Source organism: Rhinoderma darwinii, chromosome 8, assembly GCF_050947455.1.
Source record: "Rhinoderma darwinii isolate aRhiDar2 chromosome 8, aRhiDar2.hap1, whole genome shotgun sequence".
In the NCBI taxonomy this organism is placed as follows: Eukaryota; Metazoa; Chordata; class Amphibia; order Anura; family Rhinodermatidae; genus Rhinoderma; species Rhinoderma darwinii.
Window position 1 is genome coordinate 8,416,105 of NC_134694.1, and position 72,089 is coordinate 8,488,193.

The 72,089-nt window shown below is 42.3% G+C and overlaps 3 protein-coding genes across 3 annotated transcripts in view; 2 read left to right on the plus strand and 1 right to left on the minus strand.

The window, feature by feature from the left end:
* The first annotated feature begins 16,053 nt into the window (after positions 1 to 16,053).
* Positions 16,054 to 18,038, plus strand: LOC142658575 (transcription cofactor vestigial-like protein 4). Its single transcript, XM_075834148.1, has 5 exons — positions 16,054 to 16,188; positions 16,604 to 16,742; positions 17,080 to 17,335; positions 17,452 to 17,560; positions 17,667 to 18,038. The coding sequence occupies exons 1-5, from the start codon at positions 16,122 to 16,124 to the stop codon at positions 17,873 to 17,875; spliced, it is 780 nt and encodes a 259-aa protein (XP_075690263.1). The 5' UTR covers positions 16,054 to 16,121; the 3' UTR covers positions 17,876 to 18,038.
* A 13,223-nt stretch (positions 18,039 to 31,261) lies between these two features.
* CFP (complement factor properdin) lies at positions 31,262 to 42,654 on the minus strand. The gene is made up of 10 exons (XM_075834883.1): positions 42,491 to 42,654; positions 39,151 to 39,301; positions 38,146 to 38,300; positions 36,524 to 36,694; positions 36,225 to 36,422; positions 35,562 to 35,735; positions 34,058 to 34,249; positions 33,766 to 33,874; positions 32,354 to 32,493; positions 31,262 to 31,525 (listed from the first exon to the last, which is right to left on the minus strand). Exons 1-9 carry the CDS (start codon positions 42,609 to 42,611, stop codon positions 32,355 to 32,357), a joined length of 1,410 nt encoding a protein of 469 aa, XP_075690998.1. The 5' UTR covers positions 42,612 to 42,654; the 3' UTR covers positions 31,262 to 31,525; position 32,354.
* Positions 42,655 to 57,621: 14,967 nt separating this feature from the next.
* The window catches only part of LOC142659113 (leucine-rich repeat neuronal protein 1-like), a 20,129-nt gene continuing 5,661 nt past the window's right edge, over positions 57,622 to 72,089 (plus strand). The window contains exon 1 of the mRNA XM_075834884.1: positions 57,622 to 58,116. The gene's annotated coding sequence lies outside the window, so the exon portion shown is untranslated. The remainder of the gene's footprint in view (positions 58,117 to 72,089) is intronic.

Below are 72,089 nucleotides of genomic sequence, written 5' to 3' on the forward strand. Positions count from 1 at the left end.
ACCGCTATGTTATGGTAAAACAGATGATGGTATTAAAGAGTCTGGACTACAGAAGAGACAGCACCCAAAAAGATGATAATGTTAGAGAAGGAGCTTGTCCTATAAGGGGGTTAATAATCGTCTGACTCCACTTCAGGGCCCCCCCCCCATCTATTTTTGACTCTTTAGAGACACTATTCTGGACCCCAGTGACTGACATGGGGGGGCACAGCTGTGAACCCTGAGTATTGAGGTTCTGGGTTGTGTTGGGGGTGCAGGTTTCTTCTCTTGTGCCCCCGTCTCCTGGTGACTATCCTCATGATAACCAGAAGTGACAGAACAGGATTGTCAGACCGCAGCCTGAAACTCCTGCTACCGACTTCTATCAATGAGTGATCTGTGGTTTTTTTAGGTGGACTTTTACTTTAAAAACAAATGCACAGGCAGCAGGGACACCGCCGAACCTGGAAATGTTATATATATCATACGAGTATATTCTATGTCCCCCCTGAGGACAGAACGCTGGTGAAAGTCGGAAAACATCCTGAGGGTGTAGGAGACTGCTAAATATAAGCGTCCTCAGGAGACCACCATGTACTAAGATACGAGACTCTAAGGAAAAAATAAAGATGTCCTCCCCCTATGCCCCCAATGACACCAACTGTGAAAATAAAGCTTTTATGGAGAAACCTCTTTGAGATGAACAGTTTCCTACCATCATCTTCACACAGAAGGAAGGAGGGGACCACCGGTGGGCCAACGATGGGGAGATATCTCAAGGAACATCATGCAGGTGGGACATCTGTACACATTGGGTTGTTGGTGGGATCCATCGATGATCCAAGGTCTATCAAATATGAAGAAATTGAGGAAACCAGAGGAAGAGTGAAGAATAAGACCGCATTGGTTATGTGGAGTAGGCCAGATGACTACCTCATGATAACCCAAGACCTCGACAAGACAATCCACGTCTGACATCAATGGAAAGACTGGGAAACTGCAAACTGAGATGGACAAACGAAAACATCTCAATACAGATGTAGAGTCCGGTGAATCGCAACGTACGAGGATCCAGAGGGACAGCGACAACCTGCTGGAGACATCTGGAAGGAACGAGTATTTACAGCGGTTCTTGGCTGACATATGTGTACACCGCCCGTCTATAAGTAACCGAAATATATAAATATGGGGACAAAGACGACATTTACACATCGGAATCTCTCTGGAGAATAAGATCACAGTATCAGGGATTACAGACACTCAGGTTGACTCTCCGGGTGAAGACAAAGCCACCGACCTTTTGCATTGTAGAGTAGTTGAGATCTCGTGTTCCTTGACCGGGTGTTTGGAGCTTCTGGCTTGTGAGGGTCATGTCAGAGGCGACTCTACAGACACCACTTTGATTTTTGGTATCGCTGGATGTGACTGCTGGATCGCCTGATCACTTCATATGCAACACGTGGACCATACCAACAATGATGATACCACTTGACTAATGTGATTAGAATGGAGGATAATGTCCAAATACAGGTGATCGTGACTACCACAGATCACGCTACCGGATATTTGGAGACCACGCCGCCCACCTACTGCAGATCACACTGCCCGAACCCCTGCAGGTCACGCCGCCCGAACCCCAGCAGGTCACGCCACCCGAACCCCTGCAGGTCACGCCGCCCGAACCCCTGCAGGTCACGCCGCCCGAACCCCTGCAGGTCACGCCGCCCGAACCCCTGCAGATCACACCACCCGAACCACTGCAGATCACACCGTCCGAACCCCTGCAGATCACACCGTCCGAACCCCTGCAGATCACACCGTCCGAACCCCTGCCTAACCACTGCAGACCGCACCGCCTGACCACACTGTATAACCTTTAGCCCTTTCTGATCACTGCAGACCATAACACCAGACCACTGTAGATCACCTCTGAGGTGGTGTTACCACCTGACCACTGATCTCTTCTCATAGAACAGATGTAGCAGAGTTAAAGTTGTAATTTAACTCTTTGGGCTGCATTGTTTGTCAATCATAACTTATTTTTTTAAAGTTTTACTCGTAAGGCCAGGATCACACACACAGATCAGGTGCAGGTTTTCGGTTCAGGTTTTTGAGCCAAACACAGGAGTGGATATTTAAAAAGAAAAAAGTTTTCAAGTCCATCTTTTTTTTGCCTTTAATTCCTAAAAAACTGAGCCAAAAACTGCGTGTGTGTGTGTGAACCTGGCTTTATGGAAACAGCAGATATGAGGTGTACTAAATGACAAAGTCAGCTCTGCTACATCTTGATTTACCTTTACATATAAAAAGAATGCGCGTATGGCTACAAGCTGCAGAGATATCCCATCAGTGAGAGGTCATTAGAAGAGCTTGCCCGCGTATTTGTATCGGTCTCGGTAGGAAGGGTATAATGTAGGGCATGGCAATGAAAGCCAAGGCGCTGATGGAGCAGAAATAAATGCCCTGAATATAAAATTATTATTAATAATACCACTTATCCATATAATCCCCACTGATACGCAGTATATAATTACTATATACTATAGAAGCAGCCCACAACAAGACCATACGCGTGCAGCAACATAAGTCACCAGCACTAACATCTCAGCAACAGGCGCCACCAGCCCTAATATCCATCTACACCGCTTTCTAATCACGATATTATGTTATCTCCCCGGCAGCCATGCTTATTATGAATAAATGATTACATGAAGCAGAGCCGACCACTGGGTAACAATCCATGAGCTTTGTGCAGCACTACAGGCATTGAGACGTGCAGTTCCCATCACCACCACTAGATGGCCACCAATCACCTCTCCAGTTCCAAAAGTCCTTTTATCACGCACTATTTGGGCAAAAGTATTGGGACACGCCTCTTAATCATTGAGTTCAGGTGTTTCCTTCAGCCACAGGTGTATAAAATCCATCACCTCGCCCTGCAGTCGCCTTTACAGACATTATTGTTAGAACGGGTCAGTGTAAAGAGCTCCTGAATGCCAGCGCGGTGCTGTAATAGGATGTAATTGATGTAACAAGTCTGTTCTGGAAACTTCTTCCCTCCTAGATATTCCACCATCAACCGTGAGTGATATCGTAACGTGGAAACGGTCACGAAGAGCGGACCACGTAAAGTTGCATAGTGGAGGTGCAATGTGGATGATGGTGGCCAATGCTCTGACTCCATCGCCTCCCCTGGCATTAATATCCGCACTAATACTCTGCCGGGAGCGTCGTGGTGCCAAAAATGCCTCCCATTGATGAGCGGAAAAACCGGCTTGTGGGAAAAAGGGACATGTCCTATCTTTGGGTGTTTACGCCTCTGACCTCCCATTGACCTAAATGGGAGGCAGAGCGCATTTCGCAGCGTTTTTATGCCAGCGGAGCTCAATGGCCGTGGGTGAAAAACACTGTGAAAATCGGCGTGCAGGCAGAGGAAAATTTTACCTGCAAAAAACTCAGTGTGAACCTGGCCTTAGCCAGACTGTTTTTGCACAGAGGTTTGACAAACCCGTCAAAACACTCGTCGAGGCGTTTTTTTTTTCCCATTTCTGACTGATTGAAATGGAAACCGCCTCAAGATAGGTCATGTCGCCTCTTTTTACCGTGACGTTGTTTTTCCGTTCGCGGTAAAAAATCTCGTCCGCCTTCCATTGAAATCAATGGGAGGCATTTTCAGGCGGTTTTTGACGAGTTTTGCGGAGCAGTTTCCGCCCCAAAAAACTTGTCAAACTGTGTGAACAGGGCCTTGGGGTGCCATATGATGTCTCTTTGTGGGATGAAATGGGAAAAAAAAAAACAGCAATTTACCTCTTTTGGGTTTCGTATTTACGATGTACATCGTGCGGTAAAAATGACCTCTTTATTCTATGGGTTGATGTGATTACGGAGACACCAAATTAATGTTTTTTTAATGTTTTGTTGCTTATTGACCCCATAACTTTTTTTCTTTTTCCTGTCGATTGAGCGATATTAGGGCTTATTTGTGGGTCGGGCCCCTGTGATTTGGGTGGGGCGATGGCATGTCATATTGGGCTGCCCCCCAGTTTCTAACCACTTAGATGCTGTGTTGCTTTTGACCACAGCATCGAAGGGGTTAAACAAGTGGGGTCCTATTAGTTACACTTTAGTGTTGGCTGTTACACAAAGCTGCAGCTTGTATGCGTCATGTGATCAATTTCCCTCCTTACTATTGGTCTATCGGTCGCATAAACTAGCAACCTTCACCACTCAAGCCCCGCCTCCTGACTAAGCGCATGCGAAGCGCGAGTTGGGGCAGCGCAGCAGACTGTTCATAGCTGAAGGACCTGTTTATCGGTCATTACTTGTACCACTTTGGATGATACCAGGTTGTACTTGGGGATTAGTCTTGCACTTGTAGTACTTGCGGGATGTTGTAGGTTGATATTGATATTAATTTAGTAATTTCCATAAATCAGACTTCATGTATTGTTCCCTCTCCCCTACCGTAGACATGTTTATAGGTGATATCTATGGAGATGTTCTTGTGATCAGACACGAAGCAGCTCAGGGCTCACATGAGCGTTTCAGCTGCTTCGTTCTAGTGATCGGTGGGGGTCTCAGTGCTCGGACCCCCACCAATCCAAACTTCTGACATGTCACTATGACACGTCAGAAGCTTGTCAAACATTTAGCTACACTTTAAAGTGTTTTGGATGTGGCATCTTTTTGGGTTAATACGAATTTATTGCAGAATATTGTGATTTTGACAGTCTCATGAAGCTCAGAGGCAGGGCTTCATAGGAGTACAAAGATGGCAGACCGGGGGGGCGGACTTTATTGGGCCCCTTGTGGACCTTAGTTAGGCTCCCAGGCAGCTATAACAACCATTGGCACCCTGTGATTGTGTTGCAGTGGTGGGGGGCGATGGGCAGTCAGAGGGGGCCCTTTAACTGCCTAAATGCCACGGTCGCCATAGTTGCAGTGGGGTGTTGACTAACCTATAACAGACACTCACCCCGTATGGAGCACGCACATGCTTCCCCTCGGTAGGTGTCATGCATAGTTGACGTGTGACTAACTGGTTAAAGGGAGGGGTGTTCCAAGTGGTGGTGCCCACTAGAGAGATGGCAACAATCCCCCCCCCCCCCATTGTACTTACACTCCCAACTTCCTACATGTACTACATAACCATTGTATATAGGGGGTGTTAATAACCAGTAATATCCCGGGGGTCCAGAGTTATTAAAGGGAAGGTGTCAGGATGTTTATTTATTATATTGCTTTTAATATAATAACAAATTTTATTTAATGGTATAATTTTTTACTTTTTAATGTATATTTACTTTTACTTCTCTATGGAGACTGCCATTTTTTTTTCATCTGTCGATTAACGACACATACTAAGATGCTATATGGCACATACAATCCCATAGGGAATGTGAACGGGAGCCGTACCATTCTCAGAAGCGTGTGCCGTCTGTGTGGGAACGGCGCATGCGCCGCTCTCACACAGATCAAAACGAAGCTGGTTAGCAGAGCGAAATCCGGAGCGATTTTCATGTGGACCGGAAGCCGCTGCCGGACAGTAAGATGACTGCTTCCGGCCATATGATCAAGGAAGCGAAGACGCAAGGAGCGTAGACCAGCGGAGGCAGCAGGAGCAGGTAATTTATGTTCATGTGTTATTATGTGTGTATTATGTTCGTGTGATACTGTCTGCTGAGCCCTGTGTCTAATCCTCCTACACTGTGCAGTCGCTCAGAAAATGGCGGCACACAGTGTAGGAGGTTTTAAGATTCAACCCCTCCTTCTCCTGGCACTAGCCAGAATAAGGGAAGGGGGATTGTGTGAGGACACTAGACAGAGTGTGTCTACCCCAAATTTGCAGCAAAAATCAATGAGGTTGCTTTACCATCAGTGACCATGCTGCAATTTTGGGAAGTGCTCCCTCTAGTGCCCAGCACATGGACATGTTATAAATTAGAATCGAATTCATAATATTTCCTGACTTGTGAAAAAATGTAAAAAATTAAAACAATGTGTAATCACTGAAAATTTCTAGCGACACATTCCCTTTAACAGTTAATCCCTTAATCAACCTACACCACCAGAGATGGTAATCTATGGTGGTCTAGGGTGGGTATGGATAAATATCTAATATTCTTGGAGATCTTGGGTCGTTTAGTGGTGAATATTTAACTCTGTTTTCTACCAAACTGCTGAGGGGTAAGTTTGCCCATGGGGCATATCTATACTCTATATGCTCTATATGCTCTATATACTCTATCCAGCATCAACTTACATGCAAGAGACTTCTTGATGCAGCAGGGTCTGGTATGTTTCTCATCATAGTCTTAGGTACTCCTGGACATATGCTGTCCCCCCAATTATGTTCCTATAGGATCGGCTGTATTGTGACTCTGGATCCTCTTTAATTTTTAGCCTCTGGGTGGCGCCCGTGAGTCTCTCCCCTCCCCACTCTGGGTGGCGCCCGTGAGTCTCTCCCCTCCCCACTCTGGGTGGCGCCCGTGAGTCTCTCCCCTCCCCACTCTGGGTGGCGCCCGTGAGTCTCTCCCCACTCTGGGTGGCGCCCGTGAGTCTCTCCCCTCCCCAGTCTGGGTGGCGCCCGTGAGTCTCTCCCCTCCCCTCCCCAGTCTGGGTGGCGCCCGTGAGTCTCTCCCCTCCCCTCCCCAGTCTGGGTGGCGCCCGTGAGTCTCTCCCCTCCCCTCCCCAGTCTGGGTGGCGCCCGTGAGTCTCTCCCCTCCCCTCCCCAGTCTGGGTGGCGCCCGTGAGTCTCTCCCCTCCCCTCCCCAGTCTGGGTGGCGCCCGTGAGTCTCTCCCCTCCCCTCCCCAGTCTGGGTGGCGCCCGTGAGTCTCTCCCCTCCCCTCCCCAGTCTGGGTGGCGCCCGTGAGTCTCTCCCCTCCCCTCCCCAGTCTGGGTGGCGCCCGTGAGTCTCTCCCCTCCCCTCCCCAGTCTGGGTGGCGCCCGTGAGTCTCTCCCCTCCCCTCCCCAGTCTGGGTGGCGCCCGTGAGTCTCTCCCCTCCCCTCCCCAGTCTGGGTGGCGCCCGTGAGTCTCTCCCCTCCCCTCCCCAGTCTGGGTGGCGCCCGTGAGTCTCTCCCCTCCCCTCCCCAGTCTGGGTGGCGCCCGTGAGTCTCTCCCCTCCCCTCCCCAGTCTGGGTGGCGCCCGTGAGTCTCTCCCCTCCCCTCCCCAGTCTGGGTGGCGCCCGTGAGTCTCTCCCCTCCCCTCCCCACTCTGGGTGGCGCCCGTGAGTCTCTCCCCTCCCCTCCCAGTCTGGGTGGCGCCCGTGAGTCTCTCCCCTCCCCTCCCCAGTCTGGGTGGCGCCCGTGAGTCTCTCCCCTCCCCTCCCCAGTCTGGGTGGCGCCCGTGAGTCTCTCCCCTCCCCTCCCCAGTCTGGGTGGCGCCCGTGAGTCTCTCCCCTCCCCTCCCCAGTCTGGGTGGCGCCCGTGAGTCTCTCCCCTCCCCTCCCCAGTCTGGGTGGCGCCCGTGAGTCTCTCCCCTCCCCTCCCCAGTCTGGGTGGCGCCCGTGAGTCTCTCCCCTCCCCTCCCCAGTCTGGGTGGCGCCCGTGAGTCTCTCCCCTCCCCTCCCCAGTCTGGGTGGCGCCCGTGAGTCTCTCCCCTCCCCTCCCCAGTCTGGGTGGCGCCCGTGAGTCTCTCCCCTCCCCTCCCCAGTCTGGGTGGCGCCCGTGAGTCTCTCCCCTCCCCTCCCCAGTCTGGGTGGCGCCCGTGAGTCTCTCCCCTCCCCTCCCCAGTCTGGGTGGCGCCCGTGAGTCTCTCCCCTCCCCTCCCCAGTCTGGGTGGCGCCCGTGAGTCTCTCCCCTCCCCAGTCTGGGTGGCGCCCGTGAGTCTCTCCCCTCCCCAGTCTGGGTGGCGCCCGTGAGTCTCTCCCCTTCCCTCCCCAGTCTGGGTGGCGCCCGTGAGTCTCTCCCCTTCCCTCCCCAGTCTGGGTGGCGCCCGTGAGTCTCTCCCCTCCCCTCCCCACTCTGGGTGGCGCCCGTGAGTCTCTCCCCTCCCCTCCCCACTCTGGGTGGCGCCCGTGAGTCTCTCCCCTCCCCTCCCCACTCTGGGTGGCGCCCGTGAGTCTCCCCTCCAGTCTTTGGTAGTGTTTTGATTTCTGTATTTGCTAAAAATATAACACTGCTACTCCCATCACTTCTTTTACCCATATGTAACTTCCGCCCTTATGTCATCCTCTTACCTATTCACAGGAAGCATCTCTGACCCCAATGTCCACCCCCCTGGAAGGATCTTTATCTTTCCAAAACCCAAGGCCTTCACCTCCCCCCTGACCCCTCCTGAGCCACACAAGTGCCCGGGGGCCGACATTCCTGAGCAAACACCCTGCAAAGTAAACACCGGCAGATGGCTGGCACAAGCCGTCACTCAACAAGTAAGAAGACGAGGGGGGGGGGGCGTCTGCTTTAATCTGCTCCATCAGACAATTGAGGAGTGTGCAGCTTGTGAAAGGATCATTATGTGCACAAGTCACGACACCCCCAAATTTGGAGCAGCGCGCGGTCACAACTTGTTCACTTGTTGACCTAATTCTATTTTTTACCAGGTGGATGTGAAGAGACTTGTCCCCGCGCACGCTTCCGTATCCCATTATTCTCCATTATGACATGGAAATCCCCCGCTGATAATACATAGTAGACATTATACTCGGCTAGGCTTGATGTTGCACCTTTTGCGGATATCGTAAGGGAGCAAGGACGGGGCGATGAAATTCACCGCCGCTGCTCTCCCTGCAGAAGAATGGAAAATGCAGTGCTGACCGCCATCAGACCACCACCCTCTATAGAGGGGCCGTAAACTGCACCTGTATCCTGCAGGTGAAGCTACATAGAGCAGCTGCAGGGGATTTAATTTCCCTGCACCTGCTCTTCCCCATGATTCAGATCCCGTCTGTAAAGCGAATGATTTGGATTTTAGATACTTAGAGAATTGCTGCAAAGATGATTCATGAAGATGATGCCCCTCAATTCATATATTACATGGATGCTGCTTTTATTTAAAGGAACAGTACGAGCTAAACTTATACACAGTGCAGGGGCGGAGCATGACACTGAGTTAAAGAACACCAAGAGAATCCTTGTCATGCTCCGCCCCCTCAGGCCAAGCACTAGGAACAGTGTATTCGTTTCGCCCGAAATGTTCCTTTAATTGTAAACAGAAGCGTGTATCAATGTATGGTATTAGGGAAGCCCCCCACCCCAAACTGCTGTGTATACAAGGTTTTAATTTAAGGACTACTCCATCAAATTTTCTCTAGACCTTTCAACATAATACATGTTACCAAGATAAAGTTACAACATTTTGTGTAGAGTCTTTTGCACGAGACGCTCATGTCCCCCCATCAGTGGAGCCGAATGTGCACGCTAATTGGGGAGTCGGGAACGATGGCCCCCTGTCAACAGCTGTCTCGATGCTAGATTGCAGGAGGGCGCTCTGCTTGGCACCACCTCTCGCTCTGAAAGACACAGCCCATCATGAAATGGGCGCCATGTAATTTTTTCCCCTTAGAATAGATCAGTCAACAGCCACTTTCCCCCATCAGCAGAACCCCCCACAATCAGCTCATCATTTGGGTGGCACAGCCGCTAAGCAAGAGGTTGGGTAGAGTGAGAAGAGGGCACAAGTGGGCAATTTACATTAAAAACAATGGGAACCCATCGATTTCAATGGCTGTCATGAATTCCATGGCCTCTACAATATGTAAAGGGGTTCTCCAAAATAGTGCACCCCTTGATTGAACGCAACAGGTTTATAAAAATCAGTTTTCATATACCCTGTAATAGAGCTGGGTGATTATGTCCTCAATCAAAATCACGATTAATTGTACATGTAACCTCGATTGTGATTATTCAGGCCACACCCCTTTTTGCGTGCTACGCCACTGAATTAATAATTATCCCCGGAGCCTGCTGTGTACTACTGTATATAATATACCCCCCGACACTGCCCCACACAGTATAATGCCCCCACAGTGCTCCCCACACAGTATAATGCCCCGATAGTGCACCCCACACAAAATAATGCCCCCATAGTGTCAAATGCCCTCCATTATAGCTGTCCTCCACACATTATAGTTGCCCTCCACGCAGTGTAATGGCCCCTTTCTGCCCCCATAGGTGCACCCCACAAAGTATATAGCTGCCCGCGATAGTGCCTGATAAAAATAATCTACATACTCCCCTAACCCTGTTCCATTGACCAGTGGAGGAAACCCCTCTGCTCCTCTGGGCTGTGCGCACGGCGCAGACAGGCACGATGACGTCACAGCCTCGCGTCCAACAATACGTTGTGAATAGTAGAGCAGGGATCCCCTGCTCCATCATTGGGTTCAACTGTATCTGCGTCCTGAAGATGCAGATACAGGTTAAACTGAGAAAATAATTGCGCTGAATTCAGATTTCTCTTTTTCAATTAATTGCCCAGCCCTACCCTATAATGGATTTCTGAGTTCATGGAGCGGGGTCTCATTAAGGACCTTCATCAATTAGCGCAAGCAGAGACCAGCTACAAAGTCTCTAAGGGTAAGGCCACACGGAGCAGCCCTCACAAGGTCGCAACGTGGCTAACCGCGCCGACACCATGTTCGGTACAGCTGTCAAACAGCCTGTTAGCGGCCGCACGTTAATGCGGGTAAACCGTCCCTTAATCTGCAAAATCGTGCGGCCATGAATTAATACACCCTTTATGGCCGCACGCTTTTGCAGGTTACTACAACAAGTTACCCCCTATTCTCTCTATGGCAGCGGCGGATAAAGCCGAACACTGCGCTCCGAATTAATGGAGCGGCAGTGCGTATGAGCGTGGAACCGGAATACCCCTTAACAAGGTATTTGACAGCCGTGCCTACATAGTGCCAGCACGGTTGTTGGCTGCATTGCAACTGTCAGGGCCGCTCCATGTGCCCTTACCCTACTCCGGAGGACCCGAACGATCAGTGTCTTAGGCAGCCCATTGATATCAATAGGCGCCATGTAATACTTTATATCCCCTGCAGTGGCGCTGCAGGGAAATTAAATACTTGCTGATCGCTGGGGGTCTTATCAGCAGGATACAATATGATCAGCTTATCGTGGGGACGCTTATTAAAAATGGATAGTCTAAAGTGGACAACCCCTTTAAGGAATTTCACCCACAAAGGGAAAAAATGTTAATTAACGGCCGATGCATAAGGACAAGATAGTCGGGTGAAGTGTTGGCTTTTCTTTCTTATGATCTTGACTACAATTCTAGTGAGTGATGGTTAAGTAAACATAGGCTCGTCCCTTGCTGACAGGTATTTGAGGGATAGGGAGTGAGGCACGGATCAGGCTTGTGCCGCTCCCATGGAAGTGTGCAGAGTCTGGCTTCTCTCCTGTGGTGCCCTCAGGGCAGGGTGAGGATTGGGAAGGTGTGTCAGCGTTATGCCTGGCCTTATGTCTGTAGGGAGGGGGGCAGATCAGGAAATATCAGTTAATTACAATACACCTCAATCCATAGCCCCGGGGCGTGATGCCCCACACAGGATATTTCGTTATTACATGAGCGCTGTGCCCGTCGTGCTTCACCCCTGATGACTATTTCGTAACGCTTCCCATTCTTCAGCGCCATTCCATCATCCACGGGCGTTTCCTAAAATAGCTGGAAATTATAGGTTTATAAAGGGGTTTGTATCGGAGTAGACATGGGACGCTCTGCAGAGGATATACATTTTAAAGGGACAGTACACTTTGTAATTTTTACTACAACAATCCATGGGATTAGTGACAGGATATTCAGAAAAATCCCTGCCCCCAGGATGACTACTTTAGGTCACATCGTTTTGAGAACATCCAGAAACATAGAGGCATGGCCCTTTAAGAATAATGCAGGGGGATGGAGGCTGGGGCTGATATATATGTATATTTTATGGCCAGTATATAATGGCACTAATATTATTTGATGTGTTTGGGTCACAAATCAGCATCCGTCCCGTACAGTAAATTGGACAGGTCCCCTTTAAGGGGTATCACACCTACAAAACATGGATACTATCCGACATCTTGCATAAATGTAACCTTAGAGGGGATTTTTTTTTTTTGAAAAAGCCATCCCTGAGGGCATTTGTCTTGGTGCCGCAATTCAGGACCATGATGCTTTGCTCCCGAGTCCCAAGCCAGGAGACTACATTCTAGCTCACTGGAACTTCTGAGGAACTTTTTGTCGGAGTGATGATGATTCTTGGTCTAAAGGTGACCATATGCATTGGGGGGCCTATATGTTGGGGGTCCACCATAAAATATGAATTTGGCCATACAGAGGGTAGTGGTACTTCCAATAGGGGCAAGGTATCCCAATACTAAGGGGTCCAGTAACAGGAGACCATGATAATCCTCAATTCAAGATGCTAAAGCCGGCCTAAGGGTCCTCTGACGTGGGCCGCGTAAATGCACGCCGATCCACGAGACCGCTGGTTGATCGGCGCTCGTTTGCTCCTTTCACAAGGATCCATGATCAGTAATGTGGATGAGTGATCGTCACTCCGATCGCTCGTCTCCATACATCTCATGTCGGCGGCGCTTCTCCATGCTTAGTGCGCTGCTGCTGCCAACGATAATGGTGTAGGGCAGCGTAAACGATACGATCAGCCGACGAACAAGTTTTTACTCATACATTGGCTGATCCTTGCCCGGTTTAACGTTCATTTGCCCAATAATTGGCTCGTGTTAGAGGACCCTTAGGCCCTGTTCACACTGTGGAATTTGTATGCCTCATAATTCTGCCTCCCATTCATTTCAATGGGATTCGGACGCTTCATTTTCCTGCTGATTTTTTATTTTTTTCACCTAGTGGAGAAAGTGTCCGATCTTTGGGTGGATTCCGCCCAGGCCTCCCATTCAAGTCAACGGGAGGAGGAATTTTCCTCCCGACAACAGGAGTAATTCTATGGCGGGACCCGCCCAGCAAAATCCACCATCTGAACTGACCCTTGGGGTCAGTTCACACATTGCATAAATTCCACAGATTTTCTGCAACGTAATTGCGGAAAAACCGCAGGAAATACAGCGGCAGCAAAGTTGATGAGAAAACAAATCTCATCCACGTTCTGCGTAAAACGCTGAAATTGATCTGCGGTGCGCAATTTTATTCCGCAGCATGTCCATTGTATTTGCGTAAACGCTGCTGATTTGTTGCGAGTTTTTCTCATTGAATTCAATAGGGAGATAAAACCTGCCGCAAAAACGCATTTTAGGAATATATATATATATTATACTTGCCCAGAAGTCTTTCTTCCTCCAGGCCGGCCTCCTGGGATGACTCTTCATCCCATGTGACCGCAGCAGCCAATCACAGGCTGTAGCGGCGGCCACATGAGATGAAACTTAGAGCTGCAGTGCTGGAATTCTCTGCGGCGCACAGGTCGGATACGCTGCGTGCTTTTACGCAGCGTATCGGCCCCGTGTGAACTCTGCACAGGACGCGCAGCATCTCCGCACAGGACGCGCAGCAGAAATTGACATCCTGCGGAGTTAAATTGCACCGCAGGTCACTTTCTGCACGACTTCTCTGCGTTTGTTTTCCGCAGGGCGGGAAAGAGATTTTTTTATATTTCATTCATTATGCTGCAGAATTTCCACACAGAATTCCATTGCAGTAATTCCGCAGCGTTTACTGCTACGTGTGAACCAGACCTTGCACATAAGATCTTCCCTTGAACCTACCGATCAGCTCAGCCAAGTGTTTCAATAGGGCGATAAGTAGCGCTCAGCAAATTCATACAAATCAAGGCTTGTTTCCATTCATTGACCGCAAGCAGAGATCTTAAATAGTAATTTATATTAGAAAATTGCTGATCTATTTATTATACTGTGATTAAAGGGTTAATCCCGTCTTAGACATTTATGGCATATCCATGGGATATGCCATAACCTGATTGATGTGGGTTCCAGCTCGGGGAACCGCACCTACGCTGAGAACGGAGAATGAAAGATGGCCGCAAGCGTGCTCTGCCGTTTCCGTAAATCCCATAGAAGTGAATAGAAAGACCTCTCCATTACTTCACTACCCGGATGCAGCGGCGGCCTCGCCAGGCGGGACGATTGTCGGGGCACCCCTATTTTCAACATATCTGCGGTCCCCGAGTTGGGACCTGAATTTGTCAGACCTTTATGGCGTATCCCTTGAATATGACACAAAGGTCTTAGATGGGAATAACCCTTTTAAACGTTATTTACTGTGACTTGCAAAAGTATTCAACCCCCTAAAAAGTCAACAGATTTGTCTGGATTACAAAAGACCCAGATCCTTCCGGCTCCAATACTTGTCATAAGCCGCTGCGCCTAAAGTAAATGATCAAACTCTGTTCATTTATGCAAAGGGGTTGAATACTTATGCAATTGTTTGGGGGGAGGGGATAATGAAGTATATTGTCCTACCAATAGCTCTACCTGTGAATAATCTCTGGATTAATGATTCCTCCCGTCTCCCTCTACTGCTTTTCTACAGATTCAATGAATTAAATAATGCGGGATCCTGCGATCTGTAGAAGCCATGGGTGGTCCGGGCATTGCGGCCATAATCCGGACGATAGAATGCCCCCAATGTTCCGCCTGTCATTCTCAGTCCTGGTGACCACCGCGCTATAATAGGATTCCAGTTTATGGATTATTCAGTACAACAATACAATGCGGCCGTGGATCATTACATGACAGATACACAAGCGGCTCCTGCATACGTCTCGTCCCCCGCAGGGACTGTCATGTGCTGGATCGGTAATATGGACTAACAATACATGTTGTGCTCTAACATGTTCATACGCACACCTCGTGATCCTATGGAGGAATGACAAGTATGTGAACCGACTGGATTGTATGAGGGAATGTGCCTGCTACCTGCCTCATACGTGTGCAGACCTGTGCTGTACCAGTGCTTGCTCCCATCTACCCGCCATCTGCGCTCCCTCCATGTCATGCCCCTCGCTACGGTCACCCCCCGTGCCCGGCCGGAGAGACATCTCTCCAGACACTCATGTTCCCTCTGTCTCGCTCTTACATCAATTAAGCTTAATTGCTGTATAATGAAAAGTTCTGTAACTTTCTAATATATCTCCCCATTCTAAAGATCTCTGCTTGCTGTCAATTAATGGAAACCTTCTTGTTTACATTTTGGGCCAGAAAACCTGTCCTGCTGGCGGTGATCAGTGTTATTATTATGTAACTGCAGTACAGGATTTCTTGGACTCCAGGCTGGTAGCACTTACGCTGATACATTGGAACAAACTGCAGCTGTGTGAGCTGATCTAGGTTAGGAAGGGTTTTATTCAATATGAAGGCACGTGGCGTTATTGGTGCAGGTTTTAGCCCCTTTCTGTCCACGATCTCATTGAAAACCACTAGTTGCTCTCCCCAACCTGACATGGCTGATAACAGAAAAAAATTGCCATGGCTACTGCTAACAGTAATTTGTCAGTGTATCATTCATTGGGCGCTGCATGGTGCCGCTATTTGGGCGCTGCATGGTGCCGCTATTTGGGCGCTGAATGGTGCTGGTATTTGGGCGCTGCATGGTGCCGCTATTATCCCCATACAGCGCCCCAATAATGCCACCATACAGTGCCCAAATATTGTGTGAATACTATGGCAGTGTTGTCTGGGAAAGGAATGGGGGTTTGGGGTTTTGTGTGGCAGGGGGTGTTTGGGGGCGCTGTTATTTCGGCACAGTATTTGCACTATTTTTCTCGTTGCCCCACAAATGTTTTGCTCATATACTGCGCAGACTTTGATGCTAAATGCACAAAAGATCCATGTGAGCTCCAGCAGCCATCAATATCTATAAGAGGCAATGGAGAAGATTGGAGAGGGGCAGAGGCGGCGCAGTGCTGGACGGGCATGTTTCTTGGCATATATAACACGTACAAAGTCTAAAGAAGCTTTTTGTTACCCTCCCCCGCCACCCCACTGCATTTGCTTACAAAGGTGCAAGCAAAAAGTCCACAGTAGGTGCTGACAACACAGGAAGATACGGGGGGGGGGGGGGGTGAATGCTCTGAAAGGTGATCATCCAGGTGAGGGGGTGGGTGGAGCCAAGTGGAGATTCTCATTGGCTGTTCTTTTATCCAGGTAAATATAAAACCAGCACGGTGCAGCACCAGGTAGGATTGTCTGTAACCGTGCAGCTGTTTACCGGAGACAATGGCCGTGTCCAGCCTGCAGTACACCATGGGGATCTCCAGTGGCTTCAAAGTCTACATCCTAGAAGGTGGGTGCCCTCTACTCTCCCATTCTAATCCAACTCATTGCTTTATTATATTATTGTCTCGATAGGAATAGATTACCCCCACATTAATGATGGTGTGTTCCAAAAAGAATCATTATGCCCACACTGACCATCTAATAGGAATCCATGTAGAGGCAAATCTTCAATCTAGGTGGCACCAATGAAACTTGAGGGGGGGAGTGAATTGACTTTAAAACCTCCATCAAAATAACCCCTGTTTATGTATTGGCCCATGCTTTGCCCATTAGCCCTTATTGTCCTGTATCGAAAGATATGACTATATATATATGGGTCGAGTACACAATATATATTGTATAAGGGCTCAGCAGACCACATGGCATGGGGGTCTCCAGCAGTAATGGATTTACATGCATCACTAATTCAATTATCATTGCAGGGCAACACAGCGTGAGAAATGTGGACCGGTACAGTCCATTGACCAATCATGGAATACCAATATATCCCATCAAACGCAAACTGAGTCCAGATCCTCCACAATCTCAGAAGAGGCTTTGTTCTTCCGGCTACCAGAACAGGTAAATATTCTACATATATATATATATATATATATATATATATATATATCTCTCGATCTCTCATCATTACTCCACTGTCCTATATGGAGATCTGCATTACATTGGATTGTCCCAAGAACCTCTCCACAAATGCTACATTCCATAGTTTTCACCACCCTGTCCCATGTCCTCCAAGAATACCACATGGAGTAATCCATAGACCAAACTATGTCCCAATGCTGGACTGACCCCCCCCCCCCCCACATGTTTCAATCCATTGCTCCTTCAAGAAATTTTGGAAAAAATATTGACTCACTGTTTTGAAGAGATTCCATATTAAGACTTTGTTTTCTTACAGGGAAAAATCTTCTCATTCACCAGTAAATGTGACGTGTGCAGCAAGACCTTCTCCCGCAGCAGCAGCCGCCACCAGTCCTAAACTACTTGAAGCTCATGTGAATCTGAAAAATGTTCTGAGAAGGTTAATACCTGAACGGAAGTTATTGGAAACGAAGGAGTCCCAACAAACCCAAGAAGAACAACCTCTAGCATTGGTCAAAAGGTTGGAGAAGCCAAACGAACCACCTATGGTGTCCTCGGCAATGCTGCAACAGGTGGGTTATGTTCTCGTGATGGACCAAGTAGGGTCTACAGAAACTTTCATGTCTTTTTAAGGTCCACCTATGTCCAATTTTGCCATCTCTAATATAACTTTGCTTCAATTTTTTAGATGAGACCTTCTGTAATCACTTGTATATCCAGACCTAAAGCAAGCCCATCTGCACAAGCCAACCTCCACAACACCACAAGAGGTCCACTCCGGGACCTGGAGACTCCACGTAAGTTCCTTGGTCTTGGACCTCCGTTTATAAACATTGCATGGAAAGTTGATAAGCTATGACATTATTTCCAGTACTAAAAATCCTAAATTTGGTCCATTTGTAGGATCACCCAGAACTTGCTCTCCTGAAGTAGAAGAACATTTCCAAAGAAGCCTGAAATGCTGCACCACCCAACCAAGTGTCCACCCCCTTCCTTCACATTCCTCATACAGTTCAGTAGAAGACCATTTCTCCAAAGCCCTGGGCTCCAGATGGCTCTTAATTCGAGCTGCAGACTCCCCATCTTCTCAAGAAAACCCAACCAGACGTTAGCGACGTCACCTGCCCCCAGACGGGGCTTTTATTGGATCCTCCACACCTAGGTTCCTTGACCACTGCCAGAAGACCGGACATTAGACTGTTTCCACACTTGTAATATATATTTATTGATATCTTATCGAAATGGAACTCTAAAGCATTTGGGGGGTGCAAGTTATCGCTGGTGGGAAGTTGGGGGGGGGGGGTTTCTACTTATAATTTGTGTATATTGGATCAATGTGTGCAAAGGAAATTATTTTAATAAAAAAATAAATATAAATTTATGAAAATCTTAATTTACCTCCGGTGGCCCCGACTGTGGCCAGATAAGGGTCCTGATGGGGTCCTACAGTGGACAACCTCTAAAGCGGAGCTGATGGTGGTTACTCACTCGTCTTGGGATATATCCCTATTAAAATGGTTGATGTGGGGTGGGCACTTGATGGGGGTCCCCCTGGTGACCCTCGTGGTGCCACAAGACACTAGGGTCAGGTCAATGATAGTTTGACAGTCTCCTGTAACGCATATAATACATATAACAAGGTCAAAGTATTAGGATCTAATAGGGGGAAAGCAAATGAAGGTCCTACAGAGACCCAGTATGTAGGGTGACTTGTAATTCTCATATATAGTACATTGCAAAAGTATTCAACCCCCTCAATTCAAAGAACGAACTTACTAGTTGTGCCAGACAGTATTTTACGGCAAACCAGTAGCGACGATCCATAATCCAGACATCTGTTGACTTTTATTTTAGAGGGTTGAATACTTTTGCATCCCTTATATCAAGAAAACTTCCCATTATTGTAATGAGGGGTCTTCTGTATATAAAGCTTCGTCGTTGTACAATGAGCAGTTCTGTAACTTTATTACATACTTGATTTCAATGTCTCTCCATTTCCAAGATCTCTGCTTTCGGTCAGTGAATTGAAAAATTGTTTCCATCCTGTGACTAAATGAACACTTATCACAGCTGAGTTTGCTGCAATTGTAAACAAGAATGTCCCTCATCACTGACAGCAAGCAGAGCATTTGAAAATGGCCAGGAATTGGAACACAAAGTTTATTAGAATGTTTCAGGTCTCATATAATGAATAAGCTTTTACTTATGTAAAGTGGAAACCCCCTTTAATGTTGGCGGCTGATGTTGCAGAAGTATAGGCGCGGTGAAGCTCTAGCTCTAATGAAGAAATGTGACCCGAGGGCATCTATAGGGTCCATGATAACGTCCGATTCCTTATTTGCGGATGGATTATTCCTTATAAACAGGTCTTAACTTGACATAAAGCCTCAGACCCAGGTGTTACCTGCACCGCGTGATTCATTGTATTATAGACGACCGCACGATGAGTCATGTGACCCAGTCAGACGGCTCCGTCCTCCATGTATATCTATATTATAGGGGTGACATCATTACCCAGAATTCATTTAGTATATAATGATCATAGGCCTCAGCAAACCGTATCACACGAAGGCTTAGATACACAGCTCAGCAGACTGTATCACAAGCTTAGATACACCGGCTCAGCAAACCGTATCACATAAGCTTAGATACACCGGCTCTGCAGACAGTATCACACATGATAGGATTTGATACAGCAATCAAGCAGACCGTATCGTACATAATGGAATTAGATAAACTGGTTAAGCAGATAGTATCACACATGATAGAATTAGATACACCACCTCACCAGACTGTATCACACAGGATAGACTTTGATACAGCGGCTCAGCAGACCGTATCACACAAGAAAGGCTTAGAAACCTAGTTCAGCAGGTGGTACCAACCATTAAAAGCTTAGATACACCAGCTCGGCACACTACGTAGCAGTGATACCAGCTCAGTATCTTATCTGAAATCTAATCAGTTGTCATCCAAAAACAGAAAATTAATTGACGGTTCATAAATTGAAATGGCCAATAATTTCTGATCCCAAATCCTCCCCCCCCCCCCCAAAAAAAAGTGACTTTGAGACAGTGTGAGTCAGGTCAGGCACCAGCCATTAATGGTAGAGCAATGATGGCGCTGAAGATCTTTGGTCCCCAACCCCTCCATGGCGCTGAAGATCTTTGGTCCCCAACCCCTCCATGGCGCTGAAGATCTTTGGTCCCCAACCCCTCCGCCATCTTTAATATAACTTCAGACCAGGCATCATTGAGCTTCTAGACTTTGACTCAGCCCATCTAATAATTCATGGACTCTTCATGTCATACGAAGGACACACTGAGTATTTTTTGAGGACCCGCCTTGAAGTGGACGTTCCCCGTAGCATACAAGACGTGCACTAAGACGTCTATCCTTGAAGATGTTCTCAGTAAATCCGTCAGCGCAAGAAAGTTCTCCTTGTGTAATTAAAAGATCTGGTTAATAAGAAAGAAAGATGTTACTCCACCACCAACCACCAACCCCACCTTCATAGACAAGTCCTCACAACTTCTCAACATGTCACAAGAACATTCCTCCCGACATGCCAAGCAGCCACAGCCACAGCCACAGCTTACCTTCTTCAGACAACAATCCTCGGGCTATGAGTTGTGAAGCTGCAATCCACTCAGGAATACGATCCCCGGATCAACCGGTCAGACCGGTCTTCTGGAAGGAAATCCAAGACTCCAGGCTACATGTGAAGAATGCTGCTGTGTGTCACCCTATACAACAAAGTCAATTTGCCCCTCCAGGCATCTAAAAAGAACAATAGGCCCGACTTCAAACACACCGGATTCCATGGAAAACAAAGAGCCGTCTTGTATCATGTATAATCGACTTCATCAAGGTGTATGGAAGGCCGGGGGGGGGGGGGGGCGGCAAGATTGCTGCTCCGACCGGTGGGGGGCTAAAATAAATGCATTAAACACACCTGTAGATCATTAATAGAACATTCAAATGAGCATCCGGATGATTCTGGGCAAGGGGGAGGTGGTCCATGTGTACAGCTGATGAAAAGCAGACAAGACATCTACCCCAAAAACCAAAATCTTCCATAGATTAAATAGAGAGAGCAAACAAAATGGTCTGAATAGGCTGCAATATTTATAGTTCTATTCTTGTATATAGGAGCAAGTATTATAATAGTTATTCATGTATATAGGGGCAGTATTATAGCAGTTATATTCTTGTATATAGGGGCAGTATTATAGTAGTTATATTCTTGTATATAGGGAGCAGTATTATAGCAGTTATATTCTTGTATATAGGAGCAGTATTATAGTAGTTAGATTCTTGTATATAGGGGGCAGTATTATAGTAGTTATATTCTTGTATATAGGGGGCAGTATTATAGTAGTTATATTCTTGTATATAGGGGCAGTATTATAGTAGTTATATTCTTGTATATAGGGGGCAGTATTATAGTAGTTATATTCTTGTATATAGGAACAGTATTATAGTAGTTATATTCTTGTATATAGGGGGCAGTATTATAGTAGTTATTCTTGTATATAGGGGGCAGTATTATAGTAGTTATATTCTTGTATAGAGGGGGCAGTATTATAGTAGTTATATTCTTGTATATAGGGGGCAGTATTATAGTAGTTATATTCTTGTATATAGGAGCAGTATTATAGTAGTTATATTCTTGTATATAGGGGCAGTATTATAGTAGTTATATTCTTGTATATAGGGAGCAGTATTATAGTAGTTATATTCTTGTATATAGGGGCAGTATTATAGTAGTTATATTCTTGTATATAGGGAGCAGTATTATAGCAGTTATATTCTTGTATATAGGAGCAGTATTATAGTAGTTAGATTCTTGTATATAGGGGGCAGTATTATAGTAGTTATATTCTTGTATATAGGGGGCAGTATTATAGTAGTTATATTCTTGTATATAGGGGCAGTATTATAGTAGTTATATTCTTGTATATAGGGGGCAGTATTATAGTAGTTATATTCTTGTATATAGGAACAGTATTATAGTAGTTATATTCTTGTATATAGGGGGCAGTATTATAGTAGTTATTCTTGTATATAGGGGGCAGTATTATAGTAGTTATATTCTTGTATAGAGGGGGCAGTATTATAGTAGTTATATTCTTGTATATAGGGGGCAGTATTATAGTAGTTATATTCTTGTATATAGGAGCAGTATTATAGTAGTTATATTCTTGTATATAGGGGCAGTATTATAGTAGTTATATTCTTGTATATAGGGAGCAGTATTATAGTAGTTATATTCTTGTATATAGGGGCAGTATTATAGTAGTTATATTCTTGTATATAGGGGCAGTATTATAGTAGTTATATTCTTGTATATAGGAGACATATTCTTGTATATAGGACCAGTATTATAGTAGTTATATTCTTGTATATAGGAGCAGTATTATAGTAGTTATATTCTTGTATATAGGAGACATATTCTTGTATATAGGACCAGTATTATAGTAGTTATATTCTTGTATATAGGAGCAGTATTATAGTAGTTATATTCTTGTATATAGGGGGCAGTATTATAGTAGTTATATTCTTGTATATAGGGGGCAGTATTATAGTAGTTATATTCTTGTATATAGGGGGCAGTATTATAGTAGTTATATTCTTGTATATAGGGGGCAGTATTATAGTAGTTATATTCTTGTATATAGGGGGCAGTATTATAGTAGTTATAGTCTTATATATAGGGGGCAGTATTATAGTAGTTATATTCTTGTATATAGGGGGCAGTATTATAGTAGTTATATTCTTGTATATAGGGGGCAGTATTATAGTAGTTATATTCTTGTATATAGGAGCAGTATTATAGTAGTTATATTCTTGTATATAGGGGGCAGTATTATAGTAGTTATATTTTTGTATATAGGGGGCAGTATTATAGTAGTTATATTCTTGTATATAGGGGGCAGTATTAGGCCTCATTTACACGAGCGTGTGCGTTTTGCGCGCACAAAAAACGCAGCGTTTTGCGTGCGCAAAAGGCACTTGACAGCTGCGTGTGTCATCCGTGTATGATGCGCGGCTGCGTGATTTTCGCGCAGCCGCCATCATAGAGATGAGGCTAGTCGACGTCAGTCAGTCCATGGTGCTGAAAGAGTTAACTGATCGGCAGTAACTATTTCAGCACCCTCGACCGTGAATTCCGATCACCATATCGAGTAACCTGTTTAAAAAAAAAGAGGTTCGTACTTACCGAGAACTTCCCGGCCGTTGCCTTGGTGACGCGTCCTTGGTGACGCGCCTCTCTTGACATCTGGCCCCACCTCCCTGGATGACGCTGCAGTCCATGTGACCGCTGCAGCCTGTGCTTGGCTTGTGATTGGCTGCAGCTGTCACTTGGACTGAATTGTCATCCCAGGAGGTCAGACTGGAGGAAGAAGCCGGGAGTTATCGGTAAGTCAGAACTTTTTTTTTTTTTTTACACGTTCACGTATATTGGAATCAGAAGTCACTGTCCAGGGTGCTGAACCAGTTTAAACTCTTTCAGCACCCTGCACAGTGACTGTCTCCTGCCGGGTTCGGTCAAAACGAGTTCGGACGAACCCGGTAAAGTTCGGTTCGCTCATGTCTAAGACACTCCGTTCGGATGTTTGTAAACAGAAAAGCACATGGTGCTTTTCTGTTTACATTCAGTTTGACAGCTCTTGCGCGAATCACGCAGTTCGCAACCTTCGTGGTTTTCACGCACCCATTGACTTCAATGGGTGCGTGATGCGCGAAAAACGCACGATTATAGAACATCATGTGAGTTTTACGCAACGCACTCGCGCTGCGCAAAATTCACGCATCGTCTGCACTGCCCCATAGAGTAATATAGGTGCGTACGACACGCGTGAAAAGCACGCGCGTATATTACACTCGTGTAAATGAGGCCTTATAGTAGTTATATTCTTGTATATAGGGGCAGTATTATAGTAGTTATATTCTTGTATATAGGAGGCAGTATTATAGTAGTTACATTCTTGTATATAGAGGGCAGTATTATAGTAGTTACATTCTTGTATATAGCGGCAGTATTATAGTAGTTATATTCTTGTATATAGGGGGTAGTATTATAGTAGTTATATTCTTGTATATAGGGGCAGTATTATAGTAGTTATATTCTTGTATATTGGGGGCAGTATTATAGTAGTTATATTCTTGTATATAGGGGCAGTATTATAGTAGTTATATTCTTGTATATAGGAGCAGTATTATAGTAGCTATATTCTTGTATATAGGGGCAGTATTATAGTAGTTATATTCTTGTATATAGGGGCAGTATTATAGTAGTTATATTCTTGTATATAGGTGCAGTATTATAGTCGTTATATTCTTGTATATAGGGAGCAGTATTATAGTCGTTATATTCTTGTATATAGGAGAAGTATTATAGTAGTTATATTCTTGTATATAGGGGCAGTATTATAGTAGTTATATTCTTGTATATAGGTGCAGTATTATAGTAGTTATATTCTTGTATATAGGGAGCAGTATTATAGTAGTTATATTCTTGTATATAGGAGGCAGTATTATAGTCTTGTATATAGGAGCAGTATTATAGTAGTTATATTCTTGTATATAGGTGCAGTATTATAGTAGTTATATTCTTGTATATAGGGGGCAGTATTATAGTAGTTATATACTTGTATATAGGAGAAGTATTATAGTAGTTATATTCTTGTATATAGCAGTATTATAGTAGTTATATTCTTGTATATAGGGGGCAGTATTATAGTAGTTATATTCTTGTATATAGGGGGCAGTATTATAGTAGTTATATTCTTGTATATAGGGGCAGTATTATAGTAGTTATATTCTTGTATATAGGAGCAGTATTATAGTAGTTATATTCTTGTATATAGGAGCATTATTATAGTAGTTATATTCTTGTATATAGGGGCAGTATTATAGTACTTATATTCTTGTATATAGGGGGCAGTATTATAGTAGTTATATTCTTGTATATAGGGGGCAGTATTATAGTAGTTATATTCTTGTATATAGGGGGCAGTATTATAGTAGTTATAGTCTTATATATAGGGGGCAGTATTATAGTAGTTATATTCTTGTATATAGGAGCAGTATTATAGTAGCTATATTCTTGTATATAGGAGCAGTATTATAGTAGTTATATTCTTGTATATAGGGGGCAGTATTATAGTAGTTATATTCTTGTATATAGGGGCAGTATTATAGTAGTTATATTCTTGTATATACGGGGCAGTATTATAGTAGTTATATTCTTGTATATACGGGGCAGTATTATAGTAGTTATATTCTTGTATATACGGGGCAGTATTATAGTAGTTATATTCTTGTATATAGGGGCAGTATAATAGTAGTTATATTCTTGTATATAGGAGGCAGTATTATAGTAGTTATATTCTTGTATATAGGAGCAGTATTATATTAGTTATATTCTTGTATATAGGAGCAGTATTATAGTAGTTTTATTCTTGTATATAGGGGGAAGTATTATAGTAGTTATATTCTTGTATATAGGGGCAGTATTATAGTAGTTATATTCTTGTATATAGGGGGCAATATTATAGTAGTTATATTCTTGTATATAGGGGGCAGTATTATAGTAGTTATATTCTTGTATATAGGGAGCAGTATTATAGTAGTTATATTCTTGTATATAGGGGCAGTATTATAGTAGTTATATTCTTGTATATAGGGGCAGTATTATAGTAGTTATATTCTTGTATATAGGAGGCAGTATTGTAGTAGTTATATTCTTGTATATAGGGGGCAGTATTATAGTAGTTATATTCTTGTATATAGGATGCAGTATTATAGTAGTTATATTCTTGTATATAGGGGGCAGTATTATAGTAGTTATATTCTTGTATATAGGGGGCAGTATTATAGTAGTTATATTCTTGTATATAGGGGCAGTATTATAGTAGTTATATTCTTGTATATAGGGAACAGTATTATAGTAGTTATATTCTTGTATATAGGGGCAGTATTATAGTAGTTATATTCTTGTATATAGGAGCAGTATTATAGTAGTTATATTCTTGTATATAGGGGGCAGTATTATAGTAGTTATATTCTTGTATATAGGAGCAGTATTATAGTAGTTGTATTCTTGTATATAGGGGCAGTATTATAGTAGTTATATTCTTGTATATAGGGGCAGTATTATAGTAGTTATATTCTTGTGTATAGGGGGCAGTATTATAGTAGTTATATTCTTGTATATAGGAGCAGTATTATAGTAGTTGTATTCTTGTATATAGGGGCAGTATTATAGTAGTTATATTCTTGTATATAGGTGCAGTATTATAGTAGTTATATTCTTGTATATAGAGGCAGTATTATAGTAGTTATATTCTTGTATATAGGAGCAGTATTATAGTAGTTATATTCTTGTATATAGGGGGCAGTATTATAGTAGTTATATTCTTGTATATAGGGAGCAGCATTATAGTAGTTATATTCTTGTATATAGGATGCAGTATTATAGTAGTTATATTCTTGTATATAGGGGGCAGTATTATAGTAGTTATTTTCTTGGACACAGGGGGCAGTATGATAATTGTACACTCAGTATTATGTTCCTTATATTTACTGTATGGCTGATGGTAAGTGAAATCGTGTGTAATAACAGTAATTTGCAGATTATTACTACGAAGTGATATATATATATATATATATATATATATATAATGGTTTGTCTTGTCGTTTCTCTATTCTGCACAGTAAGAAATCCATTTGCACATTACATTTTTACCAGTCTGAGCGGCTTACAGGTGTTGCTGAATTTACTAGAGAAGTACATCTGCTATTTCTGTCCTTTCTTCACCGCAGTGACTCACTTGAGGTTTTTAGGACTGTCTGGGACTGAATGTGAAGTTTCTTGCATAAGTTATAACTCAGTTACTTAAAGGGCCAGTAACCCTGAATTCAGCAGCTTATTATAGTGTAGGAGTGTTATAAGACTCACTGCAGTGCGGACACCTATGGATGTAAATCATGGGGGGGGGGTCAGTTATTTCTTTGCACTTCCTGTCAGTCACCCCATTAAAAACTGCATTCAGCCCCATCCCAGCATTTAAGTGCACAGCAAATAGATTGACTTTAGGGTCATTTTTAAACGTCTCCTCCTTAAATATTTTTTACCCCCATTTCTAATTTTCCGTATTGTTGACAACCAATACGGCTGCCATTGCAATGCTCCTATGGCTTGTCGCTCTGCTTTCCTTGGTCCCTACATGGTCTATAAATCCGCACTGTCGTGTTGCATTCCCCTCGTCTACCTCAGTTACTGCTATTCCGCTGTAAATTTGGCGTTTGATTATTTGTCCGACAGCTTTTACCCTATTAACGCTGACGTTCGGATCGGCAGAATTGTACGATCTATTATTAGAGCAGTGGGATAAGCGTCTGCCACAAATCTGGAGGCTGAAATGTGGCCTTATGGGACGATGGTCAGCCTATGCCCAGGTTTAGTGTCCCGGTGCTTCTAACATTTTATTCATGAACCAGGAAGATCAGGATGAACACATCAGTTTTGTTGGATATTTTCCAGTTTTTTTTTCCTGCTGAATTGTGTCTGTCATTTTTTAACATTATAATCACCGCTCTGCCTCAGGGCTTCCCGTCATCTATCCAAGCGTCATTGCCCTGTCTATGCTTAGCACAAATTCATTTAAATGTACCCACTGACCTGACATGTCGGAGCTGCTGAATGGAAAGGGCAAGTTAATGCCAATACCAGTGGCGTAACTACCGCGGTAGCAGCAGTAGCGGCTGCTACGGGGCCCGGGGCTTGAGGGGGCCCGGTGGCGCCGCTAGCAGCCGTTATGGCTACTACAGCGGTAGCGTCGCTACTGTGGGGCCCGCGACGCCGAGCCTTACACAGGCCATCTCATGCCTGTAGGTGTCGCTAGCACCGGAGGGGGCCCCAGTGCTAGCGGCAGCCAAATACATGAATGGCCGGGCATGTTCCGTGCCTGACCATCCAGTGCCTTACAATGACACTGATTGGCTAGCGGCGCGATGACATCATCGCGCCGCTTCCATGCTTGGAAGGTGCTGATTGGCGGGGCAAGTCATTCTGCCCCGCCAATCAGCGTCATTGGAGGACGCTCGTTCAGCTCCTGCAGACATGCTCAGAAGAGAGCATGTCTGCATCGCCAGTGAACAGCGTGGGAACCGGAGAATGTGAGTATGTCAAGTTTTTGTTTTTTTTCCCCTCATAAAAATGTGAATGGCATTATCTATGGGGGGGGGGGGGGTGTCATCTTTATGTGGGCTATTATATATAGGGGGTCTATATGTGGGGCAGTAGCTACAGGGGGGGTCTATATGTGGGGGTGTGGGCCATTATATACAGGGGGCTCTATATGTGGGCCATTATATACAGGGGGGTCTATATGTGGGGGTGTGGGCCACTATATACAGGGGGCTCTATATGTGGGCCATTATATACAGGGGGCTCTATATGTGGGCCACTATATACAGGGGGGTCTATATGTGGGCCACTATATACAGGGGGGTCTATATGTGGGACACTATATACAGGGGGGTCTATATGTGGGACACTATATACAGGGGTGGGTTACCTGTGGGGCACTAGCAACAGGGTGGCTATATGTAGTGCACAGTCTACAGGGGTGGGCTATATGTGGGACACTATATACAGGGGGAGCTATATGTGAGACACTATCTACAGAGGTGGGCTATACGTGGAGCACTAACTATAGGGGAAGCTATATGTAGGGCAGCACGGTGGCTCAGTGGTTAGCACTATTGCCTTGCAGCTCTGGAGTCCATATGTGGGCACTATCTACAGGGGCTTCTATGTAGGTCACTATCTACAGGGGACATGTTGTGTGTTTGTGACAGTTATATTTAGATGTGTTGAGAATTGTAACTTTCTTTATAGGTGCAGAAATGTTTTAAAAGTGAGAAGCTGAAGACATCTAAACGGAAAACTGCAGAAATGGGTCATGGCCGGGAGAAATCCATCATAGATGTCTGAACCGGAGGGAGAAGAAAAGAACTAGAATCTGAGACGTCACCGGTGAGTCACTTAATGTAAATGTTTATTCTGCCTCTAATCAGTAATGTAGTCACTGTATGATCTGCAGCGAGATGATGGTGATAGGATTTTTTTTGTGAAACCGCATCTCCCAGCATATCCTTACCATTGTTCCGGCCATGCTGGGAGCTGTAGTTTTACGCCGTACAAACTTATACGCAGTGGCGTAACTACCGCTATAGCAGCCGTAGTGACTTCTACAGGGCCTGCAGCATGAGGGGGCCCGTGCCACCCGCCGGCACGGCCCCCTCCCATGGCCGCAGGCTCCGCTAGCAGCCGCTATGGCTGCTACAGCGCGACGCCACTGAAGGGGTTGTTCCTACATAAGACATGTATCCCCTATCCACAGGATAGGGGATACATGTGTGATCGCTGGCAGCGATGAGGAGAACGGGGGACCGAAAGTCCCCCCTAAGTTCTCCATGACAAACCTCGGACTTCCGGGGTCTGTGTCGGCAGCTCCGTAGAAATGAATGGAGCGCCGGTCGCGCTTGTGCGCATGCGTGACCAGCGCTCCTTTCATTTTTATTGAACTGCGCAGACGCCGGAAGTCCGAGGTTAGTCATGGAGAACTTCGGGGGACTTTCGGTCCCCCGTTCTCCTTATCGCTGCCAGTGATCACACATGTATCCCCTATCCTGTGGATAGGGGATGCATGTCTTTTGTAGGACAAACTATAGGACGTTTTTTTTTGGGGGGGGGGGGGGCTATATAGCGTTATCTACAGGGGGGGCTGTATGGCGTTATCTACAGGGGGGCTGTATGGCGTTATCTACAGGGGGGCTGTATGGCGTTATCTACAGAGGGAGTCTGTATGGCGTTATCTACAGGGGGGCTGTATGGCGTTATCTGCAGGGGCTGTGTATGGTGCTATCTATAGGGGGGCGCTGTGTGGTGGAATCTATAGGGAGGCACTATCTACAAGGGGGGGGGGGGTTGTGTGATACCCAGCAGAGGGGGGGCCCCAGAAAAAACGTGTTTGGAAAAATAATATAAATGCAGTTCTGCCACCTAGTGGTCATAGAGCAAGTTGCGCCGTTTATTTTGTTTTTTCCTTGGATTGTCATAGGGGTTGAATTCGTTTAATCCGGCATCAATGGGACCTGATAATCTGGATCATTGGACATAGAAGATACATACACACATCATTCAGCCATACCATTAAAACCACTGACAGGTGACGTGATGACATTGATGATCTGGTTTCAATGGCGTCTGACATGGGGGGGGGGATGGGGTATATGAGGCAGCAAGTGACCAGTCAGTCCTCGAAGTTGATATTGGAAGCAGGAAAATAGAGAAGTGTAAGGATCAGAGCGACTGTGACAAGCGCCAAATTGTGAAGTCTGGACGACTGGGTCAGAACATCTCCAGAACGTTTGGTCTTGTGGGGTGTTCCCGGTATACAGTGGTCAGTATCGACCAAAAGTGATCCAAGGTAGGACAATCAGTGAGCCGGCGACTGGGTCATGGACGTCAAGCTAATTAACGCATGTGGGTAGTGACGTCTGCCCGGTCCGGTCCGAGCCCACAGAAGAGACACTGTACCAAAAATTACTGAAAAAGTTACTGCTGACGATGATAGAAAGACGTCAGAACATGCAGAGCATCGCAGCTTGTTGTATATGGGGCTGTGTAGCCGCAGACCGGTCAGAGCGCCTATGCTGACCCTGTCCCCCGCCAAAAGCGCCTACAATGACACGTGATCATCAGAACTGGACATGGAGTAATGGAAGAAGGCGCCTGGTCTGATGAATCACGTTTTACATCATGTGGACGGCCGGGTGCGTCGGTCACCTGGGGAAGAGATGGCACCAGGATGCATTATGGGAAGACGACGAGCCGGCGGGGGCAGAGTGATGATCTGGACAATGTTCTGCTGGGAAACCTTGTGTTCTGACACTCATGTGAATGTGACACGTACCACCGACCTAAACATTGCTGCAGACCACCCCCCCCCCCCTTCATGGCAGCGGTATTACCTAATGGCAGTGCCCATAATGCCCCTGCCACACTGCAGACATTGTTCAGGAATGGTCCGAAGAACAAGACTAAGTCTTCAAGGTGTTAACTCCAAATTCCCCAGACCTCAATCTGATCGATCGTCTGTGGGATTTGCTGGAGAAATAAATCCAATCCGTGGAGGCCGCACCCCACAATTTACGGGATATAAAAGGATCGGCTGGTAATGTCTTACACCAGATGCCACAGGAACCTTCAGACATCTTGTCCTCTAAAGCCATTTACAGCACCACCTATTGGTCGGTATCACAAGTTACAAGTTCTTATTACTGGTCAATATAATGATGGCCGAGGTCTGATAATTGGTTGTCTGTCTTATGGTCTCCACCCTGTGCCGGAGCACTGGACACCGGATTACAGGAAATGATACTTTATATATTGTGCACATGGAAGAAATGATTGTCGCAGATTTGCTAAAAACTCTTCATTTTTTTCAAAAGTAGAACATGAGTGACAGGGAGACAATGACACACAGAAGTGTAAGGTCAGACGTTCGACTACAGGTAATGTTTCCAATATCTGGCACCATGGAAAAGCCCATTTATTTAGGTGCCCCCCACCGTACATTATGTCGCTGATTTCATGGCTCGTTAAGAATTTACAGCCCCTTAGCGTGACTATGTAAAAGTAAAACTGAGATAATCTATTTGTGAGGGAGGTCCGTAAAATAAATCTGAAAGAGAGAAAAGAAAAACAAAAAATGCATTGTTAGAAAATAAACATCAACCAGAAGCCATCAATGTAAAAATAAAAGGACCGGTCCACAGGGCCTCCCCCAATTTATTCCACACTACTCCCCTCAGTTCATCCTCAGCCTCCTGGTTCATGAACACAATTCCAGAAGTGCAGTGTGGACTGACACATACAAAGTCATGGCAATAGAAGAGCAGCACTGGAAGGGTTAACTACATAACAACACAGAATTATATACCATTTAGTGTATATGGAAACCTGGGTGAGAACCTGGCATAGACTTACCCTAAAGAGGGACGTTGAATCCCAGGATGTCCCCAAACCAAGATTTGACCCAGGGATTGGTGAGCACGGCATCAATTCTGGAGAGGGGCGTGGCCAAATAGCGTGAAATTCACCGTTTTCCCACCCCCTCTAGTTTTCAATCCTGGATCTGCATCTGTATTGACCACAGAACGCCCCATATGATCTGCCGTTTTGTAAATGCTCAGACCCAGTCGTCACAATTTCACCCATTTCATTTTGTGTAAAATCGGCCGTGGCTTTGCTCCCAAATCAAATTGACTGGTGGGTCCTAGGTACCCCAGCCCGACGCTGGCGACAACCCCTATGTACTGGCATCCATTAACAGTAATCACCCATCTACTACTTTTCATCATTCTCACTGCTTCATGTACCCGATGACATACGACACAAAGCGACTGAGGGAGCATTCAGCGAATAGAAGGGAATAGGGGATCAGAGGGGTAAAGAGAAATGGGAGATACAGGATTTATCAAACGTAAATAGTTTTGCTTTAAATTTTTACCTTAAGTGCATCCCGGAACATTTTTACACTCGGTTGTCTCCACCACTTTGAGACGTTCCCCATTAATGGGATCGCATTTTGGTTTTGGATTTCCAGAGAAAAAAACCTCTACAATCTTAGTGGCTCCGGGCACAGTGTCCCTAAAAAAAGGGAGAAATATATCATTCACATTACAAAAAAATATCAGAGTTGCCCTTCCGTGGAGGGGCTCCGTCAGAGGTTTCTGTCAGGTTAACCCCTCAACGGAACGGCAAACGGAAACCTTAGCTTACGTTTCACTCACCATTGATCCCAATGGTGACGAAAACGTTGTGACAATCAATAGCGCAGTGAACTGCTATAATACTGCCCCCTATATACAAGAATATAACTACTATAATACTGCCCCCTATATACAAGAATATAACTACTATAATACTGCCCCCTATATACAAGAATATAACTACTATAATACTGCTCCTATATACAAGAATATAACTACTATAATACTGCCCCTATATACAAGAATATAACTACTATAATACTGCTCCTATATACAAGAATATAACTACTATAATACTGCCCCTATATACAAGAATATAACTACTATAATACTGCTCCTATATACAGGAATATAACTACTATAATACTGCCCCCTTATACAAGAATATAAAACTACTATAATACTGCACCTATATACAAGAATATAACTACTATAATACTACCCCTATATACAAGAATATAACTACTATAATACTGCTCCCTATATACAAGAATATAACTACTATAATACTGCCCCTATATACAAGAATATAACTACTATAATACTGCCCCTATATACAAGAATATAACTACTATAATACTGCCCCCTATATACAAGAACATAACTACTATAATACTGCCCCTATATACAAGAATATAACTACTATAATACTGCCCCTATATACAAGAATATAACTACTATAATACTGCCCCTATATACAAGAATATAACTACTATAATACTGCTCCTATATACAAGAATATAACTACTATAATACTGCCCCCTATATACAAGAATATAACTACTATAATACTGCTCCCTATATACAAGAATATAACTACTATAATACTGCCCCTATATACAAGAATATAACTACTATAATACTGCCCCTATATACAAGAATATAACTACTATAATACTGCCCCCTATATACAAGAACATAACTACTATAATACTGCCCCTATATACAAGAATATAACTACTATAATACTGCCCCTATATACAAGAATATAACTACTATAATACTGCCCCTATATACAAGAATATAACTACTATAATACTGCTCCTATATACAAGAATATAACTACTATAATACTGCTCCTATATACAAGAATATAACTACTATAATACTGTCCTCTACAGACATGAATAGTCCATGTGTAATGACTTACGGATAGTCGGGGTATTTTGGTGAACACTCCCTGGATCTAGTTTTCATGGAGCGTCCACATGAAGCGGAGCACAGTCCCCATTCGCTCCATTCTGTCCAGGAACCTTCATCTGATATTAAAAAAACAAATTTCAACCGTATTATGTAATATTAAAATTTGATTCCTTTCTCTTGAAATAAATGTTGTCTCAATAAAATTGCTGTGGTGAATTGTGGGAAATATTTCTGTTCTAATGTAGAATAAGACTTCTTCACCCACAATGGAATGCATCAGAGAGCAGTAAATCACTCACAAGAACATCTTTCTGTGTAATAACAGGCCCGGCTTTCCCGGTGCTTCCCGTCACACCAGTCCCCTCCGTGGCTCTGGCCTTGACACTCGCGATGTCTGTACTGGTTTCCGACTCTTTGCTTGCACCGAATGTCATCCTTTTGCAAACGGGAGCACTCGGACCAATCATTCCACTTGGACCACTGTCCATTAACTGCAGGAGAAAAGAAGATCATTGTCTTTGAAATAGGGTTTTCAAGTTCTATAGCTTTTCAATATCTCTGCTTGCTGTCAGATATTAACATCCTTGTTCAGATCCAGAGGGTCCAAAACCTGTACAGAGCTAACACTTCGTACAGCCGAGAGTTTGCTACAATTGCATCAAGTCTACACAATTCTCTGTGACGTCAGACTGCTGTGATACATTGTCATAAACTATCAGGACAGGGGAGAGATTTTGCTGCCGATGTGTTAAGCTCAGACACAAGTTTGTAAAGAAAAAGATCAGCTGTGAGAAGTATTAGTTCTGACTGCCTCCCAACCCTCCCGAATCCAGCTCGACAGTCCTGGATTCTGGGCGATGTCCTGCTGTATTGGGTGTCCGGCGGCATGAACCGGTATCAACAGTATTTATATTCTCAGAACACAGATACAGAGTGGAGCAGGGAGCCATGAGCTCCCTGCTCCACCATTCACACTGTGATGCCTGTCGTGCGCCACTTGGTGGACTACTGGGGCTTTACTGTGTGGGGAGGGATGATACTTTGTGTAGGGGACCATATAGGGACACTATACTGTGTAAACTATAAGAGCATGATACTGTGTGTGGGCACTATAGGGCATGATACTATCTGTGGGGGCACTATGGTGGCTTCATACTGTATGGGGGCACTATGGGGGCATCATACGGTGTATGGGGCATGATATTATGTGGGTGCACTCTATGGGGGCATGATGTTGTGTGGGTGCACTCTATGGGGGCATAAAACGGTTTGGGGGCACTGCAGCATCATGATACTGTGTGGGGCACTATGGGGGCATTATAATGTGTGAGGACACTATGGGGGCATGATACTGTGTGGGGACACTATAGGGGTATAATACGGTGTGGTGCACTGCGGGGTCCTGATACTGTGTGGGGGCATCGTTACTTTAAGGGGGCACTAAGGAGAATCATCAGTGTGTGGGGACCCTATTACTGTGTGCCACACAAAGAGGGCACTATGAAAGAGTGTGGGGCACAAAGGAGCACTATTAATGTTTGTTGACCAAAGGAGGGCACTACTACTGTGTGAGGGGACCAAGGGGAACAGGGTTAGAGGCGTATGAACATAAAAAAAGTTGCCATGATTTGTCTCTCATGGGTCTGTACAGGATTTTAGCCACTGGATATAAAAAAAACAAAACCAAAAAAAAAGAACAACTTCCTATTCACTGACAGCAAGTAGAGATTTAGAAAATGGTGAGGAATATACATAAAGTTGAAGAACCTTTTATTATACAATAAGTGGTAGGTTTTCACTTACTGGGACACGGCTGCTTTGTGTTACAGGTCAACTGTCGGATTGAAGGTCCCTCGCAGTCTCGTCCTCCATGACGGGGGGCCGGGTTATCACAGAACCTCTTCTGTCTTATCCGCCCGACACCACAGGTCACAGAACACGGAGACTCGGCCTGCCATGCCCCCCACTCTCCAGCCACTGCAGGACACGACACACATCAGAGATCCTGAATTTTTAACACCTTGTTCAGACTTACCCGGCTTTCCCAAGGGAAAAATGCTCTAACTTTGACCCAAATTTAGGACGGTGCCCGGCTTGAATTAAAATTTTACGTAGAGTTATTCTTTAAAGTGAACCCTCAGCTTTGATTGACTTTGGCTATATGGTTAGACAATGTAAAATCCAGCATTAATATACTTTTTGTTTCTTTTTCATCTAGAAACAGTCAACAAGCAGGGCAGCTGTTGGTGACGGATCTTACGATGTCTTTGATCTAAATACAATCTCCACTCATTCACAATTGATTAGATGATGCTCATTAGCATATAGTTTTACTGATATGAAAAAAGTGCCTAATACTTGCATTGAGCCAATCAGAGCCACAGCCTATTCCCAGCAGGGGACTCAAAGATTGACAGATCCATCAACAGCAGGTTGTTGACTATTTCCTTTTTCTTAGAAGCTTACCTTCGCAGAAGGGAAGGTCCTTGCAGTCTCTGGTATCTTGTCTACTTCCCTCACATGGTCTTCCACGTGGGTTCGTAGAGGGTGGAGGGTTATTACACTCTCGAAATCGGGATTGAACCGGGAAATTTCCAGAACCTTCTCTAGTGCAGCTGGAGGAGCACGGATTCCAGGATTCCCAGTTACCCCAAGAACCATGCGCTGGGTACAGACAAAAGTAGAGGATCTACAAAATGGCTTTCAACCCATAATCTTAAATTGAAATGTGCGGGAGACAAATGTTTGAAGTTCAATTTTCTTACTTGGACAAACTTGTTGGGTGTCACATTCCTTTGTCTCGGACTTCAGACCGATGCAGTTGCCATTACAAGACGGGGGAGGGTTGTTGCATTCTCTGGTCCGTTGAATCTGTCCAACCTTGCATGTGACGGAGCATTGGGACCACGGGGTCCATTCAGACCAACCTCCCACCTCTACAGAGACACAAACCAGAGAGGACGAGGAGTCAGAGATATCAGTCATCCTCTTTCTATGCCCTCTTCCCACTTCAGCCTGAACTTGGGTAATGACATCATCGTTCAGGGCATGATGATGTCACTTAGCTGGCCATAAACACGAGAAAATTATTAACTGAAATGTACAATTTCAACATAGATTTTTCAAACATTAGTTGGTCATGTTCTTTCGTCCAAAAATCGGACCGCAAACAGAATGTGTTGAAAATTAATCTGCTGTGTGGTATGCCCATATATATTTTCCATACAGTGCCCACACACTACTGCCATACAGTGCCCACACACTACTGCCATACAGTGCCCACACACTACTGCCATACAGTGCCCACACACTACTGCCATACAGTGCCCACACACTACTGCCATACAGTGCCCACACACTACTGCCATACAGTGCCCACACACTACTGCCATACAGTGCCCACACACTACTGCCATAGTGCCCACACACTACTGCCATACAGTGCCCACACACTACTGCCATACAGTGCCCACACACTACTGCCTTACAGTGCCCACACACTACTGCCTTACAGTGCCCACACAATACTGCCATACAGTGCCCACATAATACTGCCATACAGTGCCCACACACTACTGCCATACAGTGCACACACACTACTGCCATAGTGCCCACACACTACTGCCATACAGTGCCCACACACTACTGCCATACAGTGCCCACACACTACTGCCATACAGTGCCCACACACTACTGCCTTACAGTGCCCACACACTACTGCCTTACAGTGCCCACATAATACTGCCATACAGTGCACACATATTACTGCCATACAGTGCCCACATATTACTTCCATTCAGTGTCCACATTCTACGGTCATACAGTGCCCACATACTTCAATTCAATGCCCACAAATAACTGCCAGAGTGTATAAAATAATTTCTTATAGTGCCCACATAACACTGGCAGTTAATATATAATAGACAGTGCCATAGAGTAATACATCTAATACTGCCCTAAACACCACAATAGGCAAAATGATGAGATACAATTGCAAAGAGCTGCCAAGGCAGAAATGTCATCGACGCTAAGCAATCTAGAGATGGGCTGGGGGAGCCCCCAGGGTCAATGAACCATTTGTCCCTGTAGATGAGTAGCGATAGTACAGGGGGGTTTGAGATGTGCCCTGTGTACTCGGGCCGTGGCCTCCGCTCTTTGCACTGTGTGATGTATTGTTTGCACACATTGAGCACTAGATAACATACTCAAATACCGAGTCCTGATTCCAGTAAAGGTCAGCACGTGTTTCCAAGGAAGAGCGGCGGTGGCCAACAGTTTATTCTTATGGTCTATTTCTTATAAAAACATGACTATTAAATAAAAAAAGAGGCCCAGCTGCCCTAGAGGTCTAAAAACGGATCCCACCACCCCATCTAATAGTACTTACGAGGGCAGCAATCCTGAAGGCTGCAGGACTGAACCTCCACATTGTCCCCTTCACAGTCCCCTTGTCCTATGCAGATCCTCCGTCTAGTCTGGATCCCTTCCTGACATGACACCGTACATCCAGACCAAGAGCTCCACTGAGACCACTCGGCCGGGCTGGAGAGGAAAGAAGCATTGTGAGCAGGGCACCAACAAACATGGAGACTTCTTACAATAGATACAAAACGGAAGATCGGCCTTGCGGGCAACATGGACACATTCCTTCCATGAGGCCCGGCATTGTCAAAGTGGGGCAACATGGGCCCACCAGAGGATTTTATTATTGGGGCGCCATCCTACAGCTTGTCCCCTTACAGTATACAAAAAATGTATAGTCTCTAGTGTATTTTCCGGAAATCATGGGCCTGTTGTGGCTGGGCCCCAGAGGGGTAACTTGATGCAAATCTGTAACAAGGCCTCCCCCCATTTATAATACCGAAGTATTCCTTTGAGCGGAGGGGCCTTTGGACCCCCCACAGACACCAAGGCTAGGGTGCAAATTCTACTTGTGCACCCCCTATAGCTACGCTCCTGCTGGGCCACAATATTGTATCAGACCTTGGGCCCACTGGAGGATCCTCTGGTTTGTTGGTGGGTTAGTCCCACCATGAGGTCCAGAAGATAAGAGCCCACTTTCATCCACCCTAAGAAACTGGAAATCAAAATTTTTAAAAGAAAAACGGCAGCGAAAATCGACATGAAATGTTGAGCAACTTTTTAAATTTTCCTCTCTATTCATCTTACTACTGATTTTGCCGTATGTGCCGTTTTCTTCTCTGTTCACACCTAAAGCTAAATCCAGAATTCTGCTAGTTTCCGATTACTAGAGAGCAATGCATTATGGGAGCTCATATGATGGTTAGGGAGTTCAGCTGTTAGATCACGTCTGACAGCAAGGGGGAGGTTAACTGCTGTCTGTTTCCAAGGGCAACCAGGAGAATGTTGAAAGCAGCAGCAAGTCTCTTACCGACAGGCCTCACATGGGGAAAGTTCATCCAGCTTAAAGCCATATCTGATATTTAGGCAGCAGTCCAGGTCTGACACTCCACCGCCGTGATAGTCCTCACATTCCCCGGTCTGCTCATTGACCTCAGCAAAGCACAGAACGTCGTCCGCTCCTGAGGAACAGAAACCTAATGTTACGCAAAGAGCAGCAATGGAGGCCGAGTCTGCCACGTGGGAACCAGTCGTATCGTATACCCGACAACATTCAGGAAATAAATAACAGGGCCGGCCGCAGGTGCCCCAGTACCAAGTGCCAGCAAAGGAAATACCCCATAAGTGCCAGTCACACAATGTCCTATAAAGGTTGGCTACAGATGCTGCCAAAGAAATATGCCAACCATAGATGCCTCCTTAAGTGTCAGCTACAAATGCCCATAACAATGTACTAGCCAAAGATGCCCCATAACAATGTACTAGCCAAAGATGCCCCATAACAATGTACTAGCCAAAGATGCCCCATAACAATGTACTAGCCAAAGATGCTCCATAACAATGTACTAGCCAAAGATGCTCCATAACAATGTACTAGCCAAAGATGCCCCATAACAATGTACTAGCCAAAGATGCCCCATAACAATGTACTAGCCAAAGATGCTCCATAACAATGTACTAGCCAAAGATGCTCCATAACAATGTACTAGCCAAAGATGCCCCATAACAATGTACTAGCCAAAGATGCTCCATAACAATGTACTAGCCAAAGATGCCCCATAACAATGTACTAGCCAAAGATGCTCCATAACAATGTACTAGCCAAAGATGCTCCATAACAATGTACTAGCCAAAGATGCCCCATAACAATGTACTAGCCAAAGATGCTCCATAACAATGTACTAGCCAAAGATGCTCCATAACAATGTACTAGCCAAAGATGCCCCATAACAATGTACTAGCCAAAGATGCTCCATAACAATGTACTAGCCAAAGATGCTCCATAACAATGTACTAGCCAAAGATGCTCCATAACAATGTACTAGCCAAAGATGCCCCATAACAATGTACTAGCCAAAGATACTCCCCATTACAATGTACTAGCCAAAGATACTCCCCATTACAATGTACTAGCCAAAGATACTCCCCATTACAATTTAATAGCCAAAGATGCCCCATAACAATGTACTAGCCAAAGATACTCCCCATAACAATGTACTAGCCAAAGATACTCCCCATTACAATTTACTAGCCAAAGATGCCCCATAACAATGTACTAGCCAAAGATGCCCCATAAAAATGTACTAGCCAAAGATGCCCCATAACAATGTACTAGCCAAAGATGCCCCATAACAATGTACTAGCCAAAGATGCCCCATAACAATGTACTAGCCAAAGATGCTCCATAACAATGTACTAGCCAAAGATGCTCCATAACAATGTACTAGCCAAAGATGCCCCATAACAATGTACTAGCCAAAGATACTGCCCATTACAATGTACTAGCCAAAGATACTCCCCATTACAATGTACTAGCCAAAGATACTCCCCATAACAATTTAATAGCCAAAGATGCCCCATAACAATGTACTAGCCAAAGATACTCCCCATTACAATTTACTAGCCAAAGATGCCCCATAACAATGTACTAGCCAAAGATACTCCCCATAACAATGTACTAGCCAAAGATACTCCCCATAACAATGTACTAGCCAAAGATACTCCCCATAACAATGTACTAGCCAAAGATACTCCCCATAACAATGTACTAGCCAAAGATACTCCCCATAACAATGTACTAGCCAAAGATACTCCCCATTACAATTTACTAGCCAAAGATGCCCCATAACAATGTACTAGCCAAAGATACTCCCCATAACAATGTACTAGCCAAAGATACTCCCCATAACAATGTACTAGCCAAAGATACTCCCCATTACAATTTACTAGCCAAAGATGCCCCATAACAATGTACTAGCCAAAGATACTCCCCATAACAATGTACTAGCCAAAGATGCCCCATAACAATGTACTAGCCAACGATACTCCCCATTACAATGTAGACTCCACAGAGTACCCCACAAGTGTAAATTTATGTTCCAATAGCAATATACCCACCACAAATGCCCCATAACAATGTGACACACAGAATACCTCATAGCAACGTGCCATCTACAGATGCCCCATTAACAATGTACTATCCACAGATATCCTCCATAACAATGTTCCAGCAACAGAATACCCCATAAGTATTAACTTCAGATGTTCCAATAGAAATGTTCCATCCACAGATGCCCCATAACAATGTGCCAGCCACAGAACCCCCATAACAATGTTCCAGCCACAGATATCCTGCATAACAACGTGCCAGCCACAGAATACCCCATAAGAATTAACTTCAGATGTTCCAATAAAAATGTTCCATCTGTAGATGCCCCCAACAATAACAGCGATAGATGCCCCCGTAACATTGTACCAAATGCAAATGCCCCATAACGATGTGCAAGGTACAGATGCCCCCATAACAATGTACCAGACACAGAAGTGCCATAAGGGCCAACCACAGATGTCCGATAAAAGTGTGTCAGTCGGAGATGCCTGGTACCAATATGTCAGGTACAAATGCCACCATAACAGTATGCCAGCCTCAGATACCACCATGGGCACTTCCCTCTGTCTCTTCTACATCAGACCTCCTGACGTCTGAACACGGAGTTTCTGATTCTGCATCTGATGCGCTAAACGGCGGCAAATCAGATGGAACCAAAAACTGTGAATTCTCTGCTGACGTCACATTGAATTCTTTAGAGGCCACGTGGGGCGAGGGTAGTAACACCCACTCTGGGCATCAAAAAACGGCGCTTAAAGGGGGTGTCATTTTTTTAATTTCTTTTTTAGACCTGAGGGTCTGACCCCCAGCCCTGATAGTATATATACGACTACAAGTCCTGATATATATATATATATATATACACGACTACAAATATCAGACACCAGTAAGACGGGCAGAGACAGCAGTCGGGCACGATTTCCTTGTGAATATTTTTTTCTTTTGGGGAGAGGGGGGGATTTTTCCCCTCGATTAGGCATTGAAATGAATTGGACGCTGGATATCGCGTGTCACCCAAACCAATGCACGTGGCACATCTGATGCCAATCCGTCATCCATGGACCTTTTTACAGGAACCAGATCTCAACTTTTTGGGGCCCTTTAAACATAAATAAATAGATCCTGGTAGAACGGACACAAAGGGAGCCCAAAACGAGCATTTATTTACTCCGATAGGAATAAGCAGGACCCATTAAAATATGTGAAAAACAAAAAAACGTGTAGCGGCCACATGAGAGGGTCATGGTCCGTCATTACTGACCTGCGGCAGCCTGGATGTTGGGGGTGCAGAGTAGTAGTAGCAGCAGCAGGAAGGTCATGATGGGTTCAGATCCCCTCTTGGGTAAAGCGAAGCCTTGGCATGTCCTGCGCGTCCCCCCCATGTGTGATATGTCCCGGTGGTGCAATGCATATGTTTTCACAATCACTAGTCCCGGCTTATGAAAGTTTTGGCACACCCCGCCCCCGCCCCCTAAACTCTTTTGTCCTTTCCTTTACCTTCTATTGAGAAACAAAAACGGGACTAGAAATCAGTGTTGTAATAAAGCAAACAGGGAAGTGTAAAAAACACAGAGTGCATTGTGAGAGGCTGGCATGGCGGGTACTGGTCACCATCTGCAGTAATGGGAGATGAAAGTCAGGACGACTAGGAGACGCTGGTCCATGTAAAGACTAAGGGGAAATGATACCCCCTATTGTATCAGCAAAGCCTACATACTATGCCAGCTATGCCCAAATAATATACCGGCAATGCCCAGATACTAAACCAGCTATGACCAAATAATATACCACCATCATCCAGTTGTTGGCGCTGCGTATTTTAGTAGCGGTTTACCGCTTTGTTATGGCGCTCAACAAAGCGGTAAACCGCTACTAAAATACGCAGCGCCGACTGGATGAACCAGACACCAGGAGGTACAAGTGCCTGATGAAGGTCTAATATACGACCAAAACGTCGCACTAAACCTCTGGCATCAACTTCTGATCAAATAAAACCGAAAGATTTGCTAAAATCATCACCTTGTGTGCCGAATATGTCTTTACTACGTAATTGGGTTGGGACCGTATTCGTGCACCTACCGGATCTTGTGCGCTCTGAACCACTACATACTATAACAGCAATGCCCAGATACTATACCACCCATGCCCAAATATACCACTTATGCCCAGATACTATACCAGCAATGCCCAGATACTATACCACCCATGCCCAATTATACCACTTATGCCCAGATACTATACCAGCAATGCCCAGATACTATACCACCCATGCCCAATTATACCACTTATGCCCAGATACTATACCAGCAATGCCCAGATACTATACCACCCATGCCCAATTATACCACTTATGCCCAGATACTATACCAGCAATGCCCAGATACTATACCACCCATGCCCAAATAATATACCACTTATGCCCAGATACTATACCAGCAATGCCCAGATACTATACCACCCATGCCCAAATATTATACCACTTATGCCCAGATACTATACCAGCAATGCCCAGGTACTATAACAACACTACCTAAACACTATACCAGCTATGCCCAAGTACTATACCTGCAATGCACGGATACTATGCATATATACTATACCAGAAATGTGCAGACAGAAACCATGCCACCATTGCCCAGATAGCAGGGCTCAAATATCCCATCATCAGAGATCAGACTCCGTAGTTAATTATCAGTATCCAACGTTATACCAGAAGTGGCCTGATACTATACCAACATATGAGCAGCAGTGCCCAGATATCACAACAGGGGTGCCCAGATATCACAAAAGGAGTGCCCAGATATCACAACAGGGGTGCCCAGATATCACAACAGGGGTGCCCAGATATCACAACAGGGGTGCCCAGATATCACAACAGGGGTGCCCAGATATCGCAACAGGGGTGCCCAGATATCGCAACAGGGGTGCCCAGATATAGCAACAGGGGTGCCCAGATATCATAACAGGGGTGCCGAGATATGTAAAGCATTGCCCAGATATCATAACAGGGGTGCCCAGATATCATAACAGGGGTGCCCAGATATTATAACAGGGGTGCCCAGATATTATAACAGGGGTGCCCAGATATCATAACAAGGGTGCCCAGATATCACAACATAGGTGCCCAGATATCCCAACAGGGGTGCCCAGATATCACAACAGGGGTGCACAGATATCACAACAGGGGTGCCGAGATATGTAAAGCATTGCCCAGAGATCATAACAGGGGTGCCCAGATATCACAACAGGGGTGCCCAGATAACACAACAGGGGTGCCCAGATAACACAACAGGGGTGCCCAGATATCACAACAGGGGTGCCCAGATATCACAACAGGGGTGCCCAGATATCACAACAGGGGTGCCCAGATATCACAACAGGGGTGCCCAGATATCACAACAGGGGTGCCCAGATATCACAACAGGGGTGCCCAGATATCACAACAGGGGTGCCCAGATATCACAACAGGGGTGCCGAGATATGTAAAGCATTGCCCAGATATGAACAGCAATGCCCAGATCTTAAACAGACAGTGGGCAGACACCGTTCTAACCGCACCCAAATATTATATAATTAGTGTCTAGATATCTTATCACATAAAACCAATTCCCAAAGATATGAAATACAGAGTGCCCCCATATTTATAGCAGTAGTGGCACTGCCCCGTGTGGTCAGCTCCACCCCACAGAGAAACGTTTCATGTGATGATGGTGGAGTCAGCGGTGGAGACGTTCGGAGTTCTGTTGTTTGGGTAAACAGACAACCACCGGGTGCCAAGTACATGTCAGCGACGGGTGGGAGCAGGGGGAAGGGAAATTACATGGAAACCATGAAACGACTGGAAGGTAAATAAATACACGACTGCGACTGCCGGTTTACGGAGAGGTCATTGCTTGGGAATAGTTGCAAAATCAATTCTTAAGAATTAACCATTTCAACACCATTTGCTCATTAAGTCGTAGACATGATAATCCATACACACAAGAATCGTATGTCTATGGGGACACCCAACACTCAAGGATACAGGGATCGGAGCAATGTAATTCATTGCCTCCCCAGACAAGCGGCACCACTGGTGTCTGGTTGCCGCTTATCCCCATTCCTAAATAGAATTTACATGCCTGTCCAGCGAATAATGGCACACGGGAAGAAAGTTGTCGACTCAAGGTTGGTTGACGCAGCAGCGGTCTTATGGCCATGGCCAGCTTGGAAATTAGAGACACTTTAGCTCTTACTTACAGTTTTAAACGGGGTGACTAGCTTAAAAAAACAAACACGTTTTAAATACCCCATAAGGGAATAGAGGGGGTCCCACATTTTGGACCCTCATCAGCCAGAGCGCAGAGGCTTCAAATAGTGTCTCCCTCGGAAGGACTCGGCACCGACATACATTACATGAGCTTAGCTTGGCCTCTGAGTTTCCGCATAATAAAGCTGGCATACAAAGGTGGAATACAAAGGGAGAGGGTATATGACTGCACGTCCTGGAGACTATATGCAAATCCTCCATGACTACCCTGGTGACTGCTGGTTATACCAGGAAAGGGCATCTCCTGGTACTAGGTGACTGTAATACATACCCTATATCACGGCATGTGTGCTTGGCGAATGTTTGCCCATCCCCACGCAGAATAGTAAAAATGGGCAACATGACCCTCACACCAATTTCCTCTTATTTTCTAAAAAATTAACAGCCTACAGAATAGGGGAATATTGATGATATGAGGATGTCTTATACTCCAAACACATCCAAAGCTGCATTCAAAATTCTACTTCCATCATTTTAGCCTTGAGCTCACATCTTCATATACTCCATATACATATATATGCTCCTATATAAAATAATATAACCTCTATAATACTGCCCCTATATACAAGAATATAACTACTATAATACTGCCCCTATATACAAGAATATAACTACTATAATACTGCCCCCTATATACAAGAATATAACTACTATAATACTGCCCCCTATGTACAAGAATATAACTACTATAATACTGCCCCATATATACAAGAATATAACTACTATAATACTGCCCCATATACAAGAATATAACTGCTATAATACTGCCTCCTATATACAAGACTATAACTACTATAATACTTCCCCTATATACAAGAATATAACTACTATAATACTGCTCCTATATACAAGAATATAACTACTTAATACTGCCTCCTATATACAAGAATATAACTACTATAATACTGCCCCTATATACAAGAATATAACTACTATAATACTACCTCTATATACAAGAATATAACTACTATAATACTGCCCCCTATATACAAGAATATAACTACTATAATACTGCTCCTATATACAAGAATATAACTACTATAATACTTCCCCCTATATACAAGAATATAACTACTATAACACTGCCCCTATATACAAGAATACAACTACTATAATACTGCCCCCTATATACAAGAATATAACTACTATAATACTGCCCCTATATACAAGAATATAACTACTATAATACTGCCCCCTATATACAAGAATATAACTACTATAATACTGCCCCCTATGTACAAGAATATAACTACTATAATACTGCCCCCTATATACAAGAATATAACTACTATAATACTGCCCCTATACACAAGAATATAACTACTATAATACTGCCCACTATACACAAGAATATAACTACTATAATACTGCTCCTATATACAAGAATATAACTACTATAATACTGCCCCTATATACAAGAATAGAACTACTGTAATACTGCCCCCTATATACAAGAATATAACTACTATAATACTGCCCCTATACACAAGAATATAACTACTATAATACTGCCCACTATACACAAGAATATAACTACTATAATACTGCTCCTATATACAAGAATATAACTACTATAATACTGCACCCTATATACAAGAATATAACTACTATAATACTGCCCCTATATGCAAGAATATAACTACTATAATACTGCCCCCTATATACAAGAATATAACTACTATAATACTGCCCCTATATACAAGAATATAACTACTATAATACTGCCCCCTATATACAAGAATATAGCTACTATAATACTGCCCCCTATATACAAGAATATAACTACTATTATACTGCCCCTATGTACAAGAATATAAGTACTATAATACTGCCCCCTATATACAAGAATATAACTGCTATAATACTGCTCCCTATATACAAGAATATAACTACTATAATACTGCCCCCTATATACAAGAATATAACTACTATAATACTGCCCCTATATACAAGAATATAAATACTATAATACTGCCTCCTATATACAAGACTATAACTACTATAATACTGCCCCCTATATACAAGAATATAACTACTATAATACTGCCTCCTATATACAAGACTATAACTACTATAATACGGCCCCCTATATACAAGAATATAACTACTATAATACGGCCCCCTATATACAAGTATATAACTACTATAATACTGCTCCCTATATACAAGAATATAACTACTATAATACTTCTCCTATATACAAGAATATAACTACTATAATACTGCTCCTATATACAAGAATATAACTACTATAATACTGCCCCTATATACAAGAATAGAACTACTGTAATACTGCCCCCTATATACAAGAATATAACTACTATAATACTGCCCCTATACACAAGAATATAACTACTATAATACTGCCCCTATATGCAAGAATATAACTACTATAATACTGCCCCCTATATACAAGAATATAACGACTATAATACTGCCCCTATATACAAGAATATAAATACTATAATACTGCCTCCTATATACAAGACTATAACTACTATAATACTGCCCCCTATATACAAGAATATAACTACTATAATACTGCCTCCTATATACAAGACTATAACTACTATAATACGGCCCCCTATATACAAGAATATAACTACTATAATACGGCCCCCTATATACAAGTATATAACTACTATAATACTGCTCCCTATATACAAGAATATAACTACTATAATACTGCTCCTATATACAAGAATATAACTACTATAATACTGCTCCTATATACAAGAATATAACTACTATAATACTGCCCCTATATACAAGAATAGAACTACTGTAATACTGCCCCCTATATACAAGAATATAACTACTATAATACTGCCCCTATACACAAGAATATAACTACTATAATACTGCCCCTATATGCAAGAATATAACTACTATAATACTGCCCCCTATATACAAGAATATAACTACTATAATACTGCCCCTATATACAAGAATATAACTACTATAATACTGCCCCCTATATACAAGAATATAGCTACTATTATACTGCCCCTATGTCCAAGAATATAACTACTATAATACTGCCCCCTATATACAAGAATATAACTACTATAATACTGCCCCCTATATACAAGAATATAACTGCTATAATACTGCTCCCTATATACAAGAATATAACTACTATAATACTGCCTCCTATATACAAGACTATAACTACTATAATACGGCCCCTATATACAAGAATATAACTACTATAATACGGCCCCCTATATACAAGTATATAACTACTATAATACTGCTCCCTATATACAAGAATATAACTACTATAATACGGCCCCCTATATACAAGTATATAACTACTATAATACTGCTCCCTATATACAAGAATATAACTACTATAATACTGCTCCTATATAGAAGAATATAACTACTATAATACTGCCCCTATATACAAGAATATAACTACTATAATACTGCCCCTATATACAAGAATATAACTACTATAATACTGCCCCTATATACAAGAATATAACTACTATAATACGGCCCCCTATATACAAGTATATAACTACTATAATACTGCTCCCTATATACAAGAATATAACTACTATAATACGGCCCCCTATATACAAGTATATAACTACTATAATACTGCTCCTATATAGAAGAATATAACTACTATAATACTGCCCCTATATACAAGAATATAACTACTATAATACTGCCCCCTATATACAAGAATATAACTACTATAATACTGCCCCTATATACAAGAATATAACTACTATAATACGGCCCCCTATATACAAGAATATAACTACTATAATACGGCCCCCTATATACAAGAATATAACTACTATAATACTGCCCCCTATATACAAGAATATAACTACTATAATACTGCCCCTATATACAAGAATATAACTACTATAATACTGCCATCTATATAAAAGAATATAATTACTATAACACTGCCCCTATATACAAGAATATAACTACTATAATACTGCCCCTATATACAAGAATATAACTACTATAATACTGCCCCCTATATATAAGAATATAATTACTATAATACTGCCCCCTATATACAAGTATATAACTACTATAATACTGCTCCTATATACAAGAATATAACTACTATAATACTGCCCCTATATACAAGAATATAACTACTATAATACTGCTCCTATATACAAGAATATAAATACTATAATACTGCCCCTATATACAAGAATATAACTACTATAATACTGCTCCTATATACAAGAATATAACTACTATAATACTGCCCCTATATACAAGAATATAACTACTATAATACTGCTCCTATATACAAGAATATAAATACTATAATACTGCCCCTATATACAAGAATATAACGACTATAATACTGCTCCTTTATACAAGAATATAACTACTATAATACTGCTCCTATATACAAGAATATAACTACTATAATACTGCCCCCTATATACAAGAATATAACTACTATAATACTGCTCCTATATACAAGAATATAACTACTATAATACTGCCCCTATATACAAGAATATAACTACTATAATACTGCCCCCTATATACAAGAATATAACTACTATAATACTGCCCCTATATACAAGAATATAACTACTATAATACTGCCTCCTATATACAAGAATATAACTACTATAATACTGCTCCTATATACAAGAATATAACTACTATAATACTGCCTCCTATATACAAGAATATAACTACTATAATACTGCCTCCTATATACAAGAATATAACTACTGTAATACTGCTCCTATATACAAGAATATAACTACTATAATACTGCCCCCTATATACAAGAATATAACTACTATAATACTGCCTCCTATATACAAGAATATAACTACTATAATACTGCCCCCTATATACAAGAATATAACTACTATAATACTGCTCCTATATACAAGAATATAACTACTATAATACTGCCTCCTATATACAAGAATATAGCTACTATAATACTGCCTCCTATATACAAGAATATAACTACTATAATACTGCTCCTATATACAAGAATATAACTACTATAATACTGCCTCCTATATACAAGAATATAGCTACTATAATACTGCCCCCTATATACAAGAATATAACTACTATAATACTGATCCCTATATACAAGAATATAACTACTATAATACTGCCCCCTATATACAAGAATATAACTACTATAATACTGCCCCCTATATACAAGAATATAACTACTATAATACTGCTCCTATATACAAGAATATAACTACTATAATACTGCCCCCTATATACAAGAATATAACTACTATAATACTGCCCCTATATACAAGAATATAACTACTATAATACTGCCCCCTATATACAAGAATATAACTACTATAATACTGCCCCTATATACAAGAATATAACTACTATAATACTGCCTCCTATATACAAGAATATAACTACTATAATACTGCTCCTATATACAAGAATATAACTACTATAATACTGCCTCCTATATACAAGAATATAACTACTATAATACTGCCTCCTATATACAAGAATATAACTACTGTAATACTGCTCCTATATACAAGAATATAACTACTATAATACTGCCCCCTATATACAAGAATATAACTACTATAATACTGCCTCCTATATACAAGAATATAACTGCTATAATACTGCCCCCTATATACAAGAATATAACTACTATAATACTGCTCCTATATACAAGAATATAACTACTATAATACTGCCTCCTATATACAAGAATATAGCTACTATAATACTGCCTCCTATATACAAGAATATAACTACTATAATACTGCTCCTATATACAAGAATATAACTACTATAATACTGCCTCCTATATACAAGAATATAGCTACTATAATACTGCCCCCTATATACAAGAATATAACTACTATAATACTGATCCCTATATACAAGAATATAACTACTATAATACTGCCCCCTATATACAAGAATATAACTACTATAATACTGCCCCCTATATACAAGAATATAACTACTATAATACTGCTCCTATATACAAGAATATAACTACTATAATACTGCCCCCTATATACAAGAATATAACTACTATAATACTGCCCCTATATACAAGAATATAACTACTATAATACTGCTCCTATATACAAGAATATAACTACTATAATACTGCCCCCTATATACAAGAATATAACTGCTATAATACTGCCCCCTATATACAAGAATATAACTACTATAATACTGCTCCTATATACAAGAATATAACTACCATAATACTGCTCCTATATACAAGAATATAACTACTATAATACTGCTCCTATATACAAGAATATAACTACTATAATACTGCCTCCTATATACAAGAATATAACTACTATAATACTGCCTCCTATATACAAGAATATAACTACTATAATACTGCCCCTATATACAAGAATAGAACTACTATAATACTGCCCCCTATATACAAGACTATAACTACTATAATACTGCTCCTATATACAAGAATATAACTACTATAATACTGCCCCTATATACAAGAATATAACTACTATAATACTGCCCCCTATATACAAGAATATAACTACTATAATACTGCCATCTATATAAAAGAATATAACTACTATAATACTGCCCCTATATACAAGAATATAACTACTAGAATACTGCCCCCTATATACAATAATATAACTACTATAATACTGCTCCTATATACAAGAATATAACTACTATAATACTGCTCCTATATACAAGAATATAACTACTATAATACTGCTCCTATATACAAGAATATAACTACTATAATACTGCCTCCTATATACAAGAATATAACTACTATAATACTGCCTCCTATATACAAGAATATAACTACTATAATACTGCCCCTATATACAAGAATAGAACTACTATAATACTGCCCCCTATATACAAGACTATAACTACTATAATACTGCTCCTATATACAAGAATATAACTACTATAATACTGCCCCTATATACAAGAATATAACTACTATAATACTGCCCCCTATATACAATAATATAACTACTATAATACTGCCATCTATATAAAAGAATATAACTACTATAATACTGCCCCTATATACAAGAATAGAACTACTGTAATACTGCCTCATATGCATTAAGTATTTTACTGGATATGCAGTAAACAGGTATATGTGCGAGGTTCCTCCCCTGGGACCCCCACCTATTGGAGAGACACACTTGCTCAGATAGACTTAAATTGAGAGCAGCAGGGGAGTCCATTTCTCCATTTACTCTTTACCGAACAGACATTTTGGGTTTATCTTACAGAAGTGTCATAAAAGGTCTAGTGGGAGATCCCCTTTAACCATTTAGGCTTCAGTGGGATTTTTCCGTCATGGTAAGTGAAGTTATTTGGCTGGTATAAGATGGGGGTTCACCTGCCAGGACCCCGCTGTCTATATTGAAGAGGCTGCAGAACATTTCTAACAGCGAGATGGATATGATATGAGTGAGCAGCGTGTTACATATGAGGACGCTCTGGAGGGGGGTCAAGTAATAGGAAATCCTGAGGAACATCTTATATCTGTTCTTGGGAAAACTGGGTGGCCAATATGTCTGATGATTCAGCTACTAGTGTAATATTTCTGCAGACAGACAGTTTTGCTCTTGCACATGTAAAACATGTAGTGGATTTTTTATATGCCACAGTGTCCCCATAACAGCCACAGTGCCCCCATAACAGCCACAGGGTCCCAATGACCGTGAAAGCCACAGGGCCCACATAACAGGGACAGCCACAAGGTCCCCAGAACAGTGACAGCAACAGGGTCGCCATGACAGTCACAGGGCCCACATAACAGTGACAGACAAGGTCCCCATAACAGTGACAGCCACAGGGTCCCCATGACAGTCACAGCCACAGGGCCCCCATAACATTAACATACACCCCTTCACAGTGACAGCCACAGAACCCCCCTCATAAGTGAGAGTAAAGTATCCCCATAACAGTGTCAGACACTGTGCCCCAGTGCCCCTAGAATAGTTATAAACACAGTGTCAACAGTGACCCCATAACAGTACTGCCTAACAAAGTCACCATAATGCCATAAGTACCAGCACCAACATAAGGATCGGCAGTTTTCTTACAGTATATATGCTGTGGAGTATACAGAGCTCGTCACCAATGTCCCCTGGCACACAGCACTGGCAGGACTGGCTCATCCTTCATACCACGGCCTCATCTTCACCATCACTGATTGCTGTGATACAGAAACACAAAACATGAGGAAATATCAGGATACAACATAAGTGCGCGGATTCACAGCGGGCCAGATAAGCGCCACCACGGGGCGGGAGGGAGGGTAGTGGATTTCGTAACTTTTTCACAGAACCTCGTGTTTACAGGATTGCTCGTCTCTTCAAATGATTGATGACATTGAGATTCAAGGGAGGCCGTGGGGAAAGGGTCATAAATAAGTCACGTGCAATCATTTTTCTATGTGATCTGACTGCAGGTGGCGATAATGAGAACCGTTACATCTCTGGTAACAAAACCAACCAGCCTTCCCGCCCCTCCACGTACAAGTCATAGCAAGCTTGTGGGCAAAGGACCTGTGCCCCGGTGCGGCCATTTACCACCTTCAAGGGGCTTCCTTTGAATACTGATCACCGCCCCGACATTCTGTTTGCCCCCAGGTCTGCCAGCGACCACTCCTGTTAGAGGATACCTAGAACAGCCAGAGTGCCCCTATAAACAGCAACTCATAGTGCCCCATCAGTAGTGCCCACAGAGTCTGTGACCCACTAAATAAATAATAGGCAGCCAATGAAAGACTTCATACTCCCCCCCCCCCCCCGGCGCCTGTCCACGTGATCAGCAGAGACAACTAAATGCAGGAAATTTCAAATTTACCCAGAAAAGATATTTAACAAAAAATAATACCCAGAAAAATCTATTTTGAAAAAAAAAAAAAAAATCTAACAAAACAAATAAATCTCAAAACACTCCAAGTGAACTTGCCCATGGGGTCTTTTATTTACAGATGCCCTGATTTAAAAGGGTCTCTACTGGTAAAGGAACCAAGAAAAATATTCTGACTGCAATATTATGGAATCACCAGCAGATGGCGCTAGTACTGCTGGATAATTATTCTGTTACTCACTTTTAGAGGACATGTCCATGAGTGGGAGGTGCACAGTTTACTTCACTTGTTCTCAGAGTGGGGGTGCTAAAGTGGAAGTCACATCCAGGCTCCAAACATGCCTCTGACTCATAAGAGGACAGAAAGGCTTTCCTGGTACCCTGAATGGCAGGTGTGGCGATTTACACAGTAATGCGGTGTTGATGAAAATGGCGCTATATTTAAAATATTTCACAAATTTAATTTATTAACGTTATTTTGTGTAAGTTACACATTTTATTACATTTTTGAGAAATCTGAAAAGCTTTACACTTCTCCTGAATACACAGAAAGGGATTTCCCGTTTCCCAATGTTGTCAATTAGTAGAGATCTGGCTGTTAGCCGCCCCCCCCGCCCCCCACTGACCCCAATATGGCTACATAATGAAAACGACACGATACAATAACTATATCATACCACCATATAGTGCAAAATCAAAGTACCATACAGTGCCCCCATAATACATCCATACAGAGAACCCAAAACAGTGCTAGACAGTAACCAATACCACCATATAGTGCAAAATAAAAGTACAATACAGTGCGCCCATAATACAGCCATACAGTGACTAAAGAATACCACCATATAGGGTTCTATAAACTGAACAACAAAAACATCCCGTTTTGGTCCTGGCCATCTTCTAACGCATTATGCAGCCATTTGTGAGTGATCTTGGTCTCATATACAGACCAATAATGGACGCCACTAAAGTACTCTTTTCCCACAGACCCTGAAAGGCAAGTTCCTCTGCATTGCAGTGTAGCGTCACCCATCTCTTCTTCTCTTCTAATGATTGACTTGCATATGTGTCAGTCTAGACTGTAGTTCTGGCATTCTATTCGCGAACCAGTTAGCTCAGGATCAACAGTGGTGAAGACTCTGCTTAGACTCTTACTGGAAATGACACACGATGCTCTATTATTTACAAAATTTATCTCATCCCCGTATAGATTGCCGTTTTCTCGGACACCAGGTAGCGAGCGAGGTCTCCATGGTTACGTCATTACATTTGATCATTGTGCGCTGCGGTAGAGGACTCCCTGAGGACATCGCTTCTGATGAGACCACGTGATGACTGCCATTATGTCATCTAAGCTGTGCGCTCCCCATCACGTCATGTGAGTGAAGCCGAATCCTGAGACCCCGGGTGAGGTCACGTGCGGATCAATGTACTGGAATCCGGGCGCTTTGACTCAGCAGCAGCTGCATGTAATTGTAGATATTATGGATCCATATAGTGTATCCTATGGATGTAGTGGAGGCTGATGTCACATTGCATAAGTAGGCACATTTGCCATTCAGGACTCTGGGAAAGTTGGGTGGTATATTGCTTATCTAGTTATCCCACAAACTTTACATATCAAAGTTAACTTAAGTTGACATAATATGACAAGGATCTACATTTGCGCAGTAGTCTTAGGCATGCTACGTGTCCCGCAGTATTATATTCCATACCAACCCGGTCACAAATTTCTCCCCATATAAAACTACACACAATCCTGCCATGATACAGCCGCAAGAACTCTGCCATACAGTAAATTAATAATACCACTATACAGTGCCAGATAACAGGACCCGTATAATACTGCCATATAGTAAATTAATAATACCGCTATACAGTGCCAGATAAAAGGACCCGTATAATACTGCCATATAGTAAACATATAACACTGCCATACAGTAAATAATACCGCTATACAGTGCCAAATAACGGGACCCATATAATACTTCCATATAGTAAACATATAACACTGCCATACAGTAAATAATACCCCTATACAGTGCCAAGTAACAGGACCCATATACTACTGCCATATAGTAAACATATAACACTGCCATACAGTAAATAATACCACTATACATTGCCAAATAACGGGACCCATATAATACTGCCATATAGTACCCACATAATACTGTTAAATAGTGGTCAGATAATACTGCCAAATAGTGGCTATATAATACTGCCAAATAGTGGTTACAAAATACTGCCAAATAGTGGCTACATAATACTGCCAAATAGTGGTTACATAATACTGCCAAATAGTGGCTACATAATACTGCCAAATAGTGGCTACATAATACTGCCAAATAGTGGCTACATAATACTGCCAAATAGTGGCTACATAATACTGCCAAATAGTGGCTACATAATACTGCCAAATAGTGGCTACATAATACTGCCAAATAGTGGCTACATAATACTGCCAAATAGTGGTTACATAATACTGCAAAATAGTGCCCACATAATACTGCCAAATAGTTGCTACATAATACTGCCAAATAGTGGCTACATAATACTGCCAAATAGTGGCTATATAATACTGCCAAATAGTGGCTACATAATACTGCCAAATAGTGGCTACATAATACTGCCAAATAGTGGCTACATAATACTGCTAAATAGTGATTAGATAATACCGCCAAATAGAAGCCACATAATACTGCCAAATAGTGGCTACATAATCTGCCAAATAGTGGCTACATACTAGTGCCTTTATGTTGAACACATAAAGGTGCCATATAGTCCTAATACAGTGCCCATATAATAACACTATAAAGTTCCTAAATAAGACAACTTTTATTATTAAACTATGTTGGGGGCAGTGGTAGTGGGGGCTACAAAACATTTGCCCCTTTGGCCATGTTGTAATCCAGCCCTCATAATATATATATTGGGATAAAGATGTGCGAGGGTTAGGATGGCATGGGTCATTGGTGCCCCCCATCGGTGTGATACATTGGTGAGATCTAATAGGGGTCTGTATAATGTTCAGTCGGAGTATATAATGAACGGCTGCATCATTGCAGGAATATCTGCAGTGTGCGGCCCCTTTCTCATGGGTGTCTGGTTTTTTATGAGCCACTGCTTCTGTCTGCTCGGATGTCTCTGCCCTTCCCCAGTGCTGTCTGAGCCAAGTCGGGGGGAATAATGAGTTAATATGTGAAATCCTCTGTTTCCAGGCAGGTCAGTGAAGTGATCTCAGGGCTGATCCATATTCATAATATCACCGTGTGTTGTCAGCTTCTATATCGGAAGCTTTACACATCCATCTGTTCCTCCCTTCCATCTTTGCCATTGGACAAGGCCCTGGTAGCTCAGGCATCCTATTGGCTGGGTGGAGCACCTGTCAGATGAAAAAGCTCCTTTTATTCAGCCTAAGGAGAAAGAAACAGTCACAAAGAAGAACACGAGGGAGAGGGAGAAGAAGACGAGGCTGACGGAGAACATGAAAGACAAAGGCGATCAGTAGACTAGAAGAAGCCTGGTAGGAGACATCTCTGTAGGGATCGGGAAGGAAGAGACTGCGCCTTTAAGAACCGAGGAAGAACGCCAAAGACAAACGATGATAGACCCAAAGGCATAAGAGCTGATGGCGTAGAGTTGAAGACCACAATCTTGGACAAGACTTCAGCGGTGGTGACCCCGGTACCGAGGCCTCTATAACGGTAAGAAGGTCCATTCCTCAGCGTCCATCCTTCGCAGCTCCTCTTGTTGTCTTCAATGTCTTGTCCTGCCTCATTAACTCCAAATTTTTGGATCTCCTTCTAATTCCTCATGAAATAATCAATGTCTTAAAACCAATCCAAGCAGATACAGAGGGGGGGACGGGGACCTACATACGTAGTTGGCCATTGAATGGTCCACTAACATCTCCGTGGTGGGTCCATAGGGATCGATTATGTTTAGCCAGGCTGAAATTTGTCTTCTCTGATGAATCCAAGCATAAAAGTCGGGAGGATACGCCGGTTTGGCATGGGGTGTTGTTGAGGGGGGGGGGGGGGGGGTGACGTCACCTACTAATTATGTCGGCCTCATACAGTCCAAGGTTAGGAATACATATATACACAAAATAATACCGTATAGAGTTTTTGGAACATATGACGTCACCAGCATATTTATTATATACATTTCCCAGTGCGGAGGGCCATCTCTACCCAAAATTAAATTAAAGGGCAACAAGTAAAAAAAAATATTCCAGGAAAAACGGTATTATATGAAATTAAAACAGAGAGATTTGAATGTATTCGCTAAGAAAAAACAAAATGTTTTTGATAAAACGGATTGTCAAGTTTTAAATTCCTTTAGTTACAGGTTCAAATCTTTGTTTATGTTCAGCAATAAAAACAGCGACATCTACTGGTAGAAAGAGAGTACTGCAGGGAGCTGGTGACTGGTTCATTTGCATCATGTGACTAGAATGAGCATCATCATAGAAGGACATTACTATGGGCAGGTCTTCTAGACAAGATGCTGGCCTCCGAGGCCCAGATAAATAAGGAGCCTGCTACCATAGAATTAAATGAAAATTTCCTTTTGCCTGTAGCCACCACTAGGGGGCTCCTTAAATACAGATTTCTATGACTAGTATTTAGTTTATTGGCAGCTGTATAAATCTGTATGCAGTAAGCTCCCCCTAGTGGCGGCTGCAGGCAAAACATTTTTGTATTTAGAGAAGAACGGGACTTGGGGCTTCGTATCGGAGCTCTAGCCTCTTTAACGAAATATAAATTTCATCGGCTCAGAATTTTGGAGCTGTCACCGCTACGCAAAGTACATGTTTACATTAGGGTCACCTGTAAAATGCCTTTAACCCTTTCATGACCAGGCCTTTTTGCGCATTAATGACCCAAGGATTATTTTTTGAGTTTTTCACTGTCAAATTACAAGAGTCGTAACTTTTTTTTTATTTCGTCGACCTCGCCGTGTAAGGGCTTGTTTTTTTGCGGGACGAGTTGTATTTTTCAATTACACCATTTTTGGATGCTTATAATATATCCATAAACTTTTATTACCTTAATTTTAGGAGGGAATTGAAAATAAGCAGCAATTCCAGCTTTGATTTTCACGTTATAAATCTACGCCGTTCACTATGCAGCGTAAATAACACGTCACCATTATTCCATGGGTCAAAACTGGATTTGATCTATAACAATCATATGTTCTGAAATCTTGAGGGTCCGGGATGTTTCGATCTCCTAAATCTGGCTTGGAAATGTTTCACACCTTTATGTAGCAGAACTGATTTTGTTATGCACTTTGTTTACATAGTGTGATAACTGTCTGACAGGGATAATAAACACAGTGACATCACAGTACAGGGATTATAAACACAGTGACATCACAGTACAGGGATTATAAACACAGTGACATCACAGTACAGGGATTATAAACAGTGACATCACAGTACAGGGATTATAAACCGTGACATCACAGTACAGGGATTATAAACAGTGACATCACAGTACAGGGATTATAAACAGTGACATCACAGTACAGGGATTATAAACACAGTGACATCACAGTACAGGGATTATAAACACAGTGACATCACAGTACAGGGATTATAAACACAGTGACAGCACAGTACAGGGATTATAAACAGTGACAGCACAGTACAGGGATTATAAACAGTGACATCACAGTACAGGGATAATAAACAGTGACATCACAGTACAGGGATAATAAACACAGTGACATCACAGTACAGGGATTATAAACAGTGACATCACAGTACAGGGATAATAAACAGTGATGTCACAGTATGGGGATATTGTACACAGTGATGTCACAGTACAGGGATATTATTCACAGTGACGTCACAGTACAGGGATAATATACACAGCGATGTCACAGTACAGGGATATTATACACAGTGATGTCACAGTACAGGGATAATATACACAGTGATGTCACAGTACAGGGATAATATACACAGTGATGTCACAGTACAGCTATAATATACACAGTGATGTCACAGTACAGGGATATTATACAGAGTGATGTCACAGTACAGGGATATTATACACAGTGATGTCACAGTACAGCTATAATATACACAGTGATGTCACAGTACAGGGATATTATACAGAGTGATGTCACAGTACAGGGATATTATACACAGTGATGTCACAGTACAGCTATAATATACACAGTGATGTCACAGTACAGGGATATTATACACAGTGATGTCACAGTACAGCTATAATATACACAGTGATGTCACAGTACAGGGATATTATACACAGTGATATTTACAGTACAGGGATATTATACACAGTGATGTCACAGTACAGGGATAATATACACGGTGATGTCACAGTATAGGGATATTATACACAGTGATGTCACAGTACAGGGATAATATACACAGTGATGTCACAGTACAGGGATATTATACACAGTGATGTCACAGTACAGGGATATTATACACAGTGATGTCACAGTACAGGGATATTATACACAGCGATGTCACAGTACAGGGATATTATACACAGCGATGTCACAGTACAGCTATAATATACACAGCGATGTCACAGTACAGGGATATTATACAGAGTGATGTCACAGTACAGGGATATTATACACAGTGATATTTACAGTACAGGTATATTATACACAGTGATGTCACAGTACAGGGATAATATACACAGTGATGTCACAGTACAGGGATAATATACACGGTGATGTCACACAGGGATATTATACAGAGTGATGTCACAGTACAGGGATATTATACACAGTGATATTTACAGTACAGGGATATTATACACAGTGATGTCACAGTACAGGGATAATATACACAGTGATGTCACAGTACAGCTATAATATACACAGGAATGTCACAGTACAGGGATAATATACACGGTGATGTCACAGTACAGGGATAATATACACGGTGATGTCACAGTACAGGGATATTATACACAGTGATGTCACAATACAGGGATATTATACACAGTGATGTCACAATACAGGGATATTATACACAGTGATGTCACAGTACAGGGATATTATACACAGTGATGTCACAGTACAGGGATATTATACACAGTGATGTCACAGTACAGGGATATTATACACAGTGATGTCACAGTATAGGGATATTATACACAGTGATGTCACAGTACAGGGATATTATACACAGTGATGTCACAGTACAGGGATATTATACACAGTGATGTCACAGTACAGGGATAATATACACAGTGATGTCACAGTACAGGGATATTATACACAGGGATGTCACAGTACAGGGATATTATACACAGCGATGTCACAGTACAGGGATATTATACACAGCGATGTCACAGTACAGGGATATTATACACAGCGATGTCACAGTACAGGGATATTATACACAGCGATGTCACAGTACAGGGATATTCTACACAGCGATGTCACAGTACAGGGATATTCTACACAGCGATGTCACAGTACAGGGATATTATACACAGCGATGTCACAGTACAGGGATATTATACAGAGTGATGTCACAGTACAGGGATATTATACATAGGGATGTCACAGTACAGGGATATTATACACAGTGATGTCACAGTACAGGGATATTATACATAGGGATGTCACAGTACAGGGATATTATACACAGTGATGTCACAGTACAGGGATATTATACACAGTGATGTCACAGTACAGGGATATTATACACAGTGATGTCACAGTACAGGGATATTATACACAGTGATGTCACAGTACAGGGATATTATACAGAGTGATGTCACAGTACAGGGATATTATACACAGTGATGTCACAGTACAGCTATAATATACACAGTGATGTCACAGTACAGGGATATTCTACACAGCGATGTCACAGTACAGGGATATTCTACACAGCGATGTCACAGTACAGGGATATTATACACAGTGATGTCACAGTACAGGGATATTATACAGTGATGTCACAGTACAGGGATATTATACACAGTGATGTCACAGTACAGCTATAATATACACAGTGATGTCACAGTACAGGGATAATATACACAGTGATGTCACAGTACAGGGATATTATATACAGTGATGTCACAGTACAGGGATATTATACACAGTGATGTCACAGTACAGGGATATTATACAGTGATGTCACAGTACAGGGATATTATACACAGTGATGTCACAGTACAGCTATAATATACACAGTGATGTCACAGTACAGGGATAATATACACAGTGATGTCACAGTACAGGGATATTATATACAGTGATGTCACAGTACAGGGATATTATACACAGTGATTTACACAGAATTATTCAGGGTCATGTTTTATTTGATGAATTAGAAGTAGGTACAGATATAGCAGAGCTGAAGTTGTGTTTTTGGCACAGCTGAAAAGTATCTGTGATCTTTCAAAGGATCAGCAGAATAATCATTACTCAGGGAGTCGTCACAATGCAGCTCAATAGAGTTAAATGACAAATTCAGCTCTGCTACATCTTTAGACAACATTTAAGATAAGAACGTCATTAAAATATTTGCACTTTCACACAAGGGACACAACTCAGTGAATTCTCCGAGACTGTAAACATTACTGAAAAGCAAACATGACCTTCCTGTAAACCACAAGATCACTGAAAGCGAATACATGAAAGGGTTCAATCAGAGATCTTCTTCACAGGCATCTGAAATAACAAGAGCGCCCCCCGCAGTAAACTTAATATAGTGACATTAAATGAGCGGTAAAAAAAAAAAAAAGATATATCGAATGATTGTAGAAGTCTCAATAAGGTCTGTATTGTCCTCTGTTGTCAGCCGTTTAATGCACGTGACGTCTTTTTTAAATTGAAGTCAAAGAGGGGAAAATGGCAAAGAAAATGCAAAAGACGGAGTTTAGGATTAGGAGTCCTTTAACCCTTTGATGCATTGTCACGTACATAAAAGTGATAAGCGTTATAGGGAAGTATGGAGGACGCTCATGGGCTAACACACGGGACTAACAGCCAGGAACAGCGACCGCAGCATCTGAAGCGTTGAAAAGGGGGGGACAGCCCCCTCCAACAACTCATCGGCACCCCCACAACACAATCGGGGTGGTGCCAATGGTTGTCATGGCAGCCCAGGGGCCTAATGAAGGCCCCCAGGTCTGCCTCTGGCAGGGCTTAACAGAAGCCTGTAAAAATGACGGTATACTGAAATACATTAGTATTTAATGCGTAAAAAAAGTTTAATAAAGTTAGTAGTAGTGAAAAAAATTAAAATGTTCAAAAACCCCCCTTGTATTTGTAAAATGCCAAAAATAGCAGTTTTTTTTGTCAACTTAGATCTAAAAAAATGTAATCAAAAGTGATCAAAAAGTTGAATGTACCAAAAAAATGGTACCAATAAAAACTACAGCTCGTCCCGCAAAAAATAATCCAACACATCGCTCAATCTATCTATCTCTCATATCTATCTATCTCATATCTATCACATCTATCTATCTATCTATCTCATATCTATCTATCTATCTCATATCTATCTATCTATCTCATATCTATCTATCTATCTATCTATCTATCTATCTATCTATATCTCACATCTATCTCATATCTATCTATCTATCTATCTCTCATATCTATCTATCTATCTCATATCTATCTATCTATCTCATATCTATCTATCTATCTCATATCTATCTATCTATCTATCTCTCATATCTATCTATCTATCTATCTCATATCTATCTATCTATCTCATATCTATCTATCTATCTATCTATCTCTCATATCTATCTATCTATCTATCTATCTATCTATCTATCTATCTATCTCATATCTATCTATCTATCTCATATCTATCTATCTATCTATCTATCTATCTATCTATCTCATTATCTATCACATCTATCTATCTATCTATCTATCTATCTATCTATCTCATATCTATCTATCTCATATCTATCTATCTATCTATCTATCTATCTCATATCTATCTATCTCTCATATCTATCTATCTATCTATCTATCTATCTATCTATCTATCTATCTATCTATCTCATATCTATCTATCTCATATCTATCTATCTATCTATCTATCTCATTATCTATCACATCTATCTATCTCATATCTATCTATCTCATATCTATCTATCTATATCTCATATCTATCTCATATCTATCTATCTATCTATCTCATATCTATCTATCTCATATCTATCTATCTCCTATCTATCTATCTCCTATCTATCTATCTATCTATCTATCTCATATCTATCTATCTCATATCTATCTATCTATCTCATATCTATCTATCTCATATCTATCTATCTCATATCTATCTATCTCATATCTATCTATCTATCTCATATCTATCTCTCATATCTATCTATCTCATATCTATCTATCTCATATCTATCTATCTATCTATCTCTCATATCTATCTATCTCATATCTATCTATCTCCTATCTATCTATCTATCTCATATCTATCTATCTATCTCTCATATCTATCTATCTATCTATCTATCTATCTATCTATCTATCTCATATCTATCTATCTATCTCATATCTATCTATCTCATATCTATCACATCTATCTATCTATCTATCTATCTCTCATATCTATCTATCTCATATCTATCTATCTCCTATCTATCTCATATCTATCTATCTCATATCTATCTATCTCCTATCTATCTATCTCATATCTATCTATCTATCTCTCATATCTATCTATCTATCTATCTATCTATCTCATATCTATCTATCTATCTCATATCTATCTATCTATCTCATATCTATCTATCTATCTATCTATCTCATATCTATCTATCTCATATCTATCTATCTCATATCTATCTATCTCATATCTATCTATCTATCTATCTCATATCTATCTATCTCATATCTATCTATCTCATATCTATCTATCTCATATCTATCTATCTCATATCTATCTATCTCATATCTATCTATCTATCTCATATCTATCTATCTATCTAATTATCTATCACATCTATCTATCTATCTCATATCTATCTATCTCATATCTATCTATCTATCTATCTCATTATCTATCACATCTATCTATCTATCTCATATCTATCTATCTCATATCTATCTATCTATATCTCATATCTATCTCATATCTATCTATCTCTCATATCTATCTATCTATCTATCTATCTATCTATCTATCTATCTATCTATCTATCTCATATCAATTCAATTCAATTCAATTCAATTCAAAGAAGCTTTATTGGCAGGACCAAATACATATTAGCATTGCCAAAGCAAGTAAGAAGTAAGGGAATGAGGGATAGGGACTGAGGGCTTGGGGATAGGGACACATCTAGGGTCGGGGTTATACGAGTCCATGGCATATCATGTCTCTCTCAGTTTATGGCATGCAGTGACATATTGTGCCGCTGTGCCCACTGTGGTTTCCTCTTCACCCAGCAGGATGTAGAGTTTCTCTTCCTCTTCCATGGAGCTGAAGTCCGGTAAGAGATCAGAGAGTTTCCTGAAGTGAGTGTCCCTCACTGTTGAGTATTTGGAGCAGTGTAGCAGGAAGTGGGCCTCATCCTCCACGGCCTCCTGGTCGCACTGTTGGCACAGTCGGCTCTCCCTGGGCTTGTAGGTCTGTCTGTGGCGCCCGGATTGGATGAGCAGGTTGTGGGCGCTCAGTCTGTAGCGGCTCAGGATCTGTCTGTCTCTGGGGTTTGGCCGTTTCTCCAGATATGGCGCCAGTTTATATTCCCGCTGTAGACTCCGGTATATTGTCAGTTTCTGGGATGTCTTTATGTCGTTCCTCCAGTCACTGATATATTCCTCTTGGTTCTCGTTTATTGTCTTCTTGATTTCGGCTTTTGTGAGGCCGCGCTGAGTGACATTTTCTTCAGGCCGGGTCAGGGTGAGGTGTTCTGCGGGGCCTGGTTTACCTGGGACCCCTTGGTGTAGCAGGGCTTTATGGTGATAGGAACTTTGCCTGCTGCTGTGTAGATGGGCCCAGAATGATAGCGCCCTCTTCTGGATTGTGAGGTGTAGTGGGAATCTGCCCAGTTCTGCCCGACAGGCACTATTTGAGGTGCTCCGATGGACTTGGAGAAGGTGTTTGCAGAATTCTATCTCATATCTATCTATCTCCTATCTATCTATCTATCTATCTCATATCTATCTATCTCATATCTATCTATCTATCTCATATCTATCCATCTCATATCTATCTATCTATCTATCTATCTCATATCTATCCATCTCATATCTATCTCTCATATCTATCTATCTCATATCTATCTATCTCTCATATCTATCTATCTCTCATATCTATCTATCTCCTATCTATTTATCTATCTATCTCATATCTATCTATCTCATATCTATCTATCTCCTATCTATCTATCTCATATCTATCTATCTATCTCTCATATCTATCTATCTATCTCATATCTATCTATCTATCTATCTCATATCTATCTATCTCATATCTATCTATCTCATATCTATCTATCTCATATCTATCTATCTCATATCTATCTATCTCTCATATCTATCTATCTCTCATATCTATCTATCTCTCATATCTGTCTATCTATCTATCTCATATCTATCTATCTATCTATCTCTCATATCTATCTTTCTATCTCTCTAATATCTATCTCCCTCTCTCATATCTATGATCTGTCTATATAATAAAGGCTGCCTCTCCCTCGATACTTGGGGTCTTCTTCATGGCTCAGCCCTAAGAGAAGAAATGGTCTTGTTGTTTATGGCAACCAGAGTTCCAGTGCAGTTCAGAAAATGAAAGCTAAGCTCTGATTGGTTGTAATGGACACGGTTGTCCTCTTTATTCAGCGGTCTGACCAGACCTGGTGTGGCGTCTGTCAGTAACGCAGACACTTCTCATGCTCATTTATCATTATTTTACCCTCTATGGGTCCATACGGTGCCGCCACGATGAGGAGGACATGCGACCTCCATGTATAATCAGAGGCCCAGGGAGGTGCAGTAGGGTCCACAGATTTCTATGGGGGCCTTAATTTGGATCCATACAGCACCACTAGAGTGTACAAATTATTTTACCGCAGTTTTGCTGTGGTTGCATTTTACAATCCACAACAAATCAAAGTGAACATTTTATTTTTCTAAAGCATTTTAAGAAATGAAGCTGCACTGTGATTGGTTACTATGGCTAACAAGGCCGGTTTAATCATTAGTCTTAATAAATAAGGCCCCATGACACAAAAACGCAAAGTGTGAACATGGCCTGGGCTTCATCAACGTCTGTCTGATAGAAGGAGCTGTCCCAAGTGCTGAAGCTGCATGTAACAGTGCCAGGCACATAATAAAGTGGCACTTATGGGGGCATCTGAGGCATTTAACCTCTTAAGGACGCAGCCTAGTTTGGGCCTTAAGGCTCAGAGCCCATTTTTCAAATCTGACATATTTCACTTTATGTGGTAATAACGTCGGAATGCTTAAACCTAGCCAAGCGATTCTGAGATTGTTTTCTCGTGACACTTTGGGCTTCATGTTCGTGGTAAAATTTGGTCGATATATTCAGTCTTTATTTGTGAAAAATTGCAAAATGTAGAGAAAATTTACAAAAAATAGCATTTTTCAGAATTTAAATGCATCTGCTTGGAAAACAGACGGTTATACCACCCAAAATAGTTACTAGTTCACATTTCCCATATGTCTACTTAAGATTGGCATCGTTTTTTGAACATTATTTTATTTTTCTTGGACGTTACAAGGCTTAGAACATAAACAGCAATTTCTCATATTCTTAAGAAAATTTCAAAAGCCTTTTTTTGAAGGTACCAGTTCAGTTCTGAAGTGGATTTGAGGGGCCTATGTATTAGAAACCCCCATAAAACACCCCATTTTAAAAACTACACCCCTCAAAGTATTCAAAACAGCATATAGAAAGTTTTTTAACCCTTCAGGCATTTCACAGGAATTAAAGCAAAGTGGAAATGAAATTTGCAAATTTCATTTTTTCTGCTGAATTTCAAATTTATCCAATTTTTTTTCTGTAACAGAGAAGGTTTTACCAGAGAAATACTACTAAATATGTATTGTCCAGATTCTGCAGTTTTTAGAAATGTCCCACATGTGGCTCTAGTGCGCTCGTGGACTAAAACACAAGCCCTAGAAGCAAAGAAGCACCTAGTGCATTTTGAGGCCTCTTTTTTATTAGAATATATTTTAGGCAGCATGCCAGGTTTGAAGAGGTGTTGAGGTATCAAAACAATGGAAACCCACCAGAAGTAACCCCATTTTGGAAATTACACCCCTCAAGGAATTCATTTATGGTTTTTGTTATCATTTTGACCGCACAGTTTTTTTACAGCACCTATTTGAATTGGGCTGTGAAATGAAAAAAATGATATTTTTTCCAATAAGATGTCATTTTTGATCAAAATGTCTTATTTTCACAAGGAACAACATACCCCATTTTGTTGCCCAATTTGTCCTTAGTGCGGCAATACCCCATTTGTGGTGATAAACTGCCCTTTGGGCCCATGGGAGGGCTCAGAAGGAAAGGACCACCATTTGGCCTACTGGAGCTTTTCTGGTGCTAAGTCATGTATGCAGAAGCCCCTGAGGTACCAGTAGAGTTGAAACCCCTGAGAAGTGACCCTATTTTAAAAACTACACCTCTTAAGACATTCATCTAGAGGTGTAGTGAGCATTTTTACCTCACAGGTACTGTGTAAAAGATAATACGCAGCAGATGGTGCAGTGTGAGATTTGCAATTTTATATATATATATATATATATATATATATATATATATATGCCATTTCAGTGTCCAATATATTGTGCCCAGCATGCGCCACCGGAGATATATACCCCTTAAATTGTAATGTGGGTTCTCCTGGGTACGGCAATACCCTACATGTGGCTGTTATCAGCTGGCTGGGCATACGGCAGGGCTCAGAAGGGAAAGATGAGGGGGCTAAGCTGTGCGGAGTGTATCAGGGTAAATTAAAAATCAAGAGATGTATGATACATTTTAAAACAATCTTTTATACAGAGCCCTGGTTTTTCGGGACACGTGTCACATTGGTATATTGTGTTCTTCCTTATCCCCCTCTTATAGCAGACTCTGCACCTCTTTTGACTCTTTCCCTTTCCACCGGTTTGGGGAACTTCTCTTGGAAAGTGTTGCCCTGGTACGATGCGTGTGGCCTCGTTTCCAGAAGTACTGGGTGCCCCCCCTTCCTGGTCCCTAAAGATTAGATCTTGAAATTCCAGGAAAGTTCCCCTCTGGCCTGCACATCGACGTATTGTACAAAGCCATCTGTATGATGTGCCCGGCCAGCTTCTTATACCACACCGCATGGCGCTGTAGGGCTTCAGGACTTGATTTGACAAGTCCATCCCTCCCATGTACCTATTGTAGTCCAGGATGCAGTCTGGTTTGGGGGTGGCCTTTCCTTCATATATCCTAAATCTGTAGGTATACCCTGATGCACTCTCGCAGCTTATACATCTTCACGCCATACCTTGCCCTCTTACCCGGCAGGTACTGGCGGAATTGAACCCTCCCTTTAAAATCTACCAGGGACTCATCAATAGAAATACACTTCTCGGGGGTGTATGCTTGGGAAAACCGGGCACTGAAACGGTCTAATAGGGGTCTCAGTTTATACAAACGGTCAAAACTGGGGTCATCTCGGGGTGGGCACGACTCATTATCAGTATAATGTGAGAAGCGAAGTATTGCCTCATTTATTTATTTTTTTAGGTTCCAGTTCAGTTCTGAAGTTGCTTTGAGGGGCCCATATATTAGAAACCCCTATCAAACACCCCATTTTAGAAACTAGACCCCTCAAAGTATTCACAACAGCATTTAGAAAGTTTATGAACCCTTTAGGTGTTTCACAGAAATTTAGAGCAAAGTAGAGGTGACATTTACTTTTTTTTTTGTCAGAAAATCCTCTTTATACCATTTTTTTTATAACACAAAAGGATTTATCAGAGAAACTCAACTCAATACTTATTGCCCAGATTCTGCAGTTTTGAGAAATATCCCACATGTGGCCCTAGTGCGGTAATGGACTGAAGCACCGGCCTCCGAAGCAAAGGAGCACCTAGTGGATTTTGAGGCCTCTTTTTTATTAGGCACCATGTCCGGTTTGAAGAGGTCTTGTGGTGCCAAAACATTGGAAACCCTCCAAAAGTGACCCCAATTTGGAAACTAGACCCCTTGAGGAATCCATTGCAGTTTTCATGTCATGCATGCGGCTTTTTGATCAGTTTTTATTCTATTTTTATGTGGCGCGGTGACTAAAAAACCGCAATTCTACTATTGTTTTTTTGTTCTATTTTTTTTACAGCGTTCACCGTGCGCTATAAATGACACATTCACTTTATTCTGCGGGGCGATACGATTACGGCGATACCAGATGTTTATAGTTTTTTTATGTCTTATGGCGTTTGCACAATAAAATACTTGTTGTAATAAATCATTTACTTTTTGTGTTACCTTATTCTAAGAGCCAGAACGTTTTTATTTTTCCTTCAAAAAAGCCATGCGAGGACTTATTTTTTGCGTAACGAACTGTAGTTTTGATCAGTACCATTTTTAGGTACATGCAACTTTTTGATCTCTTTTTATTCCATTTTTTAGGCGGTGAAGTGACCAAACAATTGTGATTCTGGTACGGTTTATTATTTATTTTTTTTACGGCGTTCACCGCGCGGGATAAATAACGCGCGATACCAATTATGTATAGTTTATTTGTTTATTTATTTATTTTAATAATAAAGACTGATAAGGGAAAAAGGGGGATTTTTACTTTTATTACTTTTAAAACTTTTATTTTCTTATTTTTACACAACTTTTTTTTACTTTTTTTTTACTTTTTTACTTTGTCCCATTAGGGGACTTGAGGGCAGGAGGCCCTGATCGCTATTCTAATACACTGCACTACATGCGTAGTGCAGTGTATTAGAACTGTCAGCTACTCACTGACAGCAAGCATAGTGGGTCCTGACGTTGTCAGGACCCATTAGGCTTCCGTCTATTGCATAGCCGGACGCCATTTTTTGGTGTCCGGTTGCCATAGTCACCATCGCCGGCCACTATCGTGTAGCAGGCCGGCGATGGCGGATTAACCCCTAAGAAGCCGCGATCGCTATTGAACGCGGCTTCTAAGGGGTTAAATCTGCGGGGACCACCGCGATCGGTCCCTGCACATTGAGTAGTGATAGTCTGCTGTCGGAAACAGCAGCTATCACAGCTCACGAACGCGCCCGCACGAACGGCGCCGTGTTTACTCCATGACATACTATTATGTCATGGAGCGCGAACGATGCACTTACCATGACATAATAGTATGTCCTGGAGCGTTAAGGGGTTAAAGAGGCTCTGTCACCAGATTTTGCAGCCCCTATCTCCTATTGCAGCAGATCGGCGCTGCAATGTAGATTACAGTAACGTTTTTATTTTTAAAAAACGAGCATTTTTGGCCAAGTTATGACCATTTTCGTATTTATGCAAATGAGGCTTGCAAAAGTACAACTGGGCGTGTTTAAAAGTAAAAGTACAACTGGGCGTGTATTATGTGCGTACATCGGGGCGTGTTTACTACTTTTACTAGCTGGGCGTTCTGATGAGAAGTATCATCCACTTCTCTTCAGAACGCCCAGCTTCTGCCAGTGCAGATCTGTGACGTCACTCACAGGT

Coding starts and splice junctions, on each gene's coding strand:
- LOC142658575 (XM_075834148.1), top strand. CDS start 16,122: ATGGCCGTGTCCAGCCTGCAGTACACCATGGGGATCTCCAGTGGCTTC. Junction 16,743..17,079: donor TCTTCCGGCTACCAGAACAG/GTAAATATTCTA, acceptor GTTTTCTTACAG/GGAAAAATCTTCTCATTCAC. Junction 17,561..17,666: donor CCGGGACCTGGAGACTCCAC/GTAAGTTCCTTG, acceptor GTCCATTTGTAG/GATCACCCAGAACTTGCTCT.
- CFP (XM_075834883.1), bottom strand. CDS start 42,611: ATGGGGGGGACGCGCAGGACATGCCAAGGCTTCGCTTTACCCAAGAGG. Junction 34,250..35,561: donor CACAAAGCAGCCGTGTCCCA/GTAAGTGAAAAC, acceptor TTTCTCCTGCAG/TTAATGGACAGTGGTCCAAG. Junction 33,875..34,057: donor TTACACAGAAAGATGTTCTT/GTGAGTGATTTA, acceptor TTTTAATATCAG/ATGAAGGTTCCTGGACAGAA.